The sequence below is a fragment of the Pelobates fuscus genome, chromosome 6 (assembly GCF_036172605.1).
Source record: "Pelobates fuscus isolate aPelFus1 chromosome 6, aPelFus1.pri, whole genome shotgun sequence".
Taxonomy (NCBI): domain Eukaryota; kingdom Metazoa; phylum Chordata; class Amphibia; order Anura; family Pelobatidae; genus Pelobates; species Pelobates fuscus.
Genome location: NC_086322.1, coordinates 21,301,616 through 21,373,704, shown reverse-complemented (window position 1 = coordinate 21,373,704; position 72,089 = coordinate 21,301,616). Strand labels below are relative to the sequence as shown.

Genomic DNA, 72,089 nt, shown 5'->3' with positions numbered 1-72,089 from the left:
AGGGTGTGCGTATATAATGCAGAGTGTGTGTTTGTATGAGTGTGTGTGTGTCTATAATGCAGAGTGTGTGTTTGTATGAGTGTGTGTGTGTGTGTGTATAATGCAGAGTGTGTGTCTGTAAGAGTGTGTGTGTATAATGCATATTGTTTGTATGAGTATGTGTGTAATGCAGAGTGTGTGTTTGTATGAGTGTGTGTGTATAATGCAGATTGTTTGTATGAGTGTGTGTGTAATGCAGAGTGTGTGTTTGTAAGAGTGTGTGTGTATATAATACAGTGTGTGTGTTTGTATAAGTGTGTGTGTATATAATTATAAAAATCACAGAATTTCATAGCCCCAAGTTTTACCCTCGACTTATCCACGAGGCATAGCATATTTCACAATTGTTGGTCACAAAACTGCACTCGACTTATACATGAGATCGACTTATACACGAGTATATACGGTACTTTTGAGCTCTCCACTACGGTATATACCGGGGTTGAAAATTTGATTTAAACCTTGTTATATATTATCAAATTATGTTGTAGGTTTATACAATTTGCACTGATCTGCATGAACCCAAAAACAATTTTGCCTCCATTAATTTTGTGTGGTCTTTGCAGTTGTACCATTGTTTGTCCGATTGTATCTGTTATTTTTTAAGGACCTTCCGAGTTTGCCTCCCAAGGTCCAGTTTTCCTAAAAGTTTACAACATGACCATACCCCCCTTTAAAAACTTTGAAAAATCAGAATGTGCCATTTTGCGGATACGAGTAGCTGCATGTGGAAGGATTTGCAGCATTTGCAACCAATTATTTTTAGCAATCGCATCTTTCTGTGGGGTAGACAAATATGCTTCATTAGGAAAATTCAACTGCATTTTCCTGCCTGTCATTAATTCAAATGGAGTGTATTGTGTAGCTGAAGCCATAGTGCCTCTAATACCTATAAATACAGCAGGAAGTGCCTGTACCCATGTGTTCCCTTTCTCAAGTAACATTTTTGAAAGTCTAGATTTCAATGTTATATTCATACGTTCCACAATCCCAGCAGATTGTGGATGATATGGAACATGGTATCTTTTCTCTATGCCTAGAATAGCACACAGTGCTTGCATGACTTTCCCTGTGAAATGAGTACCTCTGTCTGACTCTAGAAGTCTAGGAAATCCCCATCTTGAGAAAATGTATCCATAATGCTTCAGCTGTCCTTTGTGAATCATCTTTTGATAGTGGAATTACTTCCAACCATTTAGAGAATGCATCCGCAACTACTAACGCATACTTTAATCCATTTTACCTGTTGGTAATGACCCAATGAAATCAATTTGTAAGGTAGTCCTAGGACCACTTGCAGGTGCTATATGTTGTGTCGGTGTTTTTTGTCCTTTAAGTCTTGGATTTATTTGTGCACATATCAAACATGATTGTACTACCTGATGTACAGTGTTTTCCATGTTATCCCAATAAAACCTATCTCTGACTACCTCTAAAAGTTTTCTGCTGTCCAATATGACCTAAAATTTCATGATTATATTGTGTAAATAACACTTTTAGATGTTCTGGCATGACCGGACACAGTTCTCCATTTTGGTCATGACACAAAACCCTGTTCTCATGAAAAAATTGAGGTTTTGGATCAACCCAAGAAGCTCAAGGGAAGAATCCTTTGCCTGTTCTTCTGCAAAAGATGGAGGCTGTGTGTTAGTCTTTCTAGCCACTGCTACTGACATAAACTCTGTCTGCAATGCATTTTCACCAGTTAAAGCTGCTCTTTTGCAAATTCATCAGCTATTTCATTTTCTTCACTAAGTACGTCTTTACCTATTTGGTGGGCAGGTACTTTAACTGTAGCATGTAAACATGGCTCTTGAGACGCAATTTCAAATATGGTCTCTAGTGTCTCTTTGTGTGCAAACACTTTATTTGAGGCATCTACGAAACCTCTTCTTTTCCATATAGCTAAATGTTCTGTTAGGGATCTGACCACATATCTCTAAGGGACGCCCTTCTTTTTCCTCAAGTGTTAGCATTGTTTTTAATGCTTCTAGTTCTGCTCTCTGTGCTGACAAATGACCTGGCAATTTATGTACTACTGAATATACTCGTTTTGGATACTATATAGCATAACCTGTATAGTACTTCCCATCTGAACAGAATCTGGATCTGTCAACAAACACAGGTTCATCAGATTCATTTGCTAAATTTCTGAAAAGAGAAAGAGAATTCTCTTCAACTTCTGCTAAATAGTGATGTACCGAACTGTTTGCCGGCGAACAGTTCCTGGCGAACATAGCGTGTTTGCGTTCGCCACCGCGGGCGAACACATGGGCGGTTCGATCCGCCCCCTATTCGTCATCATTGAGCAAACTTTGACCCTGTGCCTCACGGTCAGCAGACACATTCCAGCAAATTAGCAGCAGACCCTCCCTTCCACACCCTCCCACCTCCCTCCCAGCATCCATTTTAGATTCATTCTGAAGCTGCATGCTTAGTGAGAGGAGGGAAAGTGTAGCTGCTGTTCATTAGATAGAGAAATTGATAGCTAGGCTAGGGTATTCAGTGTCCACTACAGTCCTGAAGGACTCATCTGATCTCTGCTGTAAGAACAGCACCCCAAAAAGCCCTTTTTAGGGCTAGAACATAAGTCTGCTTTTTTTTTTCTGTGTGTTACAAATGGCTATTTGTAACTGGCCCTTTAAATGAAAAATTGCCCTGCTTCCCTGGATTGTGGAGAAGCCTATTTGCCAGCCTCCTGCCTCATGACTATGGCCCCTGGAAGATTGTGCCCCTGAAAATGTATTAACTTTTATTGGTGTGTATGGCCCTTTAAGAACCGTCTGGGGACATATTGTGACTTTGGTGAACAATGCCCCTTTAAGACTATGTCCCCAGACCTGTAAAATAACTTGTTCCTGGCTTTCCCCCACTTGGTTCAGTAAATAGGGCTTACTGAACCGAGTACCACACAGGCGGACCACCCAGAAGCTAAAGTGTGCAGGCAATTTACCTCCCAGGCTGTGAGGTTACTGCCGGTTAATTGCACGTGGCGGCGGCCATCTTGGTTTCCTCGAATGCGGTCAGCGGTGTATGCTAAAGATTCTGTGGAACTAAAATCGGCTACACATTCTGCCGAACACCGTTGACCCTTACCTTCTCCCATACGGAACTTGCAGCTCCAGAGACTAAGTCCCGTTCGAAATGGTCGTTTTTTCGCATGAAATTGACCGACCGCACAGCCCAAATCTATGGAACTGTTTGGGCAGGAAATTGTGCTTGCGGTCGGTCATAAAGGATTTCCAGCTAACTTTTGATCCACTGGAGGGATTTGGTTGATTTTTGGAAGTGTTTATGTTTGATGTATGCTGAGTCTGAATATGCAACTTTTATTGAAATTGGATGTATGGTTTTAAAGTTACAGTGTGTGTGTAAAAACTGTATTTTTATTGTATGTAATAATTGGTTTAACTGTTTATCTGAGGGGAGGGAATGTGTGGGCTGCACCAGATGTGTGATTGGTGATTTTATGCCTCCCCCTGGGAGTGTCCTATTTGCATGTAACCTCAATAAAAGCCAGGCTGGGTGTTCCAGCATCTCAGACCTCTTCTGACCCTCTAACTTGCAGCCTCGACTCATGTTTGTAGGGGACAGCTATAATCACTACAGGGATTGCTATGCTCTTCATACTCCCTTAGCTACTGAGCTCTTGTAAGAGCTCTGGTTCCTGATCCTGCTTCGCTCGACAGAAGGAAGAGGTTCGCCTATTGGAACCTGGAGCCTGGTCGTAGGTCCAGGGCGCAGAGCAGACGGCGAGATACCAGCCCAGCAGCGGTGGTTCGTGGGGTCTGCAGTGCTTATGGTGGCTGTGGTGCTGATGGTCCTTTGGTGAGCGCTAGGAGCATCCATTTCGACGGTCCAACTTCCAGCCAGCCTGGAGGCAACCGTAACATTTGGTGGCAGCGGTGGGATGGCGTCCTAGCGCAAGGAGCAGCACCCCAACAGCACTGGTATCGTATGAGAGTTATTGAGGGCAACGCTAGCCTCTGCGCAGCGTCCCTACCGAGAGCAGCATGGAGCCAGCCAGTCCGTGCACAGCAGTCAAAACGGAGGAGCGGTTCCTCGCAAGATTGCATGATTTCCTATCCTGGAGAGATGGGGCAGTCTCAGACGAAGAGATGTATGGGTACAGACATGGAGCCAGACTTCAGCTGTGGGAAGAAGCCCTACAGGAAGTTCAACGTTGGCGAGGAGATCATAGTATCAGCCGAGAGCAGCAAATCCGGGCTCGAATGGCAGAGCGGATGCCCTTCCTGGGCAAACAACCCCTTCCAGTGTGGGTAGCTAAACTAGAGAATCTAGTATATGACGAACTGTGGCTCGACACCGCATACCAGGTGCTACAGTGGTACGCAACTCAGCTCGCTCCAGAGATGGCTGAGTATGAATTCCCAGAGTGTGGGGATTACGATGGCCCTGATCTATTCTGGGAGAATATGGACGATGATGACTTTGGTAGGGCTACAGATTCACGCTTCTGGGACCTGTATGATGACCGGGAAGACAAGCTGGGTCTCCCTAGAACTATTAACCTAGAGGCCGATCTGCGGTACCTAGTCACCAACGAATGGGACCTTGAGTGGAAGTACCAGCACCTCATCAATGGGTCCCGGGAAGAGACAACCGGTCCCCTTTCTCCACAGCATCCAGAGGTACCCCAGGAGAGCACAGCAGCAGAGCCAGGTCGAGAGCCCTTCAGCTGGCAGGATATCGTAGAGGTATACTGGGAGGAACCTCTGATGGCAGGTGGAGATGGGACCGCAGTCTCTCTACCGGCCCTACAGGGATGCTGGGCAGGCGGCCCAGATCCCCAACCCCAGGGTGAGTTACAGGGAGCGGAGAGCAACGACCTCCCTCCCCAGCGGCAGCGTGAGTTAAAGGGAGAGGAGAGCAGCGACCTCCCTCCCCAGCGGCAGTGCACTGTACAGAGGGAAGAGACAACCGGTCTCCTTCCCCAACCACAACCAGAGGTACCCGAGGCAGCAGGCCTCAAAGACTGGTCCTGGGAGGACCCCCAGCAGGCAGGTGGAGATGGGACCGCAGTCTCTCTACCGGCCCTACAGGGATGCTGGGCAGGCGGCCCAGATCCCCAGCGGCAGACCCAGCTACAGGGAGGGGAGAGCATCGACCTCCCTCCCCAGCCAGAGTGTGCCTTCCAGGGAGAGGAGACAACCGGTCTCTCTCCCCAGCCACAGCATGTTCCACAAGAAGCGGAGAGCATCGACCTCCCTTCCCAACAGCCGCAGGAGTATCAGGAGGAGGAGGTAAGCCAAGTCCCCCCTCCTCAGCTAACTCCTAACTGGGGCCCAGGGTTAACAGTGGAGATGTTAACCCCCACTGACCCCCACGTTCCCTTTGCCCCCGGGCAGGACTATGCCCTAATTTCCCCAGCAGAAGAGCTGGCAGCTGGGCGGAGTGCAGTTGGCCTCTGCCCTCCCTTTGACCCTTGCACAGAGATTGACATTCTGCCAGCTATCCCAGCGGAAGAGCTGGCATCAGGACAGAGCACCGCTGGCCTCTGCCCTACAGACCCCCTTGTTACAGGACTGGCCTGCAAACCCCCCACCCCAGCAGAAGCGCTGGCACCAGGGCAGAGTGCCGCTGGCCCCTGCCCCCCAAGTACTACCAGCTATTTGCCCAGCTGCACCAGGAAGGCAGCGAGTGCTGCATGTTTACCCTACAACCTGGGACCTACAGGCCAGTACTATTTATTGTGGGGGGGCTTCTCTGCCAATGTTTATTTGTGGGTGGGCTGCGAGACTAACTTAGGCACTGACCGACAGAAGGTCAGGTGCCTGGTTAGTCTCCCTCCAAAAGGGGAGATATGTTACAAATGGCTATTTGTAACTGGCCCTTTAAATGAAAAATTGCCCTTCTTCCCTGGATTGTGGAGAAGCCTATTTGCCAGCCTCCTGCCTCATGACTATGGCCCCTGGAAGATTGTGCCCCTGAAAATGTATTAACTTTTATTGGTGTGTATGGCCCTTTAAGAACCGTCTGGGGACATATTGTGACTTTGGTGAACAATGCCCCTTTAAGACTATGTCCCCAGACCTGTAAAATAACTTGTTCCTGGCTTTCCCCCACTTGGTTCAGTAAATAGGGCTTACTGAACTGATGTGGAATTATTAAAAATCTTTATTGTACTTGTATTGAATTATTGTACTAACTCCATTTTAACTTTATACTGTGACTTCGTCCTCCATTTTGTCCTCCTAACCTGACTTCTTCAATCCTCCATTTTGTCCTCATGACTTAACTTGTTCATTTTAAAACTACATTACGTGACTGAACTTCTCAACCCAATTAATACAGTAGACAAAGACCGTGTTTCCTTCAAGGACAAGTACCAGGAGGTGCTGGCTACTCCTTAAGACTTGCTGGCTACTCCTTAGAGCTTGTAAGATAGTACAGTTTGAAGGCCACAGAACACAGTAGTAATGAAATGTTCTATTCATAAGAGACCTTGCACCTGGACATAAAGCCTGATATCATTGACCGTGTAAGATGACGCTTAGGACCCCCTTGTCCCCCACCCGTGTCCAGAATAATCCCACCTCTGATGGGTGGGCACGGGACTAACCTCTTAATTTTACGAACCAATAGGTAAGACACTAACCCCGTCACTTAACAATTAATCCAATTGATGATGTTTATTTGCTGATATTCTAATAATCAATGATGACGCAAAATGCCTCTTAAAAGGGCCTGCGCGCCCGCTTTTTCTTCACTTGCCAATAAACTTTCTCGAAGTTATTTTAACCTGAACCTTGCGTGTCAGACTTAATTACTTCAGCGTATATACGCAATTTAACTTTATTGATTTGGACAGGAACAGATAGACTTTGAACATTTTGGTTTACTTTCAAAAAGTACCATAACAACTTGGCGCCCAACGTGGGGCATCGGGCTATGTCCGGCCGGTGAGCCGTCCTAAGGAAGACAAGGGTGGACGGAGGAATCCAGGGGGAAGGAAGGGAGATTGATCACCTCCAGATACACGGTAGAGACTTCTGCAGAGCCACCAGTACGTTCCGGCCCCTTTGATTGACCCGTCCACGTGTCTGTGACTGCTTCCCGGGAGGACATCAAAGACAGGTAATATCTTGCCCGGTGTCTCGTTACTCACTTGTTTACCTGCATTTTAGTCTATCTGTTGCCTGGGTGTGTTTGAATTGTTTGCCTGTTTCCCCATTTTGAGATAAAGGGGGGGTGGACCTGCAGGGGATTTGCCTGGGGTTCTGTCTTGCCTGTTTTCCCCTTTTTGGGATAAAGGGGGGTGGACCTGAGGGAATTTGCCTGGGTCTTCGGTTTGTCTGCTTATCTGTTTGTATTTTGCCCCTTTTTGGGATAAAGGGGGGGTGGACCTGTGGATGTGTTCCTGGGGGTCTTCTGTTGCCTGTTTTACAGTCTAGCTAGCGTTTTGGTAACCCACAGCTTCGGCTGAGGGGAGTCCGGTTTTGGTAACCCACAGCTCCGGCTGAGGGGAGTCCGGTTTTGGTAACCCACAGCTTCGGCTGAGGGGAGTCCGGTTTTGGTAACCCACAGCTTCGGCTGAGGGGAGTCCGGTTTTGGTAACCCACAGCTTCGGCTGAGGGGAGTCCGGTTTTGGTAACCCACAGCTTTGGCTGAGGGGAGTCCGGTTTTTCTTTGGTAACCACAACCCTGAGCGCTGGGGCTTGTGAAATTCCAGTTTTCTGTTTTATTTGTGAGGGGGACTCTGTTTCCTGGGGGGATTCAAGTAGGCATTGCTTGTTTTCCGCATCACGTGGTAGTGAGACTTATAAAGTGGGTTTTATAGGGGCACTACGGGAGTGAGGATAGACGTGGCCACATTCTTGTGGACTGCAGAGTAGAGAGAGGCTGACGGAACTCGGACCGGTGTCAGTTGGTTTCCGTGGCCGCTGGTAGTGAGACTTACGAAAGTCGTTCTCCGAGCGGAGACACTACGGGGTTGAGGGAGGTGACTTTGGAATAAGCACACGAGTAAAGGAAAGGGACTATTGTTAATTTCATTTGAATTGTGATGCATGCACTGTATTTCAATTGTATTGTTGTCTTGTTTGTCTAAATAGGAGTCTCATGAACTCCTGTGTCTGTCTCTAAGGATTTTCCTTGTCTTTCATCTTTTCTATACTTCCTATATTATTATACTATCCACTCCCATTCCTCTTAAAAGAGAAGTGATTGGTCACACACTTCTCACCTCGCTCCAATCCGTGTCTACCACCCCGGGTAGGCGGATTCAGTGACTAGTCTACGTTTTGGGAAGACGCACCTGAGAAAGTCCCACGGTTCTCGGGTGGCAGTCGAGCATTGTAGACGTTCTTGTTCAGTCTTCTCTCTCTCTCTATATCCAGGACGCTGGTATAGGGGTAAAGGGATTATGGGACAGGATTTAAGCAAGCCCAGTAAGGGCTGGTTAGCATGTGATTTGGTAGAAAACAGAGAGGGTGAGGAGATGGTTAAAGGTGTTGAAAAGATTGCAAAAGTATGTAAAATTACTGTACCAACGGGTGGAAGATTGCAACCAGAAAGTTGGCGCAAGTTACTGGCAGAAATGAAAGGCAAGCTTACAGATAATGGTTTATTAAAGACTGCTGAAGCATGGTACAGAGTAGCGAAGGCTATTCAGCTAGAAGGTTGGGTTGAGGAAGAGATAAATCACAAAGGTGTGAAATTGTTTGTGTATCATAATAACTGTGTTGCTGGAGTTTACCCTCAGCCAGCGCCCCAAAGTGGCGCCCAGGGGACGTCTATCCCCAAGGTTCAGTCAGCAGTAGGTGATAGCCAGCTGACTATGTTCCCCACTCCCAATCCTCCTAACACCCATCCCGTCACCTCCCCTGTCTGCCCAGTCCTGAATTCTGATGGATCTTTCTTTTCCCCCTCCCCGTCTCTAACATTCCCATCATCCTCATCCATCCCTACGTTACCTGCTGTACCTCCCCCTAAAATTTCACCTGCTATTCCTTCCCTACACTCTCTCTCCGTTGATGATCCCCTCCCCTCTTCCTCCGCCCAACTAACCCCCTCCTCCACTCTTGCCCCGGCTCCTCCCTCTACACCCACCCCTACCAATCCCTCTCCGTTCCCTCCCATCTCCACCCCAGCTCAATACCCCACCTCCTTCCCCTCCCCAGCCTGGCCCTACCCCTTCCCATATCCCATGGCCCTGCCCTATCCCGGATATCCACTACCCACTCCCCAAGCCACTCCCCAGGTTCCGGTCATGCCCAGTCCGGCACAGTCTGCCCCAGACGTGCCCTCTTCCAACATGGCCGCCGCTTCTTCCCTTAACCCTAATGTAGTACCTTCTCCGGCCACCAATATGGCGGCCCCCAGTTCGGCCCTGATGCCGGTAATCCCCGGTGACTACCTATCCCCAGGTTATGACTCGCTAGCCACCCCTGCATCTGGGGCTCGTTCCCAACCACCGATCCTTTCACCTCATTCGGGCCCTGCACCACGCAAAAGAGCCAATATCATAGAATTCGATGATGACGAGATGGACAGGGTGTCCCATGTCTCATCAGAGCTTGCCGCGGGAGCCCCAACTCATCGTTCTATCGATGACCCCTTTGGCCACAAGGGTCGGGGAGAACAGGCCCCTCCTAAATATGTTGCTTTCAATCCCACTCAAGCTAGTGCTCTAATGAAATCACTCCCTGACCCAGAAAAACAGCCTATGCCCTTCTACCGAGGGGTAGTTCAAATTCAAAAGACTTATTCCGCCGCATGGCGTGATCTACTGAGTATTTGTGCTATTAAAGCAGGGGATGCATATTGGCCGAGCATGGCCCGACACCTCAGTACTGATCTACTCAGCAGTGATGTTGATTACCCCTCTGGAGTAACTTTTTGCACCCAACTAAGAGAATGGGCTAAGGACAAACTTGCGGATCAGGCTGCTGGCCTTACTGATGTTATTCAAGAAAAAGGAGAATCAGTGGAAAGGTTTCATGCAAGACTGTACCAAATGTTCACAGATTTGGGGTTTGATCTCACTGACAAGATTCATTCACAAATGTTGTCCGGTGCGTTCGTCCAAGGTGTTAAAGACCCAATACGCAAGGGAATCATTGCTGCACGCCCCGAATATAAGGTTGTTCCCCTAGATACTTTACTCCTAGTTGCTAGGGGCCTAGAGTCTGCCCAGACCCTTAGAAGGCCAAATTCTGCTCCCCTCATGGTGGCACGCACTACCCCTATTCCCAAGGGTACCAGACCAGAGGAAGGTGTTTGTTTTAATTGTAAGGTCAAAGGGCATTTTAAAAGTGATTGCCCGGAACCCAAGAGAGAGCCAAGAAAGCCACACAGGCCTGCCCCGGCCCCTAAGACTGAGAAGGAGGTTCCAATAATTGAGGAACCAGATGACTAGGAAATTGGCAAGCCTGTGTCATTAACCCCTGTTATGGCAGTGTCTACAGGGGATAAGGGGGGGCCACTTGCTACAGTAACTTTGCCCATTGAAGGCCACCCTACCACATTTCTTATTGACACAGGTGCAGCCCGTAGTGTTCTACGAGAACGAGACTTGCCAGACCCATCTTTCCTGTCCAATATTGATGTCTCTTGTGTTGGAGTGGATGGCCAGCCGAGACATAGCCCTCTAACAACCCCGCTACGAGTTGGCTCTAGCCTGCTCGCTCGCTTTGTAGTATCCTCCACATGCCCCATTAACCTGTTAGGTGCTGATGTCCTCTCACGCCTGCAAGCATCCATCACCTTTACCCCGGATGGGCAGGTAGAAATGTTTACACCTCTGTCTGTATCAGACACTTCAGCCCTATGCTCTTTGCCTCTGATGCTGCATTTAGAAAAGCCCCGTGAGGAGACAGCAGAATTAAGGTCCAATTTCCCAGAGGAATTAAAAACACAGGTGCCCGCAAAGTTATGGTCCTCAGGCCCAGAGGACATAGGTCACCTAAATGTTCCCCCTGTGGTGGTAAAGCTTATTCCAGGAGCTAAGTTACCAAGAAAACCACAATATCCATTAAAACCAGCACAGTCTGCTGCAATTTCTGTCCACATTAAGGCACTCTTGGAGAAGGGTGCCCTTGTCAAATGTAAATCTGAATGCAACACCCCGTTATTTCCTGTGAAAAAGAAAACTCTGAAGGGTGAGCCAGAGAAGTACAGGATGGTTCAGGATCTCCGTGCTGTTAATGAAGCTACAGTCCTGGACACCCCTCTTGTACCCAATCCTCATACTCTGCTCTCTGGAGTCCCACCATCTGCTAAATTCTTCACAGTTATTGACCTAGCAAATGCTTTTTTCAGTGTCCCACTGGACCCATCCTGCCAATACCTGTTTGCTTTCACCCATGAAATGCAACAATATACCTGGACTGTTATGCCCCAAGGGGCACAAAATTCACCAAGTCAATTTGCAAAGGCCATGGCCACCATCCTCGACCCATGGCAAGCTGAGCACCCAGAAGTTGTTCTGCTTCAGTATGTGGATGATTTGCTGCTCTGTGGAGATGACATACCCACTACTGAAGAGTGCTCAATTAGTCTGCTTTGTCATTTGGCAGAACAAGGATGCAAAGCTTCGCTCATCAAGCTACAGTTCTGCCAACCTTCAGTAATCTTCCTTGGACATTGCCTATCTCAAGGTACCAGACATCTTACTCGGGACCGGGTAAGAGCTGTGCTGGATATTCCGCCTCCAAGGACTTCTAAGTCTCTTCATGCCTTCCTAGGCCTCATTTCCTACTGCAGAGCATGGATCCCAGAGGCCTCCCTGCTCATGCAACCTCTCTATGACGCACTTAAGTCTGACCCTTTCTGCTTACCTAATGAAGCTCTGGACAATTTCAATGCTCTCAAACGTGCCATTGCTTCTGCTCCTGCCTTGGGCCTACCTGACTACTCCAAACCTTTTAAATTATTTGTCTCTGAAAGACAGGGCCATGCAACAGGAGTTCTCACCCAAACTAATGATTTAAGAGGCCGCCAGAGGCCTATTGGATATTTCTCATGTCAACTGGACATTGTGGCCAGAGGGACTCCTTCCTGTCTCAGGGCTGTTTTTGCTGCGAGGGAACTCATTGAAAGAACCTCAGACCTGGTCCTTGGCCACCCTCTGGTTGTTTTGGCCCCTCATGACATCTCTGCCATCATCAACCAAGTCCAGCTTAAGCACGTGTCTCCGGCCAGACACCTGCGCCTACAGTGTCATCTTCTCTTGCCTGACAACATTTCCATCCAAAGATGTCAGGTGCTTAATCCGTCCACTCTTCTTCCACTCCCTGAGGGGGGTATCTATTATGGATTTATCACAGATGAAACCTACATCTACCTGCTCTGTGGATGTATCAAGAAAGTCATGCATCCACATTTGTCATTTTATGAAGATGAGACACCTCTTTGTGAAGGCCCGGATTACGCCTTCTGCACCATGTGGTACAAGCCGAACATTACTCCTGAACCCTGCTATGAAGATGAGCTTTACCACTGGACCGATGTAAAGCTCACTGCACAAGACTTCTATTGTGACTCTGAAGGCAATAGCATGGTCTTGATCCAGCTACCTCAACAACTTAATTACCTTTACCGTCATTGGGACACTGCTATCCCACATATTCCTGTTACCAAGTTGAAGACAAGGTCATGGAATGATCTTGGGCCCATGGCAAAACTATGGGCCACCATGAATGAAGAACAGCTACAGGAAAATGGTATTGTCAAATACCCAACAACTGACCTTCTAGAAGCATGGCCACGCCATTTCCTGGAAAAGGAATTTCATGATCTGGTCATAAAGAATGATTATGACCCAGAAACACCTCATGACTGTTTTGAACAGATGAAAATGGAAACAGTGCACTTACCAACTGTGCATGAGAACCCATTACCAGATCCGGATTTTACCCTGTTTGTGGACGGATCAAGATATGCCGATGAAGGAGGAACATATCACACAGGATATGCCGTAACCACAACAGATGAAGTTATTAAATCATCATCCTTACCGCCAGCAATGTCTGCACAAGAAGCTGAATTACAGGCTCTGACTTCAGCATGCAAAATTTCCGAAGGAAAACGTGCCAACATCTATACAGATTCAAGATATGCTCTAGGCGTGGCACATGACTTCGGCCTAATTTGGAAGACCAGAGGATTTCTTACCACCGCCGGTACACCAGTCAAACACAGCACTGCAATCAAGGAGCTAATGGATGCCCTCCTACTCCCCAAAGAAGTGGCCGTTTTGAAAGTAAAGGCCCATGGGAAATTGGATACAGATGAAGCAAAGGGCAACCATTTGGCTGATCAGGCTGCTAAGTTAGCGGCCAGGGATTTGCAGGAAGTGGATGAAGAAGTGTCCGGACAAGAAGAAGAAGTCCCTATTTTTGCTCTGCAAACTCTTCCTACTGATTTGCGAATTTTACAAGAACAGCAAGCTGCAGTCACTCCTGAAGAAATCCAGAAATGGAAAAAGAAAGGAGCTGTCCGAAAGGACGGAATATATTACAACAACTTCAAATTTTGTCTTCCCAGAAATTTATACCCAGCAGTGGTCCAATGGGCACATGGGCCTGCACACCTGTCAAAAGAACTGATGGCCGCCCTCATACAGAAGTATTATGAAGCACCTGGAATCACAACATTGATCAATAGCTTCTGCAAGGCCTGTGTCATCTGTGCAAAATGCAATCCAGGAAGACCAATTAAGGTGCCTGCGAAACACCTGGCAAAGCCCATGTACCCCTTCCAGCGAATTCAAATTGACCACATCCAAATGCCCAAGAGTGGGCCCCATGAATATGCACTAGTAATAGTGGACATGTTCTCAGGATGGCCAGAAGCCTACCCAGTGGCCAATATCACTGCAAAAACAACCGCAAAGCGCCTACTTACAGATATTGTATGTAGATTCGGACTCCCAGAAGTTATTGAGAGTGATCAAGGCCCAGCCTTTACAGCAACTGTGACTAAAGAAATTTGGACTGCTCTAGGGGTGACTCTAGCCTTCCATACCCCTTACCACCCACAAAGTAGTGGTAAAGTGGAGCGCATGAATGGCACTCTAAAATCCAGAATGTTAAAAATGTCACAAGAAACAAAGATGCCCTGGCCAGAAAGCCTACCAATAGCTCTATTCAGTGTTAGGCACACACCTAGAGGGAAGCATTCACTGTCCCCATATGAGGTTCTATTTGGGACAGCACCCAGACTAGGTTGTTATTATCCGCAGCAGTTGCAACTCCAATCAGATGTTTTAGTAGACTATGTAACTGAACTTGCAAATGTCCTAAACAAAATACATGCCCAAGTTTTCTCTTCAATTCCAGATCCCGAATTGGATACAGGTTCCCATAACCTACTTCCCGGAGATTGGGTCCTGGTCAAGAAGTTTGTGCGGAAAAATACCCTGGAACCAAGATTTGACGGCCCATTCCAAGTTCTCCTGATTACCGCAACCTCCGTCAAATTGGCCGGTAGGCCAAATTGGATCCACGCTTCCCACTGCAAGAAATCTCCTGCCCCAGAGGAAGCGAATATCGCACAAACATGTATCTCTGGTACATCTTCTCCTTAATTAGCCTTATGAAGGCCCAGCAAGTAGCCATTACCAAAGACATTAGTGGGTACACCTTCTGGTATAATTCATCATGCACCCAGGTGGCTACTTATACCTTTGACTACTGTGATATTGTAGAATGCCCATTTCCCACACCACAAATCCAGAGCATCTATAGAGATATCCCTCATTCGAAAGACCCATATGTTTGTGTAGTTGACAAGCAATGGGGGCACAATTGTGACCATTGGGGGGCGGCGGGGTGGAATGCCGGGCCTGCCTGGGGTTACAAACCAAAAAGTGCCGTAGCTAAAGTAGATGATCGTGGTAGATCGCTTCTCCAGAGAATGACTTTAAGAAAGCCTGGGGGGAGCACACCAATGAAATTAATCCTTAACATTGAGCACCCAAGCCCAACAGATGCAGACCAGTATGTGATGGGAATGTACTGGAAAAGGGGTTCCTACCAGAAATTAGGGCATTTCTACCTCAAAGACATGTGCAACTCTTCTGAGTGGCAAGGGGCCACCCATATGGTCCCTAACCCATTAAAACCCCATATCCAGACCTTTCAGGACATGATGGCCATTGCTAACCCCACTTTTGAAGATACCATGGCCGCTGAAACAGGTTTTAATGATGTAAATTTATGGTTAGAATGGATGAAATATAATGCTAATAAGCATAATAGAACCGCATGTTATGTGTGTGGCGGTGCCCGGCCTCACCTGGGTACCGTACCTTTAATCCTACCCGTAGATATAGAAGAATGTGTTTTAAGCCTTTTTGCCTATCACTATAATTTTAACAGGTCCATATGTATTGCATGGACAAAGGAGTATCCTCTTCTAGCCAAAGACGTCAAACCCCCTGATGGTATTACCGTATATAAAGGTAATTACACTTGCTATGCCATGTACGATGGTATTGGTAAATTTGTAGGTAACTTTTCCAAAGGCTATTGTGCTACATACAGAACTGTCCCTGTACGCTTGCTGCAACATCACACTAGGTCACTAGGAGACATTTATTGGTTGTGTGGGGATTTACAGCTAAGATCCAGAATGGACACAGAATGGTGGGGAGAGTGTACTTTGACTAAGGCCATTATGCCTATACATATTATTTCTGACACACACCTCAACACCCATGAGTTCAGCCACACTAAGGTTAAACGTGACGCCCCAGTGAAAGGAAGTTTTGATCCTCATGTATATATTGATGCCATTGGAGTGCCCAGGGGGGTGCCCAATGAGTTTAAAGCTAGGGATGAAGTTGCTGCAGGATTTGAATCAATTTTTACCATAGTTACCGCAAACAAGAATCTAAATTGGATAAATTACATTTATTATAATCAACAGCGTTTTGTCAATTACACCAGAGACGCCCTCCAGGGGTTGGCCGAACAGTTGCAGGCCACATCCCAAATGACTTTCCAGAATAGAATGGCCCTAGATATGATCTTAGCCGAAAAAGGAGGGGTTTGTAAGATTTTGCCCGACACTATGACATGTTGTACCTACATCCCAGAAAACACAGGCCCTAATGGTAAAGTCACACTAGCTATAGAAAAATTAAATGACCTGTCTGAAGAGTTAAAAAGGAATTCTGGGATAAAAGATCCCTGGGAAAGATGGTTTGGTTGGATGACAGGATGGCAAAAGGCTTTAATGCAGATTGGTATGGCTATACTAATTTTTCTTTTTATTTTTGCTCTTCTCTTTTGTTGTGTCCTCCCATGTCTGAGAAAATCCCTCATGAAGACTGTTGACCAAGCAGCACCCACTTTGACCCATCTCGAAGTTGATGACCAAGAATTCCAAGACATCAACTCACCCTGTCTGCCGCTGCAAACATTCCCTTTTGTTGATAAAGTGCAGGAATTCTAGGAAGGGACTAGCTCAGGGACAGCATCTGTCAGTGAATGGTAAAGGCCCCATGTGGAGAAGTGGTGGGTTAGCTGCCATGGGATACCCTTGGGTGTGAAGCGTTCGAGAGCCATACTGACGGATGGTTAGCCTATTAGGGTCAGATCTAGGGACAGCCTTGCACTTTGCATTAACACCTAGCTAGCGGCCACGGGGTTTCTGTGCCTTTGGGTTAACACGTCTTCTGATACTAATATAATAAAGTTTTATCTCTTAGAATCTAACATTTCATAGGGGGGACTGATGTGGAATTATTAAAAATCTTTATTGTACTTGTATTGAATTATTGTACTAACTCCATTTTAACTTTATACTGTGACTTCGTCCTCCATTTTGTCCTCCTAACCTGACTTCTTCAATCCTCCATTTTGTCCTCATGACTTAACTTGTTCATTTTAAAACTACATTACGTGACTGAACTTCTCAACCCAATTAATACAGTAGACAAAGACCGTGTTTCCTTCAAGGACAAGTACCAGGAGGTGCTGGCTACTCCTTAAGACTTGCTGGCTACTCCTTAGAGCTTGTAAGATAGTACAGTTTGAAGGCCACAGAACACAGTAGTAATGAAATGTTCTATTCATAAGAGACCTTGCACCTGGACATAAAGCCTGATATCATTGACCGTGTAAGATGACGCTTAGGACCCCCTTGTCCCCCACCCGTGTCCAGAATAATCCCACCTCTGATGGGTGGGCACGGGACTAACCTCTTAATTTTACGAACCAATAGGTAAGACACTAACCCCGTCACTTAACAATTAATCCAATTGATGATGTTTATTTGCTGATATTCTAATAATCAATGATGACGCAAAATGCCTCTTAAAAGGGCCTGCGCGCCCGCTTTTTCTTCACTTGCCAATAAACTTTCTCGAAGTTATTTTAACCTGAACCTTGCGTGTCAGACTTAATTACTTCAGCGTATATACGCAATTTAACTTTATTGATTTGGACAGGAACAGATAGACTTTGAACATTTTGGCTTACTTTCAAAAAGTACCATAACAGAACCGAGTACCACACAGGCGGACCACCCAGAAGCTAAAGTGTGCAGGCAATTTACCTCCCAGGCTGTGAGGTTACTGCCGGTTAATTGCACGTGGCGGCGGCCATCTTGGTTTCCTCGAATGCGGTCAGCGGTGTATGCTAAAGATTCTGTGGAACTAAAATCGGCTACACATTCTGCCGAACACCGCTGACCCATACCTTCTCCCATACGGAACTTGCAGCTCCAGAGACTAAGTCCCGTTCGAAATGGTCGTTTTTTCGCATGAAATTGACCGACCGCACAGCCCAAATCTATGGAACTGTTTTGGGCAGGAAATTGTGCTTGCGGTCGGTCATAAAGGACTTCCAGCTAACTTTTGATCCACTGGAGGGATTTGGCTGATTTTTGGAAGTGTTTATGTTTGATGTATGCTGAGTCTGAATATGCAACTTTTATTGAAATTGGATGTATGGTTTTAAAGTTACAGTGTGTGTGTAAAAACTGTATTTTTATTGTATGTAATAATTGGTTTAACTGTTTATCTGAGGGGAGGGAATGTGTGGGCTGCACCAGATGTGTGATTGGTGATTTTATGCCTCCCCCTGGGAGTGTCCTATTTGCATGTAACCTCAATAAAAGCCAGGCTGGGTGTTCCAGCATCTCAGACCTCTTCTGACCCTCTAACTTGCAGCCTCGACTCATGTTTGTAGGGGACAGCTATAATCACTACAGGGATTGCTATGCTCTTCATACTCCCTTAGCTACTGAGCTCTTGTAAGAGCTCTGGTTCCTGATCCTGCTTCGCTCGACAGAAGGAAGAGGTTCGCCTATTGGAACCTGGAGCCTGGTCGTAGGTCCAGGGCGCAGAGCAGACGGCGAGATACCAGCCCAGCAGCGGTGGTTCGTGGGGTCTGCAGTGCTTATGGTGGCTGTGGTGCTGATGGTCCTTTGGTGAGCGCTAGGAGCATCCATTTCGACGGTCCAACTTCCAGCCAGCCTGGAGGCAACCGTAACATTTGGTGGCAGCGGTGGGATGGCGTCCTAGCGCAAGGAGCAGCACCCCAACAGCACTGGTATCGTATGAGAGTTATTGAGGGCAACGCTAGCCTCTGCGCAGCGTCCCTACCGAGAGCAGCATGGAGCCAGCCAGTCCGTGCACAGCAGTCAAAACGGAGGAGCGGTTCCTCGCAAGATTGCATGATTTCCTATCCTGGAGAGATGGGGCAGTCTCAGACGAAGAGATGTATGGGTACAGACATGGAGCCAGACTTCAGCTGTGGGAAGAAGCCCTACAGGAAGTTCAACGTTGGCGAGGAGATCATAGTATCAGCCGAGAGCAGCAAATCCGGGCTCGAATGGCAGAGCGGATGCCCTTCCTGGGCAAACAACCCCTTCCAGTGTGGGTAGCTAAACTAGAGAATCTAGTATATGACGAACTGTGGCTCGACACCGCATACCAGGCGCTACAGTGGTACGCAACTCAGCTCGCTCCAGAGATGGCTGAGTATGAATTCCCAGAGTGTGGGGATTACGATGGCCCTGATCTATTCTGGGAGAATATGGACGATGATGACTTTGGTAGGGCTACAGATTCACGCTTCTGGGACCTGTATGATGACCGGGAAGACAAGCTGGGTCTCCCTAGAACTATTAACCTAGAGGCCGATCTGCGGTACCTAGTCACCAACGAATGGGACCTTGAGTGGAAGTACCAGCACCTCATCAATGGGTCCCGGGAAGAGACAACCGGTCCCCTTTCTCCACAGCATCCAGAGGTACCCCAGGAGAGCACAGCAGCAGAGCCAGGTCGAGAGCCCTTCAGCTGGCAGGATATCGTAGAGGTATACTGGGAGGAACCTCTGATGGCAGGTGGAGATGGGACCGCAGTCTCTCTACCGGCCCTACAGGGATGCTGGGCAGGCGGCCCAGATCCCCAACCCCAGGGTGAGTTACAGGGAGCGGAGAGCAACGACCTCCCTCCCCAGCGGCAGCGTGAGTTAAAGGGAGAGGAGAGCAGCGACCTCCCTCCCCAGCGGCAGTGCACTGTACAGAGGGAAGAGACAACCGGTCTCCTTCCCCAACCACAACCAGAGGTACCCGAGGCAGCAGGCCTCAAAGACTGGTCCTGGGAGGACCCCCAGCAGGCAGGTGGAGATGGGACCGCAGTCTCTCTACCGGCCCTACAGGGATGCTGGGCAGGCGGCCCAGATCCCCAGCGGCAGACCCAGCTACAGGGAGGGGAGAGCATCGACCTCCCTCCCCAGCCAGAGTGTGCCTTCCAGGGAGAGGAGACAACCGGTCTCTCTCCCCAGCCACAGCATGTTCCACAAGAAGCGGAGAGCATCGACCTCCCTTCCCAACAGCCGCAGGAGTATCAGGAGGAGGAGGTAAGCCAAGTCCCCCCTCCTCAGCTAACTCCTAACTGGGGCCCAGGGTTAACAGTGGAGATGTTAACCCCCACTGACCCCCACGTTCCCTTTGCCCCCGGGCAGGACTATGCCCTAATTTCCCCAGCAGAAGAGCTGGCAGCTGGGCGGAGTGCAGTTGGCCTCTGCCCTCCCTTTGACCCTTGCACAGAGATTGACATTCTGCCAGCTATCCCAGCGGAAGAGCTGGCATCAGGACAGAGCACCGCTGGCCTCTGCCCTACAGACCCCCTTGTTACAGGACTGGCCTGCAAACCCCCCACCCCAGCAGAAGCGCTGGCACCAGGGCAGAGTGCCGCTGGCCCCTGCCCCCCAAGTACTACCAGCTATTTGCCCAGCTGCACCAGGAAGGCAGCGAGTGCTGCATGTTTACCCTACAACCTGGGACCTACAGGCCAGTACTATTTATTGTGGGGGGGCTTCTCTGCCAATGTTTATTTGTGGGTGGGCTGCGAGACTAACTTAGGCACTGACCGACAGAAGGTCAGGTGCCTGGTTAGTCTCCCTCCAAAAGGGGAGATATGTTACAAATGGCTATTTGTAACTGGCCCTTTAAATGAAAAATTGCCCTTCTTCCCTGGATTGTGGAGAAGCCTATTTGCCAGCCTCCTGCCTCATGACTATGGCCCCTGGAAGATTGTGCCCCTGAAAATGTATTAACTTTTATTGGTGTGTATGGCCCTTTAAGAACCGTCTGGGGACATATTGTGACTTTGGTGAACAATGCCCCTTTAAGACTATGTCCCCAGACCTGTAAAATAACTTGTTCCTGGCTTTCCCCCACTTGGTTCAGTAAATAGGGCTTACTGAACCGAGTACCACACAGGCGGACCACCCAGAAGCTAAAGTGTGCAGGCAATTTACCTCCCAGGCTGTGAGGTTACTGCCGGTTAATTGCACGTGGCGGCGGCCATCTTGGTTTCCTCGAATGCGGTCAACGGTGTATGCTAAAGATTCTGTGGAACTAAAATCGGCTACACATTCTGCCGAACACCGCTGACCCATACCTTCTCCCATACGGAACTTGCAGCTCCAGAGACTAAGTCCCGTTCGAAATGGTCGTTTTTTCGCATGAAATAGACCGACCGCACAGCCCAAATCTATGGAACAGTTTTGGGCAGGAAATTGTGCTTGCGGTCGGTCATAAAGGACTTCCAGCTAACTTTTGATCCACTGGAGGGATTTGGCTGATTTTTGGAAGTGTTTATGTTTGATGTATGCTGAGTCTGAATATGCAACTTTTATTGAAATTGGATGTATGGTTTTAAAGTTACAGTGTGTGTGTAAAAACTGTATTTTTATTGTATGTAATAATTGGTTTAACTGTTTATCTGAGGGGAGGGAATGTGTGGGCTGCACCAGATGTGTGATTGGTGATTTTATGCCTCCCCCTGGGAGTGTCCTATTTGCATGTAACCTCAATAAAAGCCAGGCTGGGTGTTCCAGCATCTCAGACCTCTTCTGACCCTCTAACTTGCAGCCTCGACTCATGTTTGTAGGGGACAGCTATAATCACTACAGGGATTGCTATGCTCTTCATACTCCCTTAGCTACTGAGCTCTTGTAAGAGCTCTGGTTCCTGATCCTGCTTCGCTCGACAGAAGGAAGAGGTTCGCCTATTGGAACCTGGAGCCTGGTCGTAGGTCCAGGGCGCAGAGCAGACGGCGAGATACCAGCCCAGCAGCGGTGGTTCGTGGGGTCTGCAGTGCTTATGGTGGCTGCGGTGCTGATGGTCCTTTGGTGAGCGCTAGGAGCATCCATTTCGACGGTCCAACTTCCAGCCAGCCTGGAGGCAACCGTAACACTGTGTAATGTAATTGCAGTTGCCTTCCTGCTAGCTTCTGTGTCAGGCTCACAGTGCATACTGTGCCCATTTGCCCAGTGCCACCACTCATATCTGGTGTCACAATAGCTTAAGCTTGACATTTAAAAAGAAAAAAAATGTTTTCACTGTAATAGATTGAAGAGCAGTTAGTTGTCTGCCAGCTTCTGTGTCAGGCTCAGTGGATACTGTGCCCATTTGCCCAGTGCCACCACTCATATCTGGTGTCACAATAGCTTAAGCTTGACATTTAAAAATCAAAAAAATATTTTCACTGTAATAGATTGAAGAGCAGTTAGTTGTCTGCCAGCTTCTGTGTCAGGCTCAGTGGATACTGTGCCCATTTGCCCAGTGCCACCACTCATATCTGGTGTGACTATAGCGTGCCTTTAAAAACAAAAAAAGTGTTTCACTGTAAGCTAATAGCAGTTAGTTGTCTGCAAGCATCTGGGTGTCAGGCCTTCAGTGTGTGCTCTGCCAACCTTAGCAAGTGTAATTTGCCACTCATATCTTGTGTCTGTATAGCGTGCTTTTACAAAGAAAAAAAGTTTTTCACTGTTATAGATTGAATAGCAGTTAGTTGTCTTCAAGCGGTTGTGTCAGGCCTACAGCGTGTACTCTGCAGACCTCTGCCATTGCACATTGCCACTCATATTTTGTGTCACAATAGCTTGCATTTAAAACCAAAAAACTTTTTTCACTGTTATAGATTGAATAGCAGTTAGTTATCTTCAAGCGGTTGTGTCAGGCCAACAGCGTGTACTTTGCAGACCTCTGCAGTTGCACATTACCACTCATATCTGGTGTCACAATAGCGTGCATTTAAAACCAAAATTTTTTTTTCACTGTTATAGATTGAATAGCAGTTAGTTGTCTTCAAGCGGGTGTGTCATGCCCACAGCGTGTACTCTGCAGACCTCTGCCAGTGCACATTGCCACTCATATCTGGTGTCACAATAGCGTGCATTTAAAACCAAAAAACTTTCTTCACTGTTATAGATTGAATAGCAGTTAGTTGTCTTCAAGCGGGTGTGTCAGGCCTACAGCGCGTACTCTGCAGACCTCTGCCATTGCACATTGCCACTCATATCTGGTCTCACAGTAGCTTGCACGCATAGTACCACTAATCCCCCAAAAAATGACAGGCAGAGGCAGGCCACTCCGCAGGGGCCATCGTGGTCGTGGTGCTGTGATTCCTTTTGGCCCTAGAATAATGCCCTGTTTTCAGAGGCCACGTACCCTGAACTTGAAAAGATCTGAGGACATAGTTGACTGGCTAACACAGGACACCCAATCTTCTACAGCTTCTGCTCGGAACCTTGACGCACCATCCTCCTCCAGCTTAGCTTCAGGCACCTCTCAATATACCACTCACCCGCCTGCCGCCACCAACAAAACTACTTTACTTGGTATGTCAGAGGAGTTATTCACACATCCGTTTGAAGAAATGAGTGATGCGCAACTATTATTGCCAGAGGATGTAGATAACAGGGATATGTCTCAGGCAGGCAGCATTACACACATGGACGTACGGTGTGATGATGATGATGTTGTACCCGCTGCTGCTTCCTTTGCTGAGTTGTCAGATACAAGTGAAGCGGTTGATGATGATGATGCGTCCATGGATGTCACGTGGGTGCCCGCTCGGCAAGAAGAAGAACAGGGCGAAAGTTCAGATGGGGAGACAGAGAGGAGGTGGAGGAGACAAGTTGGAAGCAGGGGGAGGTCGTCGCAAGGAGCTAGTGGCACAGTCAGACAGCATGCATCGGCACCCGGGGTCAGCCCGACAGCACGCCAATCAACGCATGCTGTGTCCACCACCAGAATGCCGTCATTGCAGAGCTCAGCAGTGTGGAATTTTTTTTGTGTGTCTGCCTCTGACAACAGCGATGCCATTTGCAACCTGTGCCAAAAGAAACTGAGTCGTGGGAAGTCCAACACCCACCTAGGTACAACTGCTTTGCGTAGGCACATGATCTCACATCACAAATGCCTATGGGATCAACACATGAGTACAAGCATCACGCAAACTCTAAGCCGCCATCCTCCTCCTGGTCCAGCATCTTCAGCCACGTCAACCACTGCTGTCCTCCTTGCCCCCTCTCAACCATCCGCCACTCCGTCTCCCGCCTTGAGCAGTTCCCGCTCATCTGCCCACAGTCATGTGTCTGTCAATGACATGTTTGAGCGTAAGAAGCCAATGTCAGAAAGTCACCCCCTTGCCCAGTGTCTGACAGCTGGCTTGTCCAAACTATTAGCCCGCCAGCTTTTACCATACAAGCTGGTAGAGTCTGAGGCGTTCAAAAAATTTGTAGCTATTGGGACACCGCAGTGGAAGGTACCCGGCCAAAATTTCTTTTCACAAAAGGCAATCCCCAACCTGTACTCGATTGTGCAAAAAGAAGTAATGTCTGGCACACAGTGTTGGGGCAAGGGTCCATCTGACCACTGATACCTGGTCTGCAAAGCATGGTCAGGGCAGGTATATCACCTACACTGCACATTGGGTAAACCTGCTGACTGCTGCCAAGCATGGAATGCATGGCTCTGCAGAGGAGTTGGTGACACCGCCACGACTTGCAGGCAGTCCTGCTGCCACCTCCTCTACTCCTCCTACTCCATCCTCTTCCATAACCTCCTTGGCTGAGTCCTCTTCTGCTGCTGCGTCTTGCTCCACATCAACGGCACCCCCCCAGCTCCCCAGGTACTATTCCACATCCCGGATACGGCAGTGTCACGCCGTCTTGGGTTTGACTTGCTTGAAAGCAGAGAGTCACACCGGACAAGCACTCCTGTCCGCCCTGAATGCACAGGTGGAAAAGTGGCTGACTCCGCAGCAACTGGATATCGGCAAAGTGGTTTGTGACAACGGAAAAAATTTGTTAGCGGCATTGAAGTTGGACAAGTTGACACATGTGCCGTGCATGGCACATGTGTGTAATCTGATCGTGCAACGCTTTGTGCATAAGTACACAGGCTTACAGAATGTCCTGAAGCAGGCCAGGAAGGTGTGTGGCCATTTCAGGCGTTCCTACACGGCTATTGCTCACTTTGCCGATATCCAGCGGCGAAACAACATGCCAGTGAGGCGCTTGATTTGCGACAGCCCGACACGTTGGAATTCAACACTCCTAATGTTCGACCGCCTGCTCCAACAAGAAAAAGCTGTTAATGAACATTTGTATGACCGGGGTGCTAGGACAGCCTCTGGGGAGCTGGGAATTTTTTTGCCATGTTACTGGACGCTCATGCGCAATGCCTGTAGGCTCATGCGTCCTTTTGAGGAGGTGACAAACCTAGTCAGTCGCACCGAAGGCACCATCAGTGACATCATACCATTTGTTTTCTTCCTGGAGCGTGCCCTGCGAAGAGTGCTGGATCAGGCCGTAGATGAGCGTGAAGAGGAAGAGGAAGAGTTGTGGTCACCATCACCACCAGAAACAGCCTTATCAGCATCACTTGCTGGACCTGCGGCAACGCTGGAAGAGGATTGTGAGGAAGAGGAGTCAGAGGAGGAATGTGGCTTTGAGGAGGAGGAGGAAGACCAACCACAACAGGCATCCCAGGGTGCTCGTTGTCACCTATCCGGTACCCATGGTGTTGTACGTGGCTGGGGGGCAAGAGCATACCTTCATTGACATCAGTGAGGAGGAGGAACGGGAAATGAGTAGCTCGGCATCCAACCTTGTGCAAATGGGGTCTTTCATGCTGTCGTGCCTGTTGAGGGACCCTCGTATAAAAAGGCTGAAGGAGAACGACCTGTACTGGGTGTCCACGCTACTAGACCCCCGGTATAAGCAGAAAGTGGCGGAAATGTTACCGAATTACAACAAGTCGGAAAGGATGCAGCATTTGCAAAATAAATTAAAAAGTATGCTTTACACAGCGTATAAGGGTGATGTCACAGCACAACGGGAATCTAACAGGGGGAGAGGTGGAAGTCATCCTCCTCCTCCTCCCACGACCACGCCGGCAAGGACAGGGCGCTTTAAAGACGTGTTGTTGATGGAGGACATGCGGACCTTTTTAAGTCCTACGCATCGCCACAGCCCTTCGGGATCCACCCTCAGAGAACGACTCGACCGACAGGTAGCAGACTACCTCGCCTTAACTGCAGATATCGACACTCTGAGGAGCGATGAACCCCTTGACTACTGGGTGTGCAGGCTTGACCTGTGGCCTGAGCTATCCCAATTTGCGAAAGAACTTCTGGCCTGCCCCGCTTCAAGTGTCCTGTCAGAAAGGACCTTCAGTGCAGCAGGGGGTATTGTCACTGAGAAGAGAAGTCGCCTAGGTCAAAAAAGTCTAGATTACCTCACCTTTATTAAGATGAATGAGGGATGGATCCCGAAGGGACTGACACTGGGCGATACATTCGATTAAAAAAGGCCTGATGAGATGAGCTGCCTTGGGCTAAAAATGGTCCACACGCTGCTGTATTTTAGCTCTGAATGCCGGTTGACTTGCGTGACTTATCCGCCACCAACTAGGGTTTAAGCCGCCATGTTTTAGGGCACTTTCTGCCTGTGAAACAAACATCAATTTTTCTGGCCGCTGCTACAGCAGCGGCTGCAACAATACCAAATTTTTCAGGCATGTGTACATGCCTAACTTTTAGGTCCTTTGGTGCTGCACTGTGGCTTCAAAAAACAAACCAAAAAAAGGCACATAGTGACACTATGTAGGGGGAACAGTCCCTATTCTGCTCTGTGTCAGTGTGTATCAGGGATTTGACTATCTTTATTCAGATTCAAAAATTACAATTCCAGGAAAAATGTAACAAACATTTACAAGAACATGTTATGCACATCATAGAAACAACGTGAACCTCTTTAAAGCCACAAACTTAAAGGACCACTCTAGGCACCCAGACCACTTCAGCTTAATGAAGTGGTCTGGGTGCCAGGTCCTTCTAGGGTTAACCCATTTTTTCAGAAACATAGCAGTTTCAGAGAAACTGCTATGTTTGTGAATGGGTTAAGCCTTCCCCTTTTTCCTCTAGTGGCTGTCTCATTGACAGCCGCTAGAGGCGCTTGCGTGATTCTCACTGTGAAAATCACAGTGAGAGCACGCAAGCGTCCATAGGAAAGCATTATGAATGCTTTCCTATGTGACCGTCTGAATGCGCGCGCAGCTCTTGCCGCGCATGCGCATTCAGCCGACGGGGAGGAGAAGAGGAGGATCGGAGGAGGAGAGCTCTCCGCCCAGCGCTGGAAAAAGGTAAGTTTTAACCCCTTTCCCCTTTCCAGAGCCGGGCGGGAGGGGGTCCCTGAGGGTGGGGGCACCCTCAGGGCACTCTAGTGCCAGGAAAACGAGTATGCTTTCCTGGCACTAGAGTGGTCCTTTAAGACAAAAAGTACGTACACACAATGTGTAAGGGTTTGAAAGAAAATTCTGAATCCTTACAGGTTTACTTTATCGTTTGTTTGATATTTGTGAACCATATATAAACTCCAAGCAGCGTGAAAACTATAAAAACTATAAAAACTAAAAAAAAAGTGGCCATGCTGATCAAATTAAATAGTATGCTTTACACAGCCTATAAGGGTGATGTCACAGCACAACGGGAATCTAACAGGGGAAGAGGTGAAAGTCATCCTCCTCCTGCCACGACCACGCCATATCTGCCAAGTGACCCTATGTAGGGGTAACAGTCTCTATTCTGCTCTGTGTCAGTGTGTATCAGGGGCTTTGAGGACAGGTGTCAATCCATACCTGCCAAGTGACCCTATGTAAGGGGAACAGTCCCTATTCTGCTCTGTGTCAGTGTGTATCAGGGTCTCTGAGGACAGGTGCCAATCCATACCTGCCAAGTGACCCTATGTAGGGGGAACAGTCTCTATTCTGCTCTGTGTCAGTGTGTATCATGGTCTCTGAGGACGGAGAACAGTCTCTATTCTGCTCTTTGTCAGTGTGTATCAGGGGCTTTGAGGACAGGTGTCAATCCATATCTGCCAAGTGACCCTATGTAGGGGGAACAGTCCCTATTCTGCTCTGTGTGAGGAGGAGGAACAACGAGAAATTAGTAGCTCGGCAGCCAACCTTGTGCAAATGGGGTCTTTCATGCTGTCGTGCCTGTTGAGGGACCCTCGTATAAAAAGGCTGAAGGAGAATGACCTGTGCTGGGTGTCCACGCTACTAGACCCCCGGTCTCTATTCTGCTCTGTGTCAGTGTGTATCATGGTCTCTGAGGACGGGGAACAGTCTCTATTCTGCTCTTTGTCAGTGTGTATCAGGGGCTTTGAGGACAGGTGTCAATCCATACCTGCCAAGTGACCCTATGTAGGGGGAACAGTCTCTATTCTGCTCTTTGTCAGTGTGTATCAGGGGCTTTGAGGATGGGGAACAGTCTCTATTCTGCTCTGTGTCAGTGTGTATCAAGGGCTTTGAGGACAGGTGTCAATCCATACCTGTCAAGTGACCCTATGTAGGGGGAACAGTCTCTATTCTGCTCTGTGTCAGTGTGTATCATGGTCTCTGAGGACGGGGAACAGTCTCTATTCTGCTCTTTGTCAGTGTGTATCAGGGGCTTTGAGGACAGGTGTCAATCCATACCTGCCAAGTGACCCTATGTAAGGCGAACAGTCCCTATTCTGCTCTGTGTCAGTGTGTATCAGGGGCTTTGAGGACAGGTGTCAATCCATACCTGCCAAGTGACCCTAAGTAAGGGGAACAGTCCCTATTCTGCTCTGTGTCAGTGTGTTTCAGGGACTCTGAGGACAGGTGTCAATCCATACCTGCCAAGTGACCCTATGTAGGGGGAACAGTCTCTATTCTGCTCTGTGTCAGTGTGTATCATGGTCTCTGAGGACGGGGAACAGTCTCTATTCTGCTCTTTGTCAGTGTGTATCAGGGGCTTTGAGGACAGGTGTCAATCCATACCTGCCAAGTGACCCTATGTAAGGCGAACAGTCCCTATTCTGCTCTGTGTCAGTGTGTATCAGGGGCTTTGAGGACAGGTGTCAATCCATACCTGCCAAGTGACCCTAAGTAAGGGGAACAGTCCCTATTCTGCTCTGTGTCAGTGTGTTTCAGGGACTCTGAGGACAGGTGTCAATCCATACCTGCCAAGTGACCCTATGTAGGGGGAACAGTCTCTATTCTGCTCTGTGTCAGTGTGTATCATGGTTTCTGAGGACGGGGAACAGTCTCTATTCTGCTCTTTGTCAGTGTGTATCAGGGGCTTTGAGGACAGGTGTAAATCCATATCTGCCAAGTGACCCTATGTAGGGGGAACAGTCCCTATTCTGCTCTGTGTGAGGAGGAGGAACAACGAGAAATGAGTAGCTCGGCAGCCAACCTTGTGCAAATGGGGTCTTTCATGCTGTCGTGCCTGTTGAGGGACCCTCGTATAAAAAGGCTGAAGGAGAATGACCTGTGCTGGGTGTCCACGCTACTAGACCCCCGGTCTCTATTCTGCTCTGTGTCAGTGTGTATCATGGTCTCTGAGGACGGGGAACAGTCTCTATTCTGCTCTTTGTCAGTGTGTATCAGGGGCTTTGAGGACAGGTGTCAATCCATACCTGCCAAGTGACCCTATGTAGGGGGAACAGTCTCTATTCTGCTCTTTGTCAGTGTGTATCAGGGGCTTTGAGGATGGGGAACAGTCTCTATTCTGCTCTGTGTCAGTGTGTATCAAGGGCTTTGAGGACAGGTGTCAATCCATACCTGTCAAGTGACCCTATGTAGGGGGAACAGTCTCTATTCTGCTCTGTGTCAGTGTGTATCATGGTCTCTGCGGACGGGGAACAGTCTCTACTCTGCTCTTTGTCAGTTTATCAGGGGCTTTGAGGACAGGTGTCAATCCATACCTGCCAAGTGACCCTATGTAAGGCGAACAGTCCCTATTCTGCTCTGTGTCAGTGTGTATCAGGGGCTTTGAGGACAGGTGTCAATCCATACCTGCCAAGTGACCCTAAGTAAGGGGAACAGTCCCTATTCTGCTCTGTGTCAGTGTGTTTCAGGGACTCTGAGGACAGGTGTCAATCCATACCTGCCAAGTGACCCTATGTAGGGGGAACAGTCTCTATTCTGCTCTGTGTCAGTGTGTATCATGGTCTCTGAGGACGGGGAACAGTCTCTATTCTGCTCTTTGTCAGTGTGTATCAGGGGCTTTGAGGACAGGTGTCAATCCATACCTGCCAAGTGACCCTATGTAAGGCGAACAGTCCCTATTCTGCTCTGTGTCAGTGTGTATCAGGGGCTTTGAGGACAGGTGTCAATCCATACCTGCCAAGTGACCCTAAGTAAGGGGAACAGTCCCTATTCTGCTCTGTGTCAGTGTGTTTCAGGGACTCTGAGGACAGGTGTCAATCCATACCTGCCAAGTGACCCTATGTAGGGGGAACAGTCTCTATTCTGCTCTGTGTCAGTGTGTATCATGGTTTCTGAGGACGGGGAACAGTCTCTATTCTGCTCTTTGTCAGTGTGTATCAGGGTCTTTGAGGACAGGTGTCAATCCATATCTGCCAAGTGACCCTATGTAGGGGGAACAGTCCCTATTCTGCTCTGTGTGAGGAGGAGGAACAACGAGAAATGAGTAGCTCGGCATCCAACCTTGTGCAAATGGGGTCTTTCATGCTGTCGTGCCTGTTGAGGGACCCTCGTATAAAAAGGCTGAAGGAGAACGACTTGTGCTGGGTGTACATGCTACTAGACCCCCGGTCTCTATTCTGCTCTGTGTCAGTGTGTATCATGGTCTCTGAGGACGGGGAACAGTCTCTATTCTGCTCTGTGTCAGTGTGTATCATGGGCTTTGAGGACAGGTGTCAATCCATACCTGCCAAGTGACCCTATGTAGGGGTAACAGTCTCTATTCTACTCTGTGTCAGTGTGTATCATGGTCTCTGAGGACGGGAACAGTCTCTATTCTGCTCTGTGTCACTGTGTATCAGGGGCTTTGAGGACAGGTGTCAATCCATACCTGCCAAGTGACCCTATGTAGGGGGAACAACAGTCTCTATTCTGCTCTTTGTCAGTGTGTATCAGGGGCTTTGAGGACGGGGAACAGTCTCTATTCTGCTCTGTGTCAGTGTGTATCAGGGGCTTTGAGGACAGGTGTCAATCCATACCTTTCAAGTGACCCTATGTAGGGGGAACAGTCTCTATTCTGCTCTGTATCAGTGTGTATCATGGTCTCTGAGGACGGGGAACAGTCTCTATTCTGCTCTTTGTCAGTGTGTATCAGGGGCTTTGAGGACTGGTGTCAATCCATACCTGCCAAGTGACCCTATGTAAGGGGAACAGTCCCTATTCTGCTCTTTGTCAGTGTGTATCAGGGTCTCTGAGGACAGGTGTCAATCCATATGTAAGGTGTCAATATGTCATATGTCAGGTGTCAATCCATATCTATTGCGATTTAGGAATGTTACGTGATTTCTGCTCTTTATGGATTAAAACCAGTCTCTGCATCAACTGTGTAATTTTCCATGGGAGTTTTGCCATGGATCCCCCTCCGGCATGCCACAGTCAAGGTGTTAGTCCCCTTCAAACAACTTTTCCATCACTTTTGTGGCCAGAAACAGTCCCTGTGGGTTTTAAAATTCGCCTGTCCATTGAAGTCAATGGCGGTTCGCCCGGTTCGCCGGTTCGCGAACGTTTGCGTAAGTTCCCGTTTGCCATTCGCGAACCAAAAATTTTGTGTTCGCGACATCACTACTTAGGGCTGAGATATGCCACCGGGTGTTCCAAGCCATCTTCCCCCACTTGGCTCAGCACGGCTCGCAGCCCAAACATGGAGGCATCTGTATGAACGAGAAATGTCTTATTAGGGTCTGGGGCCGCCAATACTGGAGCTTCACTCAAAACCGTTTAAGTCTCTGGAACGCCGTTGCACACTCCGGGGACCACGCTACCTGCTTGTGTAGGGACTTTTTGGTCAGATCAGTGAGGGGTTTTGCTAGGCTGCTATACTCAAGGACGAACTTTCTATAATACCCTGCTGTGCCTAGGAAGGCCAATACCTGCGTCTTGATGCGGGGCTGAGGCCAATTGGCTATGGCCTTTACCTTGGCTGGTTCAGGTCGCTGTTTTTTAGACCCTACTCTATGCCCTAGGTATTGGACCTCTGCCATACCCACATGGCATTTCTCGGGTTTCAGGGTGAGACCGGCTTCTTGTAACTTCTCAAATACCGAAGCCAAGTGCAACAGGTGTGCCTCCCATGTGCCGCTATAGATGGCAATATCATCTAGATAGGCACATGCAAAGTCCTGCATTCCTTCCAGAAGTCGTTCCGCCATCCTTTGAAACGTAGCTGGGGCATTCTTCATCCCAAATGGCATAACCCAAAATTGGTATAGCCCGAATGGGGTGACGAATGCCGACTTAGGGATGGCGGCCGGGTCTAGCGGAATTTGTCAATATCCTTAGCACAGGTCCAGGGTAGTTAGGAAGGGCCCGCTGGCCATGCGATCGAGCAATTCGTCGATCCGTGGCATGGGGTATGCATCAGTGATACACAAAGAGAAGGAAAGGAACCACGCTCCAAATAGTGATTAATATGTAAAATATGTAAAATATACGTACATAGAAACACTAGACAATTCTTGTTTTTCCTCAGACATAAAAACAGAGACAATACATCATAGTGTAATATATTGAGACAGAAAAATGGATAGGGTGAATTGAGGTAATATTGCACTCACATTTGGTAGAGCTTTCCAGGAGCTCTACCGTAATGTAGCTTGGACGGAATTATCCCCGTCTAAGGATCTGTATCACAGCCGGTGCTTCCAAATTTTCAATAGTGGTAGTATTTATAAAAAAAAATGGAAAGAAAACTCCAATGGTGTAATATGTACTGTTAAAATGTATAAAAGTACAAATGAAAGGTATAGTACTCACATTTCCTAGAGATGAGAGTCTTGGAATGCATCAGCGGCCATATTGGGACCGTGTGCGTTCCATTTCGGGAGGAGCCATTCGGCAGTATCACAGCATAAAATTATACAAGCTGAAAAATTAATCTTTGCGTAATTCGTATTGAGATTGTTAGTCCTGTAAAGTCAATGGAAAATAAAGAAGTGTATATCTACAGTCTCTGCTTGTCTTTCTTTCTTCCTTCTTTTGATTTCATGTGGAGTAGTCCAAATAATCCTTCTTAAAGTGATGGGGCTCAAATAGCAGCGTAATTTCGGCCATATTGATAGATGGCATATTTAGAACAAACATAAGCAGATATACAGATGTTATATGATAAGCATTAATTTGTATACAGTAGTATAGTGTTGATATATATAAAACCTTGATATATAAAAACCACAAAGGGTGTATGAATAAATAATAAAGCATACAGTTGTATATTGTGACATATCTTGCAAATAAGTGCCATGAAAAAAATGCTAAAAGATGAATATATAAATACAAGTATGCTTATATTAAGATTTTTCATAAAAATACATACCGTATATACTCGAGTATAAGCCGAGTTTTTCAGCACATTTTTTGTGCTGAAAAACCCCAACTCGGCTTATACTCGAGTCAGAGTCTGTATTATGGCAATTTACATTGCCATAATACAGACCGGGGGAGAGGGGGGCTGGCAGAGCTGTACTTACCTGTCCTGCAGCTCCTGTCAGCTCTCTCCACCTCCGCGCCGTCCGTTCAGCACCTCGGTCAGCTCCCAGTGTAAGTCTCGCGAGAACTTACACTGGGAGCTGACAGAGGGAGCTGCACAGACCGCGCGGAGGAGGAGAGAGCTGACAGGAGCTGCAGGACAGGTAAGTACAGCTCTGCCAGCCCCCCTCTCCCCCCACTGAACTGCCAATGACACTGGACCACCAGGGAAGGAGCCCCCCTCCCTGCTATGTATCAAGCAGGGAGGGGGGACGAAAAAAAATAATAATACAAATAAATAAATTAATAATTCCATTAAATAAATAATAATAATAAAAAAAATATAATAATATTAAAAAATAAAATAATTAATAAAATTATTAATAATATATCAAAATGCCCACCCCCACCAACACATACACAAACACACACTTCATTCATATACACACACTGCACTCACACACACTGCACTCACACACACTGCACTCATACACGCACTGCACTCATACACACACACTGGAAATAAATATTCAATTAATATATACACACACACACTGCACTCATACACACACTGCATTCATACACGCACTGCATTCATACACGCACTGCATTCATACACGCACTGCATTCATACACGCACTGCACTCATACGCACACACTGCATTCATTATATACACACACTGTAAATAAATATTCAGTTAATATAATTTTTTTAGGATCTAATTTTATTTAGAAATTTACCAGTAGCTGCTGCATTTCCCACCCTAGTCTTATACTCGAGTCAATAAGTTTTCCCAGTTTTTTGGGGTAAAATTAGGGGCCTCGGCTTATATTCGGGTCGGCTTATACTCGAGTATATACGGTAAGTGATAATATGATGTGGTTATATAATAGGACTGTATTATAAAATAAGAGATGGAGTGAGAATAATATATGTAAGTTAAAAATAAGATAAGATAAAATAAAAAATTGAATGGTAACAAATATTTTATAATTGTTAGGGGAGCACCCAACTTAAAGATGCATCTCACAAAAAACTACACAAAGATAGAAAGCAAAGCAAACGATAATTTTTTAAATAGCACAAAAGGTTTTTACAAATACAACACATGCGCAGCATGTAAAAAGACTAAACAAACATCCAGATTAACAACTACTTTTAAATCAAATAACACTGGTAAAACTTATAATATTAAAGAGATTATCACATGCAACAGTAAAAATGTAATATATTTATTGGAGTGCCCGTGTGGCCTCCAATACATTGGACGAACCATCAGGCCCCTAAAAATAAGAGTAACAGAACATTGTAGAAACATAGAAAAGGGATATAAGAACCATTCTGTTTCTTCTCATTTCTGCACCCACAATAACAATCCTAAAGATCTCACTTTTATGGGGATCACCACCGTAAAAAATCACTGGAGAGGAGGTGACCACATTAAAAAAATAGGACAGACAGAGATGGAATGGGTTTATCATTTAGACACGTTATACCCAAATGGTTTAAACATAGAATTTGATCTGTTCAATTTTTTATGAAAACTAAATAAACAAAAACAATTATAAAAACTTTTTTACCATTCAATTTTTTATTTTATTTTGATCTTATTTTTAACCTACATATATTATTCTCATTCCATCTCTTATTTTATAATACAGTCATATTATATAACCACATCATATTATCACTTATGTATTTTTAAGAAAAATCTTAATATAAGCATACTTGTATTTATATATTCATCTTTTAGCATTTTATTCATGGCACTTATTTGCAAGATATGTCACAATATACAACTGTATGCTTTATTATTTATTCATACACCCTTTGTGGTTTTTATATATCAAGGTTTTATATATATCAACACTATACTACTGTATACAAATTAATGCTTATCATATAACATCTGTATATCTGCTTATGTTTGTTCTAAATATGCCATCTATCAATATGGCCGAAATTACGCTGCTATTTGAGCCCCATCACTTTAAGAAGGATTATTTGGACTACTCCACATGAAATCAAAAGAAGGAAGAAAGAAAGACAAGCAGAGACTGTAGATATACACTTCTTTATTTTCCATTGACTTTACAGGACTAACAATCTCAATACGAATTATGCAAAGATTAATTTTTCAGCTTGTATAATTTTATGCTGTGATACTGCCGAATGGCTCCTCCCGAAATGGAACGCACACGGTCCCAATATGGCCGCTGATGCGTTCCAAGACTCTCATCTCTAGGAAATGTGAGTACTATACCTTTCATTTGTACTTTTATACATTTTAACAGTACATATTACACCATTGGAGTTTTCTTTCCATTTTTTTTAGAAATACTACCACTATTGAAAATTTGGAAGCACCGGCTGTGATACAGATCCTTAGACGGGGATAATTCCGTCCAAGCTACATTACGGTAGAGCTCCTGGAAAGCTCTACCAAATGTGAGTGCAATATTACCTCAATTCACCCTATCCATTTTTCTGTCTCAATATATTACACTATGATGTATTTTCTCTGTTTTTATTTCTGAGGAAAAACAAGAATTGTCTAGTGTTTCTATGTACGTATATTTTACATATTTTACATATTAATCACTATTTGGAGCGCGGTTCCTTTCCTTCTCTTTGTGTATCCTTTTGTAACAAGGTTGGGAATCCTTGTATTAGGTACCCGCAGCCCATTTTTTACTATATATTGGAGTGAGCACCTATTATACCCTTTTTCCACATGCTTCAGTGATAGTCCGGTCGTTCAGTTTCCGGTAATCAATACAGAAGCAAGTTGTACCGTCTAGCTTCGGTACTAAAACCACCAGAGACGCCCAGAGCCTTTGGGAAGCCTCAATAACCCCTAATTCTAGCATTTCCTGGATTTCCTTCCACATGCGAGTTCGTACTGCTGCCGGGATACGGTACGGCTGTTGCCTCAAGGGGGTATCCCCCTGCGTCTCAACCCGGTGCACTGCGGCGGAGGTGAACCCGGGTAGAACTGAGAACAGCCCACTGTATTCCTGCAGCAGTTGTTTAGCATCTGCCTGCTGAGTGGGATCTAGTTTCTACCCCAACCCGACCTGTTCTAAGGTACCTTGATTAGCAGCCAGCAGGTCAGGTAAGGGGAGTCCTTCACTATCATCCGTGGACGGGGCACATATAGCGGCCACGTCCTCGGAGCGCTCGAAGTACAGTTTCAACATGTTCACATGAAAAGCTCGTCTGATCCTTTCATCTGAACATTTGGCTACAATATAGGGGGTGTCGCTAATTTGTTCCACCACTTTAAAAAGCCCCTGCCAAGCTGCCTGGAGCTTGTCCTTTTTGGAAGGTCTGAGGGCTAATACCTTTTGCCCTACTTCCATGTTCCTATCTCATGCTCCCCAGTCATATCATTGTTTCTGACGTTTCTGGACCTTTTTCAGGTCCATGCAGTAAATAGAGGAAACAAACCGAATAAAGAAGAAAATTTTAAATAAAAGTTTATTTTCTTCACACAGTTCAAAGCAGATTTGGCCAAAAAGGAGTTACAGGGAGCCAAAGGTGCCGTCCTTCCGCCCCAGCAGCAGAGTGAGTTACAGGGAGCCAAAAGGTGTCGTCCTTCCTTCCCAGCGGCAGTGTGAGTTACAGGGAGCCAAAGGTGCCGTCCTTCCTCCCCAGCGGCAGTGTGAGTTACAGAGAGCCAAAGGTGTCGTCCTTCCTCCCCAGCGACAGTGTGAGTTATCTATGTAGGTGTATTGGTATTTAAGTATACTCATTATACATCTACCTCCTTGTCTCTCCCTTGCCTGTTATTTTTAAATGTTTTCCTTAGGCCTATTAAAGGTAGGGCCCCCCTCTCCCTTTAGGACTTTTGGTCCATCCCTGTCTAATCAGGTGTTGACACGGGTGCCTGAGGTTAACAAGCAGCATACGGTTGGTCTGTTAGTACGATAGTCAAACAAAATAATACAATTGAAGGCGAACACAGTAAACCAACCAACCACTGCAACATAAAGGCCATTTCATTTTGAATACTGCAGCTTTAAAATGTACAAACAGATGCAGAATATATTCAGCTGGACTTTTCATTTTGTAACTATATTATTACTTTACTATAATGATGCTACCATTGTTACATATAGTTTACTACTGTAATTTTTTCTACTTGCTGTTACATGTAGTTATTAGCAATTATTTAATTGTTTATAACAAATGCCTGGCTTACTCCATTCCTCCTCCCCCAGCTTGCCACTTCCAGTTGTAAATTCCTTTAACCCCTTAAGGACCAAACTTGTGGAATAAAAGGGAATCATGACATGTCACACATGTCATGTGTCCTTAAGGGGTTAAAGTAAAGTAACTGTTTTATGTCTTCATAGACCCAATCCATCCCTGCAACATGAAGGCCATTTCATTTTACTCCGCTCTACCCACCCACCCTGGTTCCTTCTAACTATATAACATGCACCTCCAGCTGTTTGGAACCACACCAATCACCTTTCTATTACCTTCACATGCTATCAGCTGCTGCAGTTATACCATTAACTTTCTCTGCCATCACATACAAATTCCTCTGAAACCTCTTGTCTCATAGCCCCATTTCAACCTTTAGATTGTAAGCTCATGGGCAGGGCCCTCTACCTGTATCGGTCTGTTCTTATTGTGTTTGTCTTTTTCGGAATTGTACAGTGCTGCGGAATTTGTTGGCGCTTTATAAGTGCCAGTAACAATAACAACCATGAGCATGGAAGAGAGCTTTAATAATCTAGGGACAGGGTGGTCTGTCACATTGCTTCCCCCTTGTGGGACACTTTGGTAGACCCAGTTTGACCTTTTTCAGGTCAACTTCAGGATGTCTGGATTTGGCTTAGTTGGTGATCGGTTTGTCAGGACAACCCATCGGCGTTGCCATTTTGCTTACCGGGTCGGTAGTGGATGATAACGTTTTAGGGCCAAACTCCAGCATAGCAGTTGGCCATTGTCTCCAGTGACCCGGTTAAGCCATACCAACGGGTTGTGATCCGTAATTAAAGTAAATTCCTGTCTGTCCAAATAAGGAGTCAATTTCTTCATGGCCCAACCTAACACCAAGCATTCCTTCTCGACTGCCGCATAGCTCACCTCCCGGGGTAACAGTTTCCTGCCGAGATACGCCACAGGGTGCTCTCCATCTTCCCTGACAACCTAAAATTGCCCCCAGTCCAAACATGGACACGTCTGTGTGGACAATAAAACATTTGTTAGGGACAAGGGCAGCCAAGACAGAGGCATTAATTAGTGCTTATTTAGCAACTGAAAGCGGCTTCACATGCTTGAGACCACAGGACCTGCCTAGGTAAGCTTTTCTGTCAGGTCAGTCAGGGGCTATAGTCGGGTACAAAGTGCCTATAGTACCCAGCTATCCCTAAAATGGGTCTTTGTGCATGGTGTGGGCCAGTTAGCGACCACCTCAATCTTAGCAGGTTCTGGACGCTGCTTTCCACACCCCACCCAGTGTCCCAAGCAATAGACCTCTGCCATGCCAAGAAGGCACTTGTCTGGTTTCAGAACCAGGTCTGCGTCCCGAATCTTGTCCAGCACTATCCCTACATGAATCAAGTGTTCCTCCCAGAACTCACTGTAGATCGCAATGTCATCCAGGTAAGTACAGGTGAAATCCTGGAAGGCATCGAGAAGTCTAGCCACCATGCGCTGGAAGGTGGCTGGGGCCTTCATCCCAAATGGCATGACCCTAAACTGGTACAAGCCAAACAGGGTAACAAAGACCGACTTGGGGAGGTCCGCATTACTTTGCGGAAACTAAGGCACAGGATCCAAGTGTATCCTGAGTATGGGAAGCACACAAAAAAGGTGAGATTATGTGGTTACTAATTAAATGTGAAGCATGTATTAAAAAGGTAACAGAAATCCAAGATATGGGAGCTTACCAAGGCCATAGGCAATACAGAGACAGCCCATCTCCAGGATTAAATGCTTTGCAGCCTTGAAGTTAGAACTGAGATCATTAATCTATCAATGCCCACAGGCCAGCCCAGCTCACTAGGAGCACTGTTTACTCCCAGGGAAACAAAAGTAGCAAATTGCTGACCAAAGTACTTAAACCCAAACTCCAAAAAGCCTACATAGCGAAAACAAGAGGTGCTCACTTTTACACCACCATAGCGACAGAATTCAGCTCCTTCTATCACAACCTTTATAAGCTCCCTCACCCAGGAGGTTCAAAATCTGATATCAGATGCTACCTTTCTAAATACAGAACTAGCAAGAGTTCAGCTTAATAAAGCCCTAGATGAGCCCTTCACTACAGAGGAGGGGGTAATTAGATTGTTGCCGTGTGGGAAAAGCCCAGGTCCAGATGGGCTAATGGCCTGATATTACAAAGTCTTTAGGGATCTACTGGACAAAACACCTTTAACTAGCTGCTGCCCTCCTTCCCCAAGGGTCCACTCTGATCATTTGGGGTTTGTGTTGGGAAGGCAAACTAAAGTCATCGATGATACACAACGTGAGAGCTCTCAAATGTTGGTTTAAAATGTCCTCTCATTTTGGAGGCTTTGTGGCATGGGACAAGGTTCCACAGCTGGGTTTAAGCTCTCTATTAAGGCTTCTTGGGCTGCATTAGGTTAAATGGGCAGTCAACATCCTTTGCAATAGGCAGTGGAACCAGGCAGGTATGCCCCTATCCCCAGTGCTCTTTATATTTGCTATAGAACCCTTTGAGTGCCATTTGGAAGAGTTCACAGATCAAAGGGTTCCTTTATTCAGGGGGTGAGGAGAGGATTTGGCCTTTGCAGATGTCCTCTTCACCATCACAGATCCAGTTACCTCACTAAGGAGATTGAGCTTGTTGTTCATTCTCCAACTTTAAAATTAATGCAGATAAGTGAGATTCTGGGACTAGCTTTGGCCCTGGGATTTAAATCCCATTTGAAAGCAATTTTTTGCTACAAATGGTTAGTTTGGAAGCTGAAGAATGTGTCCAATGGACTATGGAGCCCTCTAGCAATTGGGGGGAGGGGGGTTTAGTTACATTTGTAAAGGCTAGGAGATTCAAAACCCAACCAATATGATATGCATATAGAACTATTGCTAAGTACATGCACTGTGTTTACTGCTAATAAACCCAATTAGACAAAGTCACTGTATTTGTGGTACCTTTGGTTATCATTTATAGGACTACACACTGGAAGTAAAGCAGTGAGAAATCTCATGATCGGGAGTAAAATAACGTGCTTTAATTGCACACTTGGTATAAGCCTGGGGGGCTGTGCACTCATTGAGTGCCTTGTGGAAATCAGGAATGCTATAGAGTTAAGGAAGCCCACAGGATCAGACAGACATATGTAGCAGAAAAAAGCATTTTACAATATTGTTTATTTTTACACCAAGACAGAATATGAAATGCATGTAGCTTATAGCAGTGTTTCCCAACCCAGTCCAGGATTTAAGGATTACCCAGTTTTGTCTAAGGTGTTTTTAGAAAAAAAAAAAGAAAAAAAAACACCTTAGACAAAACTGGGTAATCCTTAAATCCTGGACTGGTAGGTGTGCCTTGAGGACTGGGTTGGGAGACACTGGCTTATACAATTCCAATTACACCGAGAGACATTCTGTACAACATTTATCCACAGGACACATTTCACTCAGAGGATTGTACAGGAGCCATCCACCTCATGGTTTGTAGTCTTCCTGGGTGACCATCAGGTTATAGTGAGTGACCCCTTTCCACATTCCCTGGATGGTGGTCTCATAGCCAAACAAGGTGCGGATCTTGGCACGGAACGGCACATCCATTTCTCCCTTGGTCACAGATGCCACCATACGTATTGAATGTCCACCTGGTACCTCCACATCAGAGCTGGATGAGAAGGTAGTCTGCAGAAGACAGAAGGTTAGAAACTGAAGTAATGGGGCAAACTGGAAACCTGCAGGATTTTAACCCTTCTCAGTGGGACTGCTCTGCAGTACAATAAGGTTAAGTGAGAGATTAGAAAGGCACACAGGATTTTGTTGTGTGGTTCTTATTGAAGCCTTCTTGCCCCTGGCTAGAATAAGAGGACAATAGACACCAAAACTGTAGCTTCATGAAGCAGTTTAGGTGCATCGATCATGCCCCTACAGTCCTACTGCTCAATTATGCCATTTAGGAGTTCAATCACTTTGTTTAGGCAGCCTTAGACACCTCCCTGCATGTGGTCTGCACAGACTTCCAAAACACTTCATGAAAAAGAAGCTTAGATATTACAGGTTCCTTTATTGCACAGTCTGTTTAATCTAAAATTAATCATCTTCTGCTCTGTTAATATCTTCCTAGACACTACAATAGCCTCATGTGGGAGTACAGTTCAGTGAAGAAAACAGGCGATCAGATTTTAGATAGCAAGCCTGATTGAAAGTTAAACCATTTCTCCATTCAGAATGACACAGCCGGAGGAGCTAGGGCTAGAAACCAAAAAACTGGACTGCAGGGGCATGATCTATACACCAAAACTGCCTCATCAAGTTCATGGTTTTAATGAGATATAGATAATGCAGCAGACTACAAATTAACCAGTAATTTGTAAAGAGGTAGTGTTATTTTTAGAGAGGAGGTTGGGCAAGAGGGTACACTGATCTGGGCCAGTACCATTAAGCTATTTGTGAATAGCTAGCCTCCACCTTGTTATTGGAGTGACAGTAACAGGCCCAACATCTACCAAGCCAGGATACCTATAACCAGTGGGACTGTTGCTTTAGAAGCAGATACAAGTCATACATGGAGAGTCACAAGCAGAAAATGGAAACCAGTTGAAGAATTACCCTCATAGCCATGTGGGTGTTGTGACTTAACTGTAAGCAACAAACCAATACTAATGCAGAGAAGCTTTTCTCACCCTCATTATACAAGCCATGCTTACCTGTGTAGTGTTGGTTGTGGTGAAATTCCAGGTATGAGTTGTGCTCACATTGATGGAAATCTTGGTCTCTGTTTCCCCTATGAATGGGACTCCAGCTTTAAAGGACATCTCAGCTCCAACTGCTACTGTGAATCCATGTTCCTGGCTGAAGGTACTGCTCTCAGTTATGGTTTTTGAGAAGCTAGAAAGAAAACCTTCACATTAATATATTAGGAGAGATTAGACTTCATGGAGCAGGGCTTGGGCTAGTCGCACCCAAATCTAGTTCGTAAAATAGATGTTTGCCAAGGATGTGCCTTGGTAATAAAAAAAAAAAAATCCTGCAAATAATTTTGATCTGTAATATCTCAACCTTTTTGTTTGCTTAAAATTCAGAAAGACTTACATTCCATTGGCTTCTGGAATTCATGTACCCATTAATCCCAGTTGAGCAGATGGCTCAATAATGCGAGTGCAACATAAGTACCAAGTTAATGAACAATCCATTGAAATTCTGAAAAGTCAAGAAAGACAGTCCTTACTTCTTACTTTGAAATCCATATTAAAAAATAAATAAAATGTGAATAGATCTGACAGTTTTGTACATTTGGACTCTTCAAAGATAGGATTAAATGAATTGCACAGGTCTATTGACCCAGTTCTCCAGCTACTTTGTTTTGTCAAGATTCAGTATTGACCACATGTGGGATATTACTAAATGTATGGACTGTTGGGTATGCTATAGGGATTGCAACTAGTCTGAGGACCAATTTTCATTTAAGAAGAAAAAAAAAAAAATCCACCAAATACCAGCCACAAAAGCCAAGGATACACGTTACACTCCTGAGAACAAGCCCCTAAACAATTTGCCTTTTGTATCCTAGAAGGAAACCTTTCCACTGAAACCTGATTGGTTCCATCCAAATCTGAAATTCAAGGAGAGCGTCATGTGTAGAGATCCAGCTACACCAGACAGACTCATTTCATGAAGGGCTACCAGTCGCCATAGGACAGGTTATCGACTCCTTGTATTCATAGATGGCCTTGGCATTGTTACCCCATTCTCTATACAGCCATTTTGATAATGGGCTACAGTGGCTTCCTATCCACCACCTGTGCAATCCAAGTACACCATATACTGCAGGCATTTACCTCACTAGCACCATAGAACAAACATTGCCAACAAGCAGAAGTATTAACAGAGGCAGCACAATAGAGTTTCCATTACTTACGAGAAGGTGTGCTTTAATGGAGTGCTGCTCTTGTTGTTATAGATCTGGGTCTGAACCACCTCTGTGCCTTGGGATAGAATTTTCCCTGAATCTGGAAGGAATTCAAAGCTCACAATACTCTGGATGGTTTTATCAATGGTGAAGGAAAGGAGGGGGTAGACATTGTAACCCCAGCCCAGTTTCTGTGCCTTTTCAATATAGTTGGTATCAGCAATGGTCGGGGTTGGTCCTTTATAGATGTTGCCATTCTTTGAATCCACACACCACAGGTCTGACTCTAGGGTGAAAGCCATGAAATGGGTCAGGATGCGCCAGCCTCCTTTTCCAATGGTTTTGCTGGAATCAAGCCAGTTATCGTCTGGTTTGGTTGGGGGGCTTCTCATCACAAGCTTGTCGTCACTTGTCACTGCATACAGGATGCCTTTAGGGTCAAAGAAAAGGGCATCAAATTCATTCCAGCTGTTGGTTCCTATTTTGGTGGCTTGGCCATAAAGCCAGGACACATTTTCATTGCTTGGTGCTGGACCCTTGTAGAACTCCCCTTTCTTGGTAGCTGCATACAGAAGGCCATTTGATATTTGATATTTGATATCTCCTACTTGATATTTCCTATCCTAATGTTTCTAATACCCCACCTCCTATAGACTGTAAGCTCATTTGAGCAGGGTCCTCTTCAACCTATTATTCCTGTCAGTTTTCTTGTAATTGTCTTATTTATTGTTACATCCCCCCCCTCTCAAAATATTGTAAAGCGCTACGGAATCTGTTGGCGCTATATAAATGGCAATAATAATAATAATAATAATAATTTGGATCAAAGAACATGAATTTAAACCCATCCCAGTCAGTTTTGCCCACTCTCTTGGCAGTAGAGAACCAGTCCAGGTTTGGATCTGAAGGCATAGCTCCCATGAAAAGCTCTGTACCACGCACAGCAAACAGCACCCCTTCTGGGTTAAAGGCAATCTTACTGACATTATTCAGCTTCCCTACAATGCTAGATCTGGCATCAAAGTTATCCAGAAGATTCTTGGGTGGTAATCCAGCTCTGCTAACATAATCCTTCACAGCAAACAGGAGGGTGTCTGGAAGTTCAAAAGCAAGAGGTTATAGCCATCAGATGCAATTCACAACATGGGATTGTTCACAAACAGATTGTATTTAGAGTTTAAATCTTTAGCTCTACAGGCTAAGCATAGTGTAAAAGAATACCTCTTTATAGAGATAGATAGAATGGTCACATTAGGAATTAGACTATTACCAGTGAAGCAGGCTAGGGTGCAAGTTATTCATTAGAAATGTGAGCTATAAAAATGGGTTTCATCTTCAAGTTTGAAGAGCTCAAAACCTTTTTGCACTTTGTTTTATTAGAATATTTAGAAAATCTGCATGGAGGAAATCCAGGATCAGTAATATCATTGAAGCATAGTTCATTTGCGGTCAAGTGGCAAAGGATGCTGAGCACTGACCCAGAACAGAGGGAAATCGGTGCTGAATATTGGTTATTACAGCTGTTGGGAAACATTAATTTACTTATGCAATGCTCAGTGAGTATTCCCCTAGACATACATACATATATATATTTTATGTTACAGGTGGTCAGTCTCATGTCCTGCTTTTTTCTTACGTAGTTAGAGTATCACGCTATACATAACTTGAAAGACTGTAGGCCTGATTAAAAACGTCCTGCAACACACACACAATTCTTAAATGGGTTCCTAAATCTAAGACTGTCTCTTGCATCAGTCAACAGGAGACTAACAGCATTACAAATTTTGAAAAATTAAATACTGGTTCTGAGACTTCCATGATTGGATAATGTAATGGACCGTTTCAGCATATGAGGGGTTAAAATCCGTTTAGGCGATAATCCCCTTTTCTCAGAAAGGCACAGCTACTGCAGAACATCAAAACTCACGAATTGGATATAGGTGAATGCATTAAACTCCCGAACTGCATACCAGGGAATAACATAGCACTCCAAGCTGGAACCTCACGAATAGCTGCTGGCAGATGAATAGGAAAAGCAGACATCAGCTTACACTCCTAGCAGTCAATCTCCAACAGCATACAGTTAATCCCCCCAAGAACGCGACAAGGCTCCGTGTTGAAGGTCAAGCAGTGGTCTGAGGTGCTGGGGCACCCAGCCTGGTTTTTATTACACGAGTACACATACAGGCCACACCCAGGGGGAGGCATAAAATAACCAATCACATACATGGTTCAGCCCACACATCCCCTCCCCTCAGATAACATTAAACCCAATTATCCGGTACACTTTTCCAGCCAAGTTCTGGATGTACCCCAAAAACAGGGGGTACACCTTTAAATCCAGCATCGCTGGATAGCCCTTATTCCGGGGGACAACATATTCAAAATTCAAGTCATTCGGATGAATGGTTCGGGAGATATGGGTTTCCAAAGATTTGACCGACCGCATGGGTAAAGTATCCGAAAACAGTTCCATGCATTTTGGCCCTGCGGTCGGTCACAGAAAAGGGAATAGAAACAGGCGAATTACTTGGGTTATAGAGACTAAGGGGAATTCGCATGAATCCCCTAGTTCGTGCGTTTCTTTCTACTGAACGTCGGGTCGTTCGGTAGTTTCCCCACAAAATCCTGGAAGTCTGGAGGTCTCAGCGGTGCTTGCCTAGTCGAGTGTCCGATTTCAGTTCCAGACACTCGACGGCAAAACACCGCTGTTCGGTAGTTTAAGATGGCCGCCGCCACGTGTTCGTCTCCCGAATGGCGGCCACCCAGAGGACACAGAATACATTGCCAATTACCTGTTTGCAACATTGTTGCAAACGGTAATTGGAGGCACACTTATTCCTGGGTGGTCTGGTTGTTCGGTAGTTTCACTCAATATACTGAATGGAGTGATTCTACCGAACAATAAGATGAATACTGCATATCTATATCCCAGGTTAACTCAACACATAAATACATACAGGATATTAAAGGCAGGGTTAAAGTACTATGTTCCACAGTCTTAAAGGTACAGTATCACAAAAGTCCCAATAAGTTCACGGATGGCCCTTAAAGGCCCAGTAGCAGTAATATCAATTATTACATGCCCAAATATAGTTTTTATAGAGCAATATGTCCAGGGGCCGTAGTCGCAGGGCAGGAGGCTAGCAACCAGGCCTCTCCAGTTCACAGTGGCGAGAGCTGGTTTCGCCACAGATAATGTTGCAGTTTATGTATACACCCTTAGACAAACTGTTTTATATACACACACGATTGTGGCAGACTGCCTGGGTATCTCTGCCAATCATGCTTCCTAGTCCTCACCGAGTACCATTATCACTGCAGCTTGGCGCCCCCCCTAGACACTGCCTTTTATGCAAACCCCATTAAAGCAATGCTTTAATAGCCCTTACAGTGCAAGGTGGTACAAGGAAAGTATAGTGCAGGAATACAGATGTGTATTCCCATCATTGTAGTGTCCCTTTAACCTTCATAACCAAGATGCTCCATTCCTTTTATTAATTGTATAGTCTGCCTCTATTTCTAGTGCCATAACATCCCTTTGAATTGCCTCATTGACATCTGTGGTTATTGCTTACAAAACAATTTGAGCTATGGGAATTGTGCTTTAGCTCTAGTTCAATTTAAAACTAGCGAGGGGAAATACGAAGTGAGCCAGTAAGCTTGCTCATACATCCCAACAGTCAGGCCTGAAAATGGAGGATGGGTGGCAATGCCCAGAAAGTGCTCTCATCAGAAAGATTAAAAAAAAAAAAAAAAAAAAAAAACACAAAAACACCCACATGAACACCTCATGTTCTAAGCCGCCATGGAGAGCAACATTAAACTTAGTGTGCTAGGAACAGAAAGTCTAGCTGGGTGATAAACCTTCACTATAGATAGTTCATGGAATTAAATGCAAATGGCAGAACAGACACAATAAATAGCAGGTTTAGTTTAATTCTCTAACTCTGCTAGTTGTCTTGGTTTTACCAGGCAGATTTAACCCTGGTTTTACCAAGGACGAGACATTCAAAACAAACATACCAGCTTTGGAATGTAGATAATTGATATCCAATTAGTTCCCTGAATCCAGCAACAAGATCTCAGGGATGAGAGACCATTATAGAAATAATAAACTATTACAGGAGACAGAGCAGAACATCCAAGTTTAAACAAGTACAACAGCCCTCCATTGGGCCTCTCTCACCAAGTGTATAATAAAGACTACAATTTATTAAAGAGGGAAAATGCAGGGTTGTTCTGAGAAGCTTTAGGTCCCCTTGTAAGAACAGTTGACACAACTAAAGTTGTTAGAGAATTGGCAATGGGTTTTACCTCTACAGAGTCCAGACAGGTTTAGTGTAGTTACATTCAGACACAGCAACAATATGAAGCTCCTAGAGTAACACTTTGAGTGTATGTTATAGGGAGAAGTATCTTAGACACAATGAAGAAAAACCATTTACCTGGTGTATCCATTTTCATAAAGAGATCAGAAAACAAGCTCCCAAATCTCTAGACTCCCTGCAGGGATCCTTCTTATTTCCTTTTGGGGTCTCTGGCTTGTGCAGATCAGGCAATGTCACCAGATATCTCTGTATCAGTTCAATACCATCAGTGGTTAGCTTTATAGTCAGGACCCCTCCCCACACACAGCTGTACCTGCTTTAATGATCAGGAATACAGTAGATTCTCACAAGGTTATTCACTAAGCACCAAATATTTGCAGATTAAATCTGAAAGGCATTACAGATGGGTTATTTTTAACAATTCTCGTTGATGCGAATGTTCCATTTTATTATATATAATAATACATAATTGTACAACAGATGGGGATCTACCTTTTGGACACCCTTGCGGTTGGGGGCAAGCCATTTTTGCACCAGGGTGTTCCCTATGTTAGTTCCACCATTGGTTTCAATTTCTCTAATTCCCACTTTAGTAAATGAGAAGATCTGCAGATTGTCCAAGCTTGTTTTAGATATATCTCCAGTGAAACATTCAGCAAAAATTCATGCATGTTTTCTTTGGCGCATATCTATTATATAGTGATTTTTACCTCCCTTTTTTTTTTATCTTGGAGTATTCCTTTAAAGAAAATGGAAGAAATGATTAGATATACCCTATTAAAAATGTGCTTGCATTTTTAGGACGATGCAGACTGGTAAAATGGAGCCCTGTGGACCCAGAATCACAGTGATTTATGGGAGAAAAAAATAGCAAAATCTGAAAGAGGAATAAAAAGTGTCAAAAACACATTTTGGCCCACTACAACAAAGGATGGAAAATATGTCCCCAATGTATTAAAGATCTTATTCATAATAAAATGGAACATTCACACAAATTTGTTGAAAGTGAGGTGGAGGTGGACGCCCATACATGATTTCAAGTTTTATACATAATCCCCATCACTTTTTGACTATTTTTGTCTCAGTTTTGCCATTCAGATTAGAGTTTAGTGAATGACCCTGTGATAGTGAATTTCATTCCTGCTTATTAAACCAGGTACAGCTGTGTGTGGGGAGGGGTCCTGACTATAAAGCTAATCACTGAGGGTATTGCCCTTATACAGAGATCTCTGGAGACTTTTCCTCAGCTATACAAGCCAGAGACTCCAAGATAAAACAAAAAAGGATTTCTGCTGGGAGTCTAGAGATTTGGGGCTTGTTTTCTGATCTCTCTTTGATAATGGATACACCAGGTAAGTGATCCCTGTGTATTGTGGATTTTTAAGCTCATTTTGTAGGGTTGTATATACTGAGCATTACTAGGGAGTCTCTCACATTATAGAGAACTATGTATGTAATGGTTTTTTTGTAGTTTCTCATAGACCCTCTGTTATTAATGATATTAAATTGACACTATAGTTAATAGAATCACTACAGATTAATGTAGTTGTGGTGTCCACCTATTGTCTCTGGAGGTTTTTCAATTTAAACAATGCCCTTTCAGGTAAAAGGCAATGTTCCCATTATTGCCTAGAAATGCCTCTGGTGGAACTCTAGATGGTCACTAGAGGAGCTTCCTGTGTCAGTTCTGCACAATGTGCAGTACTGACACTTAGTGCCTCTACATTCTGCAGGAATGTTCCTCATAGAGATGCATTAATTCAAATCACGTCTACAAAATGATGCCTTGGGGGGGTGGATTAGACACGGCAGCAGGAGCCCTGAGAACTACATTTACAACAGCACTTGCTATGTAGGCAAATAGGTGGCTCAGGCGAATAGTCTTGCTGTGCAATAACCTCCCATCTTCCTACAGGAAAGCCTTGTACTGGCTGATATCAAACCTGACTATCTCTGCCACATAGGCAGCACTATCTTCTGTGAGAATAGCATGGGATCAAAGTGTCTAAAATCACCTTTCCGACTGATCTAAGGAGGGCTGGGAATCTAAACAGGCACTGCAGTATCAGGAATACATGTTTATAAATTCTCTGAATTAAAAAATCTTGGAACTGTTTGGCATTCGAAATGAACTTCAATCTAAAGCCAAAACCGGAGTCTTAGCTGATATGTCACATCTTCTCAGGTTTGGCTGAAATTGCTGCTTAACTTGATGTGCCATTCATGTATAAATTCTCATTTATTATTAAAAAAAAAAGCCAAACTTTATACTGTGTGTGTGCATAATTTAGTGAGGGGGGGGGGAATACTGAGTATAAGCCGAGGCCCCTAATTTTACCCCCAAACAACGGGAAAACTTATTGACTCGAGTATAAGACTAGGGTGGGAAATGCAGCAGCTACTAGTAAATTTCTAAATAAAATTATATTAATTGAATATTTATTTACAGTGTGTATATAATGAATGCAGTGTGTGCGCATGTGATGCAGAGCCTAGGTGGGGGGTGGTCATTTTTTATTTTATTTTTTTGTCCCCAATCCCTGCTTGTTAGCTGGCCAGGGAGGGGGGGCTCTCACTCCCTGGTGGTTCAGTTGTGTGCACTGTGTAGGAGGGGGCTGGCAGGAAGCTGTAACTTGCCTTTCCTGCAGCTCCTGTCAGCTCCCTTCTCTCTCCTCCGGTCCGTGCAGCTCCCTCTGCAAGTCTCTCGGCTGCACGGAGCGTTGCCACGGTAACCCGTAGCAATGCTTTGACCCCGCGGCTCTCGACTTGCAGAGGGAGCTGACCTGGGAGTTGCACGGACCGGAGGAGAGAGAAGGGAGCTGCAGGAAAGGTAAGTAACCGCTTCCTGCCAGCCCCAGGTCCTTGTCTGTATTATGGCAATGTAAGTTGCCATAATACAAACAATTGACTTGAGTATAAGACGAGTGGGGGTTTTTCAGCACAAAAAATGTGCTGAAAAACTCGTCGTATATACGGTACATTTGTTTTGATTTACAGAGTACATAATGTATATGGCTTCAGTTTATTACCAGTCTCAGGTCACAAAATACAAACAACTTTAGAAGTTGACCATTAACCTTTCAATACAAACATACATCACAGGTTAAGTGTGCATTTTGATGGATCCATGTTTTGGAGAATTAAAATTTTTAGGGTGTGGGTTTTTTGTTTTTTCTTATAAAGAAACTAAATTAGTTTTGACGCCGAGGGTATATCTAAAGGAAAGGGGTTAAATGATTAGAAAGGGGCAGGTCTGCACAGATCCAGGTCCCTCCACTTTACTGGCATACAGGAAGGCAGACCAAAAGTCCCTGCAGCGCATAATTGCTCTGACTTGCTGTCTCGGTGATCACATGTGCTGAGACAGCATGATTGGTTGCTGCCTGTCTGCCACGGACATCGAGGCACAATTAAAGGGACCCTAGTCACCCAGACCACTTCAGCTCAATGAAGTGGTCTGGGTGCTAGGTCCCTCAGGTTTTTAACCCTTCAGATGCAAACATAGCAGTTTCAGACAAACTGCTAGATTAACATTTGGGGTTAAGCCAGCCTCTACTGGCTGTCTTCTGGACAGCCACTCGAGGTGCATCTGTGATGTTGGAGGCATATTATGCCTCCATCGCGTAGAGCGTCCATAGGAAAGATTTGAGAAATGCTTTCCTATGGACACTTTGCGCGCGGCACTTGCGTGCACGTTCGGCTCAGCTGACCTCAGTGGGAGGAGGAGAGGTCACCAGTGCCGAGGAAGCCTGGCGCTGGATGAAGGTAAGTGGCTGAAGGGGGTTTCAACTGCTTCAGTGCCACAGGAGGGGGACCCTGAGGGTGGAGGCACCCTCATGGCCCTAAATTGTGAGGAAAACCACTTTGTTTTCCTGACACTATAGTGATCCTTTAACCTGACAACTGCGGAGATCTGGGGTTAATTTTAGTGAATAACAGAATTGTAATGACTTGGGACAGCCTTATTTCTTGGGATCCAGTCCATATTTTGGCCTCAAACCCCACAGTACCTCTCTGCTAGGAGCACCTTATTGTCTATGTATATAACAGAACTCCACCGCAATAATGTCTCTAAACTACTAAATGTGTTTAGAAATTGGTCTGTGTAAATAAGATGCATTATTCCTGTTCAAAACTACACTTTAATTCTACTACTTGTTGGTAAAAGGCCTAAAACCTCTCAGAACCATTCGATCTTTGGCCACACCATGAATCTCATCCCTAAATGAGTGTTCTCTTTTTGTCCATTTGAAATCTCCTGGAGGTATAAAGAAAATGATGGATCAGTGCTCCTCAAGGCAGTCCATATTTAGGGATTACCTGGGTATATCTAGGGTGTTTAGTTTATATTTTCTAAACGCCTTGGACACACGTAATCCCCAAATCTTGGACTGTTAGGAGTGCCTTGAGGAGCACTGCTGTAGACCATACGAAATGCCTCGGTGTTCTTGAAGGGATGTTTGCTGTGCTGCTTGTTTTTTTAACTGTTCCAAACTACAATCAGTATCTTGGCTTATGACTTGCATCACCTGTCATTTCAAACTGTTGTGAATTACTTCTAACTAACCTCTTCCTATTGACTTCCAGACACCCTCCTGTTTGCTGTGAAGGATTATGTTGCCAGAGCTGGATTACCACCCAAGAATCTTCTGGATAACTTTGATGCCAGATCTAGCAGTGTAGGGAAGCTGAATAATGTCAGTAAGATTGCCTTTAACCCAGAAGGGGTGCTGTTTGCTGTGCGTGGTACAGAGCTTTTCATGGGAGCTATGCCTTCAGATCCAAACCTGGACTGGTTCTCAACTGCCAAGAGAGTGGGCAAAACTGACTGGGATGGGTTTAAATTCATGTTCTTTGATCCAAATGGCCTTCTGTATGCAGCTACCAAGAAAGGGGAGTTCTACAAGGGTCCAGCACCAAGCAATGAAAATGTGTCCTGGCTTTATGGCCAAGCCACCAAAATAGGAACCAACAGCTGGAATGAATTTGATGCCCTCTTCTTTGACCCTAAAGGCATCCTGTATGCAGTGACAAATGATGACAAGCTTGTGATGAGAAGCCCCCCAACCAAACCAGACGATAACTGGCTTGATTCCAGCAAAACCATTGGAAAAGGAGGCTGGCGCATCCTGACCCATTTCATGGCTTTCACCCTAGAGTCAGACCTGTGGTGTGTGGATTCAAAGAATGGCAACATCTATAAAGGACCAACCCCGACCATTGCTGATACCAACTATATTGAAAAGGCACAGAAACTGGGCTGGGGTTACAATGTCTACCCCCTCCTTTCCTTCACCATTGATAAAACCATCCAGAGTATTGTGAGCTTTGAATTTCTGCCAGCTTCAGGGAAAATCCTATCCCAAGGTACAGAGGTGGTGCAGACCCAGATCTATAACAACAAGAGCAGCACTCCATTAAAGCACACCTTCTCGTAAGTAATGGAAACCTCATTGTGCTGCTTGCTCCTGTCTGCTGGCAATAATGCTTGTACTTGGGTTAGAAAGGTAAATGCCTGCAGTGTATATACAATACTTGGGATGCTCAGGTCTGTGATTTGGTGGTGTATAGACCACATCTCTAGTCCTATTCCATGATCTAGATGGTTACAATGAGAATGGGTAAGTTTGCTGAGGACATCGAAGAATAAGGGTGTTCAAATGGCTTTTCTTAACTTTCCTTTCAGCCATTTAGTAGATGGCTCCATAACTTGCCCCTCACGTGGCACTGTCATGAAAGAGTAATCTGCACTCCATATGGTCTAATGGACCTATGAATTTCAGAAGGCACTTGGTTTTTTTCTCATTAAGATTTTCTGAATTTTGAGCAAACTGAAATTCCAAATGAATATATCTCCCTTTTATCCTTGCTCAAAAAAGCCAAATTAACCAACTGGATGGGAGTGGAGGTAGTGGTGGTAAACGAGCCTGAATCTTGATCCAAGTATTCCAGTCTATCAAACTATTAATGACTGGTTTATTTTTAGCTTCTCCAAAACTGTAACTGAGAGCAGCAGCTTCAGCCAGCAACATGGATTCACGGTTGCTGTTGGAGCTGAGATGTCCTTTAAAGCTGGAGTCCCATTCATAGGGGAAACGGAGACCAAGATTTCCATCAATGTGAGCACAACTCATACCTGGAATTTCACCACAACCAACACAACACAGGTAAGCATGGCTTGTGGGAAGGGAGAAAGTATTCTCTGTTGCTTAGACTTGGCATACTGCTTACAGTGAAATATCAAAACCCACTCTGCTATTCGTTTTATTCTTCAACTGGCTTCAGTTTCTTTCTCATGACTCCATGTATGACTTTTATCTGCTTCTTCTAAAGGCACAGCCCCACTGGTTAAGACATCCTGACTTGGTAGTTGTGGGCCCTGTAACTGCATATCTAATAAGGCAGGTGGCTGGGTAAGAACCTTGCTAACTGGCTTTGGTCAGTGTACACTCTTACCCAACCTCTATAAAAGCTGTCATAAAATACACGATACCTACTTATGCTGAACTTGCCAACTTGTATTCTGTTGGCATTTTACAGTAAATGCTTCTTCTCAAAGGGATACTACAGGCAACAAAACAACTTTATCTTAATGATACAGTTTTTGGTGTATAGATCATGCTCCATGGCTCGGAGGCTACTAACCAAGCAGGAGATGAGGAATTCTAGATTAAACAGACTATGTAATAAAGGAACCTGTAATATCCGAGCTTCATGTTTGGGAAGGTTGTTCAAATCATGTGCTGGGAGGTGTGACTAGGGCTGCATAAACGGTGATTGATCTCCTGAATTGAGCAGGAAGCTTGCAAGGGCATGATTTGTACACCAAAACTGCCTAATTATGCTAAAGCTGTTTTTGTGCTTGTAGTGGCAAATGGTTAATAAGAACCACACAACAAATTCCTGTGGTGTGCCTCTGTAATCTCTCACCTACCTTCATTGTACTGCAGTACAGGCAGAGGAGGATTGAAATAACACAGGGCCCTGAGAAGATTTCCAGTTTGCCCCATTCCTCCTTCAGCTTCTAACCTTCTGACTTCTTCTGCAGACAACCTTCTCATCCAGCACAGATGTGGAGGTTCCAGGTGGACATTCAATACGTATGGTGGCATCAGTGACCAAGGCAGAAATGGATGTACCGTTCAATGCCAAGATCCGCACTTTGTTTGGATATGAGACCACCATCCAGGGAATGTGGAAAGGGGTCACTCACTATAACCTGATGGTCACCCAGGAAGACTACAAACCATGAGATGGATAATCCTGTGCATTCCTCTGTATGGAATATGATCTGAAATATGAAATGTTGTATAGATAAATCAAACTTTGCATAATTCCATTCATGGTATAATAGGAATTGTATAAATGGCAGGAATGTCATGTTCTGTCTTGGTGTACAAAAACAAATTAAACTTGTGCATGTCTTGCAATCCCTTGTTCCACTGACTTTCAATCGGTTGGCTTTACATCAGGTAGAATGTTCAATTCTAGCTATCTTTTTCCTTATCTAAACTGTAAACCCCCTTCTAATTCATGTACATTTGCTTCACACTATAACCATCCTGACTAGTAGCCTAGAGGTCAGCCAAATGACTATCCATCTCTGGCATTCCATGACTGTTATATAATGCAGGGATGGTCGACATTTTTGCAGGTTAACTCTGCCCTAGGAAGGGAGTCAACCATCCCCCTATGCTGTGAACCACAGTGGCATAGATGTTGCTTCATGGCTTGGTCTGTTCTGCAGGCATGTTTGTTTTAGAGAAGTGGAGGGTTCTGGTATACCTATTGTGTACACAGAGGAGAGGGAGTCTAACTAACACTGAGTCGCTCACACTGGGAAAAATAGGGATTCACAAAACCTATAGACAATAGCTGAAAAACACTCTAAAGAATAGTGTGTGGGTACCAGGAGCTGACTCGTGATAATGGCTTAAAACAGAAAAAGGACTTTTAAGATATGAATGTGAACTGTAGGAGCTTAAAGCTATCTATAATCTAAAAAGGAATGAATGAAAAAATATTTCAAATATCTTTTAAAAATAAGGTAGTCCCTTTAAGAATGTAAATCAAAAAGGTAGTTTCTTAAAAAATAAATGACATAAAAATACAGTTAATAAATGTCAAAATCGTTAATAGAGATGCAATAAGATATGCCCACAAAGGATGAAACATGTAAAATATGAGATATAAAAATATATGCATAAAATGGAGGGAGAGTGGAGATTACTCTGCTGGGTTGGTGTCTCTAGACAATCTGTATCCTGCCATATAGGTCTGGCTAACGCGTTTCATAGGTGGAACCCTACTTCAGTTTTAGAGGTAATGGGTAGATGATGAAAAGAAGCTTAATATCACTACTTGACCAAGAAATACTCATTGTTCTTGTTCTCCTTCTCCACCCACCCATGACTATCTCTCTTTACCATTACTTCCATCTGAATCAGAGGGTATTGCTTCAAAGTGTTCTCCTGAAATAAAGTGGAGAATAGGATGAAGGGGCACACCCATAAGGCCACTACTCCATAATTCTTCTTGACCTATCCTCCGCCATTGACACTGATCGTATCCTTCTCCGAACTTTTTGAATCTGTCTCTGTGACACTGTCCTTTTCATGATTTCCCCCTCCTATCTCTCCCAACACTAATTCAATGTCTCCTTTTCCAATGACCCTTGCTCCCCCTCATCCTCCCCTTCGCTTTTCATACTGCCTCTCTTAGCAAACTCATTCCTTTGGATTTTACCACCTGTATGCCAATGACACCCAGATATCTAGTCTCTCTTGATCTCTGTCCCACTGTCCTACAATGTGCCACTACTTGCCTTTCTTTAATCTGACTGTCTGTGCTCCAGCTTTCTGAAACTCACTCTCTCTAAAAGAGCTTGTGTTTCTGTAATAAGTGGTCTGTCTTCTCAGTTGAACACGTTTTATCTAATACATAATGGAATGTAGGAGAAGCAAAGTTGGTTGAGGTGTGCCGAAATGCCCGCCTGCCAACGTCAAGGCAGACCCCCAGGGCCGGACTGGCCCACCGGGATACCGGGAAATTTCCCGGTGGGCCGCAGCAAGCTGGGGCCGGGCAGACTGCAGAGAGACCTGTCAGTCTCCCTGCACAGGGAAAATCAATTTCGCAGGCATGCCCTGCCTCCACAAGCCACACCTCCTGCCTGGAAGCTCCGCCCCCGCACGCAAGCCCCGCCCCCACGCACATTGATGATGCTGGAAAGCTGCTCACTGGACCAGCAGCAAAGGTATTTATATTTACCTTTTAACAGCTTTCCCTAGCCACCTCACAGGCCCCCTTACCCACCTCACAGGGCCCCTTACCCACCTCACAGGCCCCCTACCCACCTCACAGGCCCCCTCACAGGACCCCTACCACCTCACAGGCCCCCTTACCCACCTCACAGGCCCCCTTACCCACCTCACAGCCCCCTTACCCACCTCACAGGCCCCCTTACAGCCCCCCTACCCACCTCACAGGCCCCTTACCCACCTCACTGGCCCCCTTACAGCCCCCCTACCCACCTCACTGGCCCCCTTACAGCCCCCCTACCCACCTCACAGGCCCCTACCCACCTCACTGGCCCCCTTACAGCCCCCCTACCCACCTCACTGGCCCCCTTACAGCCCCCCTACCCACCTCACAGGCCCCTACCCACCTCACAGGCCCCCTTACTGCCCCCCTACCCACCTCACAGGCCCCCTACCCACCTCACAGCCCTCTTTAAGCCCCTTTACCCTCCTCACAGGCCCCCTTACCCACCCCACAGGCCCCCTACCCACCTCACAGCCCCCTTTAAGCCCCCCTACCCACCTCACAAGCCCCCTACCCACCTCACAGCCCCCTTTAAGCCCCATTACCCACCTCACAGCCCCCCTTACCCACCTCACAGGCCACCTTACCAACCCCAACGGCCCCCTACCCACCTCACAGCCCCCTTTAAGCCCCCTTACCCACCCCACAGGCCCCCTTACCCACCCCACAGGCCCCCTACCCACCTCACAGGCCCCCTACCCACCTCACAACCCTCTTTAAGCCCCCATACCTACCTCACAGGCCCCCTTACAGCCCCCTTACCCACCCACAGGCCCCCTACCCACCTCACCGGCCCCTACCCACCTCACAGCCCCCTTTAAGCCCCCTTACCCACCTCACAGGCCCCCTACCCACCTCACAGCCCCCTTTAAGCCCCCTTACCCACCTCACAGGCCACCTTACTAACCCCACAGGCCCCCTACCCACCTCACAGCCCCCTTACCCACCTCACAGGACCCCTTACAGCCCCCTTACTCACCTCAAAGGCCACCTTACCCACCCCACAAGCCACAGGCCCCCTACCCACCTCACAGGCCCCCTACCCACCTTACAGCCCCCTTACCCACCTCACAGGCCCCCTTACAGCCCCCCTACCCACCTCAAAGGCCACCTTACCCACCCCACAAGCCACAGGCCCCCTACCCACCTCACAGGCCCCCTACCCACCTCACAGGCCCCCTACCCACCTCACAGGCCCCCTACCCACCTCACAGGCCCCCTACCCACCTCACAGGCCCCCTACCCACCTCACAGGCCCCCTACCCACCTTACAGCCCCCTTACCCACCTCACAGGCCCCCTACCCACCTCACAGCCTCCTAACAACCTCACAGCCCACCTTACAGTCCCCCTACCAACCTTACAGAATCCCTACCCATCATACAGAACTCCTACCTACTCACAGTCCCCCTACCCACCTTACAGCCCCCCTACCCACTCACAGTCCCCCTACCCACATACAGAACCCCTACCCACTCACAGCCCCCCTACAGCTACCCTATCCACTATACAGAACTCCTAAACACCTCACAGTCCCCCTACCCACCATATTAGAAAAATAAATATATATCAATAATATGTAAGGCGTATATGTATGCATGTCTTGCCACCCCAGATGACTGAGTAATCTATAACACACACACACACACATATATATATATATAATGTGTTTATATATTACTCAATCATCTAGGGTGGCAACACATAGCCGTACGTATTACATGTGACAATACATGGCGCACTGACTTATGGGGCTGGCATAGGTTTTTTCCAGGGCTGCTTTGTATCCCCAGTCCGGCCCTGCAGACCCCCCTAAGCGGGTCCTAACACTGACCCTTCAGCCTGCTTCCTTGAGCTTCTGGCAAAGATATCTCTAATGAGACAGAAATGGGTATTTTTTATATACACCCCTATACTTATTAACCCTTAATAGGGAACACATGGGATGGGTAGCAGCATTGTAACGAGGCTGTGTGATGCAAAGTAAATACAAATACAAAAAGAGAAGTCCTGCGCTTAAGCAGCAAGGACTACAACACAAATAAGATGCTTGATATGTAGGTTCAGAGGAAAAGGCAAAAAGTACAATAGTTTAAAAAAGTCTTGAATCCAGCAAACTCTACTTGGGACATGGAACAATATACAAAGCCCTGGCGTGAGTGACAGAGTAGTCGTGAAACGTGTGTATGTGTAACTGTGCTTAGTCCAAGATTCTCATGAAAAGGTTGTATCCTGGTAGTAGGTCGTAGGGAGACCTTAAACTGAGCATGCAAGAGCTTCAGCGGCTGTGTTGTGGACACCAGGAATGTAAAAGCAGACTAAAAAGAGCTGAGAGGTTGCTGCCAGGCAAGTCAGCCTGTAAAAATAGCCACAAAATGGTTAGCGAGGATGGCCGCCTGAACGTAGGCCAGGTGTCATAGTGAAGGGTGAATAGATAGTAGATTAAAGGCGTTGGATAAGTCCATCTTGCTCAACCAAGCCTTACTACTTGCTAAGTGATCGCTTGTATGGCATGATCGATTTGCGTAGTGCAGTGAGAATTCCATAGCGGGAATGAGGGAGTTTGATGCTGGGAATGGATGTAGAGTGCGGTGCAGAAGAGGTCTATGATCCGATGTATTATAGAGTATAGTGAATTTCTACATCGATGGGAATGCTACGCCAAGATGAGAAGTGTGAAGACCGTAAGGAGGTGATCGTGAACCCAGCGTATGACTGCTGTGGACAGAAGGTGGTCCACCGTAAGAGGGTCAATGGGTGAAGATAATAGAGTTAGGGCCTACGAGTGTACCTGTGGGAATGGCGATAAGGCCCATGTGAACCCCTGTGAGAAACCCGGCACCAGAATCTACCAGATGCCTAGCTGGGTGTAAATGTAGATAGTATATTAGGATAACAATGTTAACCTTAGTTGGGCGTATCTTAGGTGACAGATGGGCTGCATATGTGGACTAGGTGTAGGTTCTGGAGCAGATGTGCAAAACCCTGCATGTAGTGAAATAGCATACCCCAGGATTAAAGTCATAGTGCACCCGAGCCTTCCCCAGAAATGAAATGGTCAGCCCAGCATGTCCCTCAGGCAGCCTCCCTGACTAGTGCGTGGGTTGAAGGGGTGGTGAGAAGTGGAAGTAGCTGTCTCTATGCGAGAGGCAATGATAAACAGAGGAATGGAAAGCTTGGTTAAGTCGTGGGTGTCACTCTTTGGAATACTGAAATGTCGCCAAGAATATAACCTTTGTACTGTAGGGAGGCTTGTGAAGTTAAGTAGTTATGTTAGTTTAACGTCCTTTCCATCGAGAATTATTTTCTCCATGGAAATTGGAACAGGGTGGGCCGGTGAGACGTATGGAGTAGTGATAGTGGGGGACGGGGAGGGAAATGAGGGGTAAGCCAGACTGTATGACCGAGATCGCCAGGTGAGCGCCTGCCGGGCTTAACAAGACACCTGGTGTGGCTATAGCCGATTTCATTTATCAGCCTGTTAATCATTTGGAGGCTGGCCAGGATAGCGACTGGGGTTTCCTGATTTGAATCTGAGGAGTAAGCTGACGGCACTTGTGAGCTAGAGCTGGGCCTAGGAACATTGGGCTGAGCCGTTGTGAGCCAGTGTAGTTCTGCCTTACTGGCAGTGGCTGGGCAGGGGATACCCCTGTGTCAGAGCTCTGCTGATATTTTTTGGAATGTACCAGAATCCCAGGTAACTGAGGGTAGAAGGGGTGAGGGATTCCTATGGAGACCCTGGCCAGACTGGCGTGCTGGGTATTTCGTCCAACAGGAGACCGATTATTGGGATGGATACTTGTGACATTCTGAAAAAGAAATAATGATTTGGATAAGTAATGTGTCTTAGAGGTATGGATGAGACCTTTGGAGAACTGGCCTGCTAGCTAGTGCCGAAGCGAAGAATTTAACTAGTACCAAGTGAAAGGTGAGGCCCTGCTAGTGCCCGGTGGCGGAGAGAGGCTCTACCTATGATTTGGGCCGAGGGGATTTTGTGGCCACTTGAACGAGGTGGCAGGATCTCGGATTCTCGGTGACCGTAAGAGATTAAAAACGTGTGGCCGTGACATGGGAAGCCCTAACTGTAGCCCTAAAGAAGGGCGAGCGAGGTGGCTAACTATGATTTGGTTGTGGGGCTGAACCTCCATGTTGAGGTGGGGTGTAGACCTCGCGGGACCGTAGTATTACTTAGGATAGCTAAGGCCAGTGCCTAACCCTCAATGCCAGTTCTCTAGCCTATTGGGGCTTGTCTCTTAGAATGGTGTGATGTAACGTATGAAGATACTTAACCTTGAGTGTCTGTCCTCTTTATTTGGGCAACGCGCCGGAAGAGTACAATATATTCTTGCGTCTGCAGGGAACGGGCCCAGCCGGGAAACCTTAGGGGGAAAAAGATGACTAGTGGCCCTGAGGCGTGCCACTAATATAATGAGTGTAAAAATGTTTAACGTATGAGAAGGTGTGTATCAGAGATACTGTAACGTACAAACGTGGGTAAGCTGAGGGACCTGAACGTTGGTCCGTAAATTAGAGGCAAGCCCCTGGGTTCCCATAAATGTGAATCATTTGAATGATACGAAGGCAAAGTGAGGCCTTAAGGAGAAACGTAATCGTAGTGAGTAAGATTACCAATACCGGATACTGCAATGCAGGGAACCTGGTAGCCTGTAGGTTGTTGATGGCGTAGGACTTGGTGGCAATGACACAAGTCTAAGTAATAATATGTAGAAATAAATGACAAAACATGTACCGTTAAATATAGTAGTAATATGGTGGATTATGATTATGAGATTGCTGTTGACATTTTGTGAGGAATCTTAACCCAGGTACGTTTTGAAGTGTAGAGCCCACTTTGGGAGGTGGGGGGTTGTATGAAGCCGTGGAGGCTGAATGAGGCCTCAAGGGAAAACATAAATATAGTAAACCTTCTTACCTGTTACCGAAATGCAGGATACTGGGTACCTCTTCTTGGAGCACTGTTTGAAGAAAAGTATAAGTAGTAGCAAGGTGGTGTAGGTTTGTGTGTTTGATGTTTTAAACGCCGTGAGGAAACTCAGAACTGGCCTGTTAGAAGTTTTAGAACCCACTTTGGGAGGTGGGGAGGCTGAATGAGGTCGGGAGGCTGAATGAGGCCTCGAGGGAAAAAGAGATCTGGTAAACCTACTTACCTGATACAGTAATACAGGGTACAGGGATACCGCTTCTTGAAGGCTGATTGGAGGAAAGTGGAGGTGTATTATATACGTAAATTATAAAAGAAAGAGTCAAACTGTGCCTTTAAGAAGATTCCCCTGTGAAAAATAGATGTCCCACAATTATGTGACCATGGCCAGATTTTTTTTTTTTTTTTAAAACATATATTTCACCCAGTGGTGACTTTAAGGACCATATAATAAACTTAACATTATATAGGAAAAAAATAAATATGTGAGTGCTTGGTGTAAGTAAAGAGACATAACTAGATATTTTATAGTAGATTAGTAAATTTAAAACATCAACGTGTAAAAATTGGATGTGAGTATTGCTGTCCATCTCACTTATTATCGTATATACTCGAGTATAAGTCGAGTTTTTCAGCCCCTTTTTATGTGCTGAAAAACCCCAACTCGACTGTGACAGAACCATCCGTCTGTCTATTTTCTGTGGATTCGTCTATTTTATTCCGTCCGTCCAAATGACTGTTTCCAGTATCATAACCATACGAATGACTGTTTTCCACGAATAAAGCTACCGAACGGATGGCCACCCAGAAGAGAAGTGTGCTTCTGGTTAACCTTTTAATCCCAATTAGAACGTTGTGGTTAACTGCAGACACTTCTCAATTAAACCGACTTCAGGGTGGCCGTCGTACGTATGTCGACCACGAGGCAGCGGCCATTTTAAACCGTACGAAAGCCCAGCGGTGTTCGGCTCTGATTCCATGGAACTAAAAACGGACACTCTTTCTGCCGAACACCGATGAAACCATGGGTCACTTGGCTGTCTCGACAAAGCCGTACGAATACCAGCTGTTCGGGAGTTTTACCGTCGACGAAAAGTACTTAACCCAGATAGCCTTCCCATGGAGTCGATCGCCTGCCGAAAAACTACAAGAACTTTGACTCCTTGGCGATTGAACTATACGTATGGGATCTGAGCGCTATTCGTCAATAATGTGCCCTCAGATCCCGGCTATCTGGGGATATGTGATATGGATGTGAAATGTACAGTTATTATAAAGTTATGCATTTTTATGTACTTTCTGGTTTTATATTTAAAATGGCGATAGGTCTTTGTCCTGGAGATAATTGCATTTTTTCCCAATTATCTCCAGGGCAGGAAGGAGGAAACCATATTGCATTGTGGGAAAAGTCTATGCCTGTATGTCTGGAATGTCCTACTGTACATCTGTAATTTCAGTCTTCCATTTGGTCCCCTAGGGGAGTGTCCACCAAGTGGAAGACCCGCATAAATACGGGCGGGTAGCCCACAGTAAAGCCAGATCCTGTTTGACCCTCAATACGGAGCTTCTGTCTCGTTATTGGGGGGATTTATTATTCACGCTTAGAGACTGCTTATGGGAAACGTATGCCGCTTGGTGGTCGTGGTTCGGCTGTTAGCGGCAGTTCGTGGAGTTCTGTTCGGGAACCGAAATTATACGAACAGAGAATTGATACGGTGAGAGGGGAAGGTGAAAAGACGGCGCTTTTACTTATAGACACAAAGGGTGTTGTAACATCGACTTATACTCGAGTTAATGTCTGTATTATGGAAACTTACTGTGACGAAGTGCCCTTCGCCACTTGGGCCTGGAGAGGACTGCTTGCCAGCCTCTTGCCATGTGATTATGGTCCCTGGGAGGTTTTGCCCTTTAATTACAAGATTTGGGCACAATGGATTTTCATTGTGGTGCTGCTGGCCCTTTAACTTCCAGAGGAAGGGTTTGTACTTTTAAATTGGCACTTCGAATGCAGTCGAAGTGCGAAGTCGTTGAAGTGGCCGCCATTCGACAAACGAACACGTGGTGGCGGCCATTTTAACTTATTCGTACGTAGTCAGCGGTGTGTGCAGCCAAATCTATGGAACTGTTTGCGGCTACCCAAAGGAACGAACACTGCTGACCCGTACCTTCTTCGACACTGCGGCTGGAGACTAAGTCCCGTTCGAAGATTCGAACGCTCATTCGAATGGGACTTAGTCGTTTTCACTGTGTAAAATAGACCGACCGCACAGCCCAAATCCATGAAACTGTTTTGGGCATGAAAAGGTGCCTGCGGTCGGTCAAAAGTGACTTATAACTATCTCCCGAGCGGCTGAACGGATTTGTATGATTTTTGGGTATGTTTGTATTTGGAATGTGCTGATTAATAATATGTCACTGTTATTAATATTGGATGTATGGTTTTAGAGTTATGAATGTTAGGTATAAAGTATGTTTTAAACTGTACGTATAATTGGGTTACCTCTCAGGCTAAGGGAAGGAGATGTGTGGGATGTAACCACTGTGTGATTGGGTAATTCATAATTGTCTGTGGGTGTCTCTCTTGCATGGGAGAATTGCATAAAAGCAGAGTGTGTGTCATTAAAAATCAGTCTTGTTCCAGCATTAAGCTTTGGCTCATGTGTGGATTATTTGGCGATACCAGCGATATTTGTTCCTGTGGATTATTGGAGTTATTCTGCTATTGGGAAAAGGAATACTAGACGGTGATACAGATGACTACCGTCACACTTACATTGCCATAATACAGACCAGGACCCCCGGGCTCATTACAAAGCCGGCGGTCCTTTTGGGGGCTGGCAGAGAGCTGTAACTTACCTATCCTGCAGATCCTGTCAGCTCCCTTCTCTCTCCTCCGGTCCGGTCAGCTCCCACTGTAAGTCTCGCGAGAGCCACGAGAGACCGCAAGACTTACAGTGGAGCTGACAGGGGAGCTGAGCGGACCGGAGGTGAGAGAAGGGAGCTGACAGGAGCTGCAGGAAAGGTAAGTAAGAGCTCTCTGTCAGCCCCCTCCTACACAGGCCATCCACTGGACCACCAGGGAATGAGAGCCCACCTCCCTGGCCGTGTATCAAGGGGGACGAATTTAAAATTAAATTAAAAATAATTAAATTATTAAAATTTAAAAAAATGTAATAATAAAATTAAAAAATAATACTAAAATACTTTTTTTAAATATTAAAAATAATAAAAATGCCCTCCCCCCACCCAGTTCACACACACTACACACAAACACAAACTCATACAAACACACACTCTGCATTATATACACACACACACACACTCATACACACACACACTGCATTATATATACACATACAAACACACACTCATACAAACACACACACAATCTGCATTATAAATACACACACACCCTGCATTCACACAAACACACACACTCTGCATTATATACACACAGAGTGTGCATATATAATGCAGAGTGTGTGTTTGTATGAGTGTGTGTGTATATAATGCAGAGTGTGTGTTTGTATGAGTGTGTGTTTGTATGAGTGTGTGTGTGTATATAATGCAGAGTGTGTGTCAGTATGAGTGTGTGTGTATAATGCAGATTGTTTGTATGAGTATGTGTGTAATGCAGAGTGTGTGTTTGTGAGTGTGTGTGTATAATGCAGATTGTTTGTGTGTGTGTGTAATGCAGAGTGTGTATTTGTAAGAGTGTGTGTGTATATAATTATAAAAATCACAGAATTTCATAGCCCCAAGTTTTACCCTCGACTTATCCACGAGGCATAGCATATTTCACAATTGCTGGTCACAAAACTGCACTCGACTTATACATGAGATCGACTTATACACGAGTATATACGGTACTCTTTAGCGCTCCACTACGGTATATACCGGGGTTGAAAATTTGATTTAAACCTTGTTATATATTATCAAATTATGTTGTAGGTTTATACAATTCGCACTGATCTGCATGAACCCAAAAACAATTTTGCCTCCATTAATTTTGTGAGGTCTTTGCAGTTGTACCATTGTTTGTCCGATTGTATCTGTTATTTTTTAAGGACCTTCCGAGTTTGCCTCCCAAGGTCCAGTTTTCCTAAAAGTTTACAACATGACCATACCCCCCTTTAAAAACTTTGAAAAATCAGAATGTGCCATTTTGCGGATACGAGTAGCTGCATGTGGAAGGATTTGCAGCATTTGTAACCAATTATTTTTAGCAATCGCATCTTTCTGTGGGGTAGACAAATATGCTTCATTAGGAAAATTCAACTGCATTTTCCTGCCTGTCATTAATTCAAATGGAGTGTATTGTGTAGCTGAAGCCATAGTGCCTCTAATACCTATAAATACAGCAGGAAGTGCCTGTACCCATGTGTTCCCTTTCTCAAGTAACATTTTTGAAAGTCTAGATTTCAATGTTATATTCATACGTTCCACAATCCCAGCAGATTGTGGATGATATGGAACATGGTATCTTTTCTCTATGCCTATAATAGCACACAGTGCTTGCATGACTTTCCCTGTGAAATGAGTACCTCTGTCTGACTCTAGAAGTCTAGGAAATCCCCATCTTGAGAAAATGTGTCAATAATGCTTCAGCTGTCCTTTGTGAATAATCTTTTGTTAGTGGAATTACTTCCAACCATTTAGAGAATGCATCCGCAACTACTAACGCATACTTTAATCCATTTTACCTGTTGGTAATGACCCAATGAAATCAATTTGTAAGGTAGTCCTAGGACCACTTGCAGGTGCTATATGTTGTATCGGTGTTTTTTGTCCTTTAAGTCTTGGATTTATTTGTGCACATATCAAACATGATTGTACTACCTGATGTACAGTGTTTTCCATGTTATCCCAATAAAACCTATCTCTGACTACCTCTAAAAGTTTTCTGCTGTCCAATATGACCTAAACTTTCATGATTATATTGTGTAAATAACACTTTTAGATGTTCTGGCATGACCGGACACAGTTCTCCATTTTGGTCATGACACAAAACCCTGTTCTCATGAAAAAATTGAGGTTTTGGATCAACCCAAGAAGCTGCAAGGGAAGAATCCTTTGCCTGTTCTTCTGCAAAAGACGGAGGCTGTGTGTTAGTCTTTCTAGCCACTGCTACTGACATAAACTCTGTCTGCAATGCATTTTCACCAGTTAAAGCTGCTCTTTTGCAAATTCATCAGCTATTTCATTTTCTTCACTAAGTACGTCTTTACCTATTTGGTGGGTTGGTACTTTAACTGTAGCATGTAAACATGGCTCTTGAGACGCAATTTCAAATATGGTCTCTAGTGTCTCTTTGTGTGCAAACACTTTATTTGAGGCATCTACGAAACCTCTTCTTTTCCATGTAGCTAAATGTTCTGTTAGTGATCTGACCACATATCTCTAAGGGACGCCCTTCTTTTTCTTCAAGTGTTAGCATTGTTTTTAATGCTTCTAGTTCTGCTCTCTGTGCTGACAAATTACCTGGCAATTTATGTACTACTGAATATACTCGTTTTGGATACTATATAGCATAACCTGTATAGTACTTCCCATCTGAACAGAATCTGGATCCAGGGCCGCCATCAGGGCATGACAACCATAACAGTTGTCATGGGCCCGGCGGTCCTGGGGGGCCCCGAGCCCCATATACTGCTACAGTAAGTAATGGCTGAGCTGGGGAGTTAAACAATCTCCCCAGCCAGCCTGCACTCAGCAAGGGGCCCGCACAGCCGTCCGCGGGCCCCTGCTGCTAAAAATGTTCTCCCTCCGTGCAGGGCATACTGAGGGGCAGCTAAGGGGCCTCCCAAAGACCCCACTAGGCTGCCCCACAGTGTGCCTGTCTCCAAACACAGCCTCACTGAGCTGCCTGTAACACTGCTCAGGGCAGCTCCGTGAGGCTTGTTTTGCAGGAAGTGACATCACCAGTCACAGTGAGCTATGCGGAGCTGCCCTGAGCAGACTTACAAGAGGACCACCAGAGAGGTAAGGTTTGGGAGGGTTTTGGGAGCCACTACCCCCCTGCTCCCACTGCATCCCCTACTCCCCCCTTGCTTCCACTGCATCCCCTACCCCCCTTGCTTCCACTGCATCCCCTACCCCCCCTTGCTCCCACTGCACCCCCTCCCCCCCCTTGCTCCCACTGCATCACCTCCCCCCCCTTGCTCCCACTGCATCACCTACCCCCCTTGCTCCCACTGCATCCCCTACCCCCCCTTGCTCCCACTGCATCCCCTTGCTCCCACTGCATCCCCTACCCCCCCTGCTCCCACTGCATCCCCTACCCCCTGCTCCCACTGCATCCCCTACCCCCTGCTCCCACTGCATCCCCTACCCCCCTGCTCCCACTGCATCCCCTACCCCCCTGCTCCCACTGCATCCCCATACCCCCCTGCTCCCACTGCATCCCCATACCCCCCTGCTCCCACTGCATCCCCTACCCCCCCTGCTCCCACTGCATCCCCTACCCCCCCTGCTCCCACTGCATCCCCTACCCCCCCTGCTCCCACTGCATCCCCTACCCCCCCCTGCTCCCACTGCATCCCCCTGCTCCCTCTGCAGCCCCTAACCCCCTGCTCCCACTGCATCCTCTACCCCCCCTGCTCCCACTGCATCCTTACCCCCCCTGCATCCCCTACCCCCCCTGCTCCCACTGCATCCCCTGCTCTCTCTGCAGCCCCTACCCCCCTGCTCCCACTGCAGCCCCTACCCCACTGCATCCCCTGCTCCCTCTGCAGTCCCTACCCCCTGCTCCCTTTGCAGCCTCTAGCCCCTCTGCAGCCCCTACCCCCACTGCATCCCCTACCCCCCTGCTCCCACTGCATCCCCTGCTCCCTCTGCAGCCCCTACCCCCCCGCTCCCACTGTATCCCCTCCTCCCTCTGCAGCCCCCACCCCCTGCTCCCTCTGCAGCCCCCACCCCCTGCTCCCACTGCTCCCACTGCATCCCCACCCCCTGCTCCCACTGCATCCCCTACGCCCCTGATTCCACTGCAGTCCATACCCCTTGCAGCTCCTACCCACTGCAGCCCATACCCCCTACAGCCCCTACCTCCCACCTCCCTCTGCAGCTCCTAACCCTTGCGACCACTGCAGCCCATAACCCCTACAGCCCCTACCTCTCTGCTCCCTCTGCAGCCCCTGCTCCCTCTGCAGCCCCTACCCCCTGCGACCACTGCAGCCCATACCCCCTACAGCCCCTGCTCCCTCTGCAGCCCCTGCTCCCTCTGCAGCCCCTACCCCCTCTGCAGCCCCTACCCCCTGCTCCCTCTGCAGCCCCTACTCCCTGCTCCCTCTGCAGCCCCTAGCCCATACCCCCTACAGCTTCTACCTCCCTGCTCCCTCTGCAACCCCTACCTAATTCAGCCCCTACCTCCCTGCTCCATCTGTAGCACCTACCCCTGCTCCCACTGCAGCCCCTACCTCCTGCAGCCCCTACCTCCTGCAGCCCCTACCTCCCTGCTCCCACTGAATCCCCTACCCAACTGCTCCCACTGCAGCTCCTATTACCCTTTGCACCCACTACATCCTGTCCCTCCTCTGCACCCACTACAGCCTCTATTCCCCCCTGTACCCTCTGCAGCCCCTTCCACTCACACCCTTTACAGCCCCTTCCTTTCGGCACCCTCTGCAGTCCCTTCCCCTTTGCACACACAAACATAAAGGGACACTATATAGTTACCAGAACAACTACAGCTTAATTTATATTATACAGCTTAATGTAGTTGTTCTGGTGAGTATAGTCTACCACTGCAGGGTTTTTGCTGCAAAGACTGCCTTTTCAGAGAAAATGCAGTGTTTACATTGCTGCCTAGGAACACCTAGGCGCTTCCTGTGTCAGTGTTGCAAAATGTGCAGCACTGACATTCAACATCTCCATGCTCTGCATGTCGACGCTGAACGCTTGTCATAGAGAAGCACATATATATATAGAGAGAGAGCGATTTTCGCTATATATATGTGCACAGAGGGCCCCCTGCTACCTGTACGATGAAGAGGGGGCCCAGCAGCACACTCTGTCCTCCTTTCCAGCTGCTCTCTGTCTAACTTTCTTGCACCCTGTGGCCGCCAGAGCGTTGCCACGGGTTACTATGGCAACGCTCCGCACAGCACACAGGCCTGTTTCGTGAGATTTAGTCAGAGAGGAGCTGGAAAGGAAGACAGTGTGTGCTGCTGGGCCCCCTCTTCAATGTACCGCGGCTGGCTCCCTCCACCATGCCACTGGATCAACAGGAAATGCGATCTCCCTCCTCCCTGGCACGGTAAGAACCAGGGAGGGGGGAATAAAATTGAAATATACACAAATAAATAAAAAAAAAAATACTCCCCATCCCCCCTATTTTACACACACACTGAATCCTAACAAGCACACTCTGCACTACACACACACACTACATTCACTAAACACACTCTGCACTACACACACACTACATTCACTAAACACACTCTGCACTACACACACACACTACATTCACTAACACACTCTGCACTACATTCACTAAACACACTCTGCACTCACTACAAACACTACATTTACTAAACACACTCTGCACTACACACACACACTACATTCACTAAACACACTTTGCGCTACAGACACACACTACATTCACTATACACATTGTGCTCTACACACACACACACACACACACACACTACATTCACTATACACATTTTGCACTACACACACACTACATTCACTAAACACACTCTGCACTACATTCACTATACACTCTCTGCACTCACTACAAACACTACATTCACTAAACACACTCTGCACTACACACGCACTACATTCACTAAACACACTTTGCACTACACACACACACACACACTACATTCACTATACACACGTTTCACTCACTACAAACACACTACATTCACTATACACACTACATCCACTACAAAAACACACACTCTGCATGCACTATACACACACCTACATTCACTACACACACACTCTGCATCTAATGCATGCATACAAACATTACATACATTACACAAAACGTACAATCTGCATCCACTATACACACTGCATCCATGACACACATACTGCATCCACTATACACACTGCATCCATGACACACATACCGCCTCCACTATACACATTCTACATCCACTATACATACTGCATCCATGACATACATACCGCATCCACTATACACACACACACACACACTTCATCCTTGTGGGCGGACTCGGGGCTGGCCCCGGGGGCCCAGATCTTGAGCTGTGTCAGGGGCCCTAAAATTTCTGATGGCAGCCCTGTCTGGATCCGTCAACAAACACAGGTTCATCAGATTCATTTGCTAAATTTCTGAAAAGAGAAAGAGAATTCTCTTCAACTTCTGCTAAATAGTGATGTACCGAACTGTTTGCCGGCGAACAGTTCCTGGCGAACATAGCGTGTTTGCGTTCGCCACCGCCGGCGAACACATGGGCGGTTCGATCCGCCCCCTATTCGTCATCATTGAGCAAACTTTGACCCTGTGCCTCACGGTCAGCAGACACATTCCAGCAAATTAGCAGCAGACCCTCCCTTCCACACCCTCCCACCTCCCTCCCAGCATCCATTTTAGATTCATTCTGAAGCTGCATGCTTAGTGAGAGGAGGGAAAGTGTAGCTGCTGTTCATTAGATAGAGAAATTGATAGCTAGGCTAGGGTATTCAGTGTCCACTACAGTCCTGAAGGACTCATCTGATCTCTGCTGTAAGAACAGCACCCCAAAAAGCCCTTTTTAGGGCTAGAACATAAGTCTGCTTTTTTTTTCTGTGTAATGTAATTGCAGTTGCCTGCCTGCTAGCTTCTGTGTCAGGCTCACAGTGCAGACTGTGCCCATTTGCCCAGTGCCACCACTCATATCTGGTGTCACAATAGCTTAAGCTTGACATTTAAAAAGAAAAAAAATGTTTTCACTGTAATAGATTGAAGAGCAGTTAGTTGTCTGCCAGCTTCTGTGTCAGGCTCAGTGGATACTGTGCCCATTTGCCCAGTGCCACCACTCATATCAGGTGTCACAATAGCTTAAGCTTGAAATTTAAAAAGAAAAAAACATTTTTCACTGTAATAGATTGAAGAGCAGTTAGCTGTCTGCCAGCTTCTGTGTCAGGCTCAGTGGATACTGTG

At 46.1% G+C, this 72,089-nt stretch overlaps 2 protein-coding genes across 2 annotated transcripts; one reads left to right on the top strand and one right to left on the bottom strand.

Annotated features, from left to right (window-relative positions):
• Positions 1-40,823: 40,823 nt before the first annotated feature.
• Positions 40,824-48,016, bottom strand: LOC134615213 (uncharacterized). The gene is made up of 5 exons (XM_063459708.1): positions 47,822-48,016; positions 44,192-44,467; positions 43,383-43,977; positions 42,172-42,352; positions 40,824-41,149 (listed from the first exon to the last, which is right to left on the bottom strand). The coding sequence occupies exons 1-5, from the start codon at positions 47,838-47,840 to the stop codon at positions 40,946-40,948; spliced, it is 1,275 nt and encodes a 424-aa protein (XP_063315778.1). The 5' UTR covers positions 47,841-48,016; the 3' UTR covers positions 40,824-40,945.
• A 921-nt stretch (positions 48,017-48,937) lies between these two features.
• On the top strand, positions 48,938-54,984 carry LOC134615293 (tachylectin-2-like). Its single transcript, XM_063459790.1, has 4 exons — positions 48,938-49,056; positions 52,292-53,138; positions 53,691-53,871; positions 54,753-54,984. The coding sequence occupies exons 1-4, from the start codon at positions 49,044-49,046 to the stop codon at positions 54,954-54,956; spliced, it is 1,245 nt and encodes a 414-aa protein (XP_063315860.1). The 5' UTR covers positions 48,938-49,043; the 3' UTR covers positions 54,957-54,984.
• Positions 54,985-72,089: the final 17,105 nt, after the last annotated feature.

Excerpts from the sequence above, each read along its gene's own strand:
- LOC134615213 (XM_063459708.1), bottom strand. Across the intron at positions 43,978-44,191 it reads ATTCATGTTCTTTGATCCAA|GAGATATCAAATATCAAATA; the intron begins ATTATTATTATT and ends AATATCAAGTAG. Across the intron at positions 42,353-43,382 it reads CCATTAAAGCACACCTTCTC|CTTCTCAAAAACCATAACTG; the intron begins GTAAGTAATGGA and ends TTTTCTTTCTAG.
- LOC134615293 (XM_063459790.1), top strand. Across the intron at positions 53,139-53,690 it reads CCATTAAAGCACACCTTCTC|CTTCTCCAAAACTGTAACTG; the intron begins GTAAGTAATGGA and ends GTTTATTTTTAG. Across the intron at positions 53,872-54,752 it reads CCACAACCAACACAACACAG|ACAACCTTCTCATCCAGCAC; the intron begins GTAAGCATGGCT and ends CTTCTTCTGCAG.